Genomic DNA, 68,542 nt, shown 5'->3' with positions numbered 1-68,542 from the left:
AAGCTGTACATATGTGCCTGGTTTGGTTTGAAGGATGGGGAGACTTTTCTTGGGCTCTAAATGCTCTAAATCCAGGGGAAGCTGGGCTTTTTCTATCTGTAAAAGAGAGGGATGACTTTGGATTTTTTTTTTTTGACACTGGGCTCACAGTTGCTTAAAGGTGCAACTTTTAAAACAGTTCAATGTATTAAGAATATTTTTGTACATGGAAGGTCTTATATCTGCTAAATCATTGTGGGCAAGAGAGCCAATGTCTGAAATAAGTACATGTCCATGGATTAGCCCCGGTCTGTGGGTTGTGTTTGCTGTGCAAACAGCTGAAAACATTGCCTCCATGGGCTGAGTCTGGCTGCTGCTGTGGATACACCTCGCAGCAAAGGCACCGCAGGGACTATGGATCATCCTTCCTTCACCGAGGCTCAGGTTTGCATGGCAGTGTAAGCAGGGACAACCTTGCAAAGGTTTAGTCCATCCCTGGGTGGCAGCTATAGCTAGAGAGAAACATGCACAGCAAACAAAGCCATTCCAGCACAAAAGGGTGCTTGCTCAGCGTAAATGTGTCCATGTGGCAGTGGAGGGAAGCAGAAAAGATGGAGCAGGCTGTGCAGCTGAGGGTGTGGATCCTGGGTGTGGCACTGCATACTGTGAGTGTTGATGCTGTTAGTATTGCTGAGCTTCAGTATGCAGGGATGGAAGCATCAACAGAACGGGCTCTTTAATCCCGTCTGAAGGAATCCTGGTTTTCCAGCTGGCCCAAGGGGGAGTGTACATGTAGACCCATCCGTCCCCACAGGTGAAGGGCTGTGCAGAAATTTTGGGTTCAGTGCGAGTGCCTCCAAATTTTAATGGAGAGTAGCCACTGGGGCTGGAAGTGAGTGGCAGTTTCTTGGCTGAGAAGTGAAAATAGCCCCAAATTAGTCATCCAATAGGTCTAATAGGAAAGGTTGTTTTAGTGACTTCCTCAAAGTCCACTTCATTGAGCAGAACACATATTACACACAGTTCGTCATTTTCTGGCAGCTTTCACTGTAGTGATTTAAAATTGCTTATTTTTTAACAGTAAGCAAGCCCAGCAAAATCCTGGTGGTTGTTGGGGCTTAGCTTCGGTTGGGTTTCCTGGGCACCTGTCAGTCAGCAGTGAAAACCTTATCTCTAGGGCTTTTGCCTTCGCTAGTCAATTGACAGCATGAAGGCAGGACAATACTTCACTTTCAGCAGCTCAACCATGTGTAATGAGTCAGAACTGCTTGTGAAATGCATTGCTGCATTGTATTTCCTACAGGCAATTTTGTGCTGTGGACTCTAGCTAGTCACCCTTGGCAGTGATCGGCCTCCTTGCTGGTAACTTCAAACCAAGGACTTAAAAGCAAGATCCCTTCAAGCAAAGTGCACTATCTGAGCTTTCATCAGGAATGGAAGCCTGCACAAAATTCATCTGATCTAGGGCTAAAGGTACCCTTCACTTTTAGGACCAGTGATTCTCATGTCAATACGAGTGAAAAGGAAATTGAAAAATTCCTCGGCGATGGTTGTCATAGCATTAAAGCCTGCCACGCACTTCCTCAGCTCTGCTGGTGTCCTGGATATGCTCCATGGAGCTGACTGTTGTTAGCAGCTGGTGCTAGAAATTTCATTTAGCAAAAAAACTGGAGGTGTTTCTTCCTGGAAGCAGGAGGTGTGGAGCCTATGATGCCAAGAGCGGGTTGCAGCACTTCCTGGGCTCCGTCTTCCCTATCTTACTCTCCTGAGGCAGAAGGAAAAGTACAGGCAACCGAGCACAAGGGTGGGTTTAAACAAGTGGCCCCCAAGATGTTTAAATCAGAGGGCAGAGGCAGATATCTGGGCAGTGCCAGGCCCAGCTCTGCAGTGCCACAGGAGACCAGAGGCTGTTTCTGGCAGAGCTGTCGCCATACGCCACACAAATGGAGCCACAGCTCATTTGCAAAGGGCTCTAAAAATATCTGCTGGATAATCAAAGGCTCCCACAGCACAGCATATGTGCTAGCTAGACTTTTTGACTCTCTGAAGTCCTCTGTTTGAAGTTGTTTTGATCAAGGAGAAAAACAAGTGTGCTGTCTGCATGGCTGCCAGACTCCCTGTTTCTGGGGACACTGGTGGCACCTCTGGAGGCACTCAGGGGTGGGGGAGCCTCACAGAGATGCCTGGGCTGGGATGGGGAATCATGTGCAGCAGAGTGTCCGGAGTGGCAGAGCTGCACTCCAGGCCACCACTGCACTTTGTTGGTGTCCAGGAGAGCTGTCTGGAGAACTGGGTAGTGTGTTGGTTTTAGGTGTGGCCTGTTTTCTCAGGGGCATCTTGGACCCCTGTGCTCGCTGGGTTTATTCCACATTCAGTGATCACTAAGGGTTCAGGGAAGTGGAGGAACCGGCTGCAGACCTTCAGGACTAGCACTGGCAATACTGTGATATAGCTGCTGGATTAGGTGCTACTCTCTCTTGGCAGACAGAGGATTACAGGACAATTCCAGTTTAATTTTTAAATACCGTAGGGGGAAAAAGGCTTCTAATAAATCTGAAGTGACAATGAACAGCAGGGTTAAGAGAAGAATGGTTCTGCGGCAGTTATTGCTGCTTTTCAATATGCTGAGCTGGGAATTACTGAGTAGCCCTGTGCAAATCCCCCAGGGTGGGAAGGATTGTCCCTGGCAGATGCACCACCCGTGTTCAGCTCACTATACACTAAAAATACAGCTTTTTCCTTCGTCTCTGCAGTAGATTCTTCAGTGCCATCTGCCTCGCTGTGCAGCTGACAGGCACCCCTCTTTGCAAAGCTAGCAACAGCCTGGGGCTCTGCAGACTGGCTTTGTTTTCTCTCCTTGTGCTTTAACGCTGACTGTGATGGGTGAGTGCCCCCAAACTGTCAGTGAGGTAAATACTTCCCACTCCTGCACCAAAAATCTCTTTTCTTTTACTTTTATGTGCAGGTTTTGATCTGTGTGTCTCGTTAGGAACCAGCTAATTCTGGTGATGGTATTAGGTCAGCCAAGTATGTTGTCCTCCTTACGAATGCATGGTTTACAGAGTATCATCAACACAACTTGAAAGTACTGAGACTGGCAAAAACCAAAATAATAATTTAAAAAACCCTCTAAATTCACTACTTAGATTTGTTTCAGAGATGGAGCCAGTATCTGGGAAGAAACTGGTTCCCAGATCCCATTCTCTAATCTCCTTGTAGCTCCTTTAGAGCTTTGTTTAGCTGCCACCTTGCTGAAAAAGCCAACAGATTACTTGTGCTTGCTCAGGACAGGCCTCTATTGCTGACTCCTCCTCTTCTCATCATACACCCATCCTTTGATGACACCCTTCAGAGCATCTTCTGTTGACTCATGCCAGCACTCTGTGCCCCTGACATGAGCTGCAAGCAGAGGGGACTTACTGTAGAGTAAACAATGCAGACACAGCATCGGTACAGCTTGGAATTATTTACTTGCAGTGTTTTACATGTTGTGCTGTAATATTAGACACAATGGCTGAGCATCATGCTCTGTTTTTGTGCGTTGGATTGTGAGAACAATATCGAGTCGTGACAAACAATATCTGGCTTTGTACAATAAACACACTGGGACACCAAAGGACCAAGTAAGCAGAAAAGCCCCCTCATGCTGGAAGGCCACAAATCACTATTTCACTTTGCTACTTTTCTTGTGCATATTGAAAACAGAAGAAATAATATTAAGTGTTGAGTGTTACTATTTACTCATCATGCTTATCTTTCAACAAATTGACCAAATACATTTTAATATCTACTTAAATTCTGAAACACATAAAAATGCTGTCAAAGCTCTGTCCTTCAATCAGACTTCAATTTGATTATCAAAAGAGTGCAAGAAGCATGGTCCAAGCCACTTTAGCTTCCAGTTCTTATTAAATCTCATTGTAGTCAACTTATCTTAGACATTAGAAAAATTTGGGCAAACCATGGGCTGTAATTCTAGGGCCCAAACGACAACCTACTTCATTTTGGGGGAGAAAAAACAGTGGTTTTGAACACTATTGCCATATAATACTGAAGACAGATGCTAACAAATACAAGGTACAGCCATTCAAGGTATTGAAAGCCCATCAGTACCTGGGAGAATAGTTGAGCCTGAAAATTTTCCCAGTCCTGCTGAAAGGAATTTTCCATTACTTTCTGATGTATTACTCTTTGCAAAGCAAACATGTTTCTTATTAGCATGCAAGGATATTTGGGATAACAATTGAGGGGAAAACCCTGCACTGAAAAAATATAATCCTTACAGGGCACCAGCTGTAACCAGTCCCCTTACAACTGGGGAAGGGTGCTGAGGGTAGTAATGAGTCTAAAACAACCCAGATATTTTAGTGACTATTGATGATTTGTGCTTATCAATCCTTCTACTGTAGAACAAATTGCTTAAAATCAAACGAAATCATTTTTGGGGAGGAAGATCTAGCTCTGAGGGCAGGTTGAGGCAAAACAACAGATGGCTACAGTCTATATTTTAACAAAGGAACTCAATGTAGTCACAAGTCATTTCCTCTGGCCTCTCAGCCCCCTCCTCTGAGCAGAGGCCACCTCAGGAGGCCACCTTTCCCAGGCAAAGCTGGCTAATATAAGGGAGCTGCGTTTCTCAGGCTTTTTTACAGTAATTTGTGCTTTGTCACTGGATGAGGGACTATTGATCCCTGTCCTTAAACTCACAATTCTGGCCTTTAGTGAAAAGCGTCATTCATTCTGACCAGGTAGACTGCCTCACACCATCTTTTTTTTTTTTTTTTTTTTTTTTTTTTTTTTTTTTTTTTCTTTCTTTTTTTTTTTTTTTCCCTCCTTCCTTATTCTCTACAGTCTCTTGGCTTACAGCTTCTTCATATTAATGCTTATAGCAGGCAAAATAATCATTTCAGCCACTAACTAGCCACTGGGGACTCTTGTGGCTGCTTTTGGTCACACATATATCTTAGGAACATTAATTGCCATAACTGGGGTTTTTTGCTTCTTCTCTTACAACACAATTTATAAGCAGCATCCTTTAATTTAATACACAGTGGTGCTTGCTGATGCTCCTGCATTTTCAGCTTCAGGAGATAAAAACCGAGGGTCTGTCTGGCTCTGTCCTTATTGCACTTCAGCGGTACTTTGACAGCTCAAGTTGCTGAAGCTGCTTGATACAATGGCATTTCCAAATACTTCAGATTTATCCTCATGACTTTGTCACCTACCACAACCACTCCCAGCCCTTTGTCTGCTGGGACAGTTCAGCACCTCGGCCCTTGGGGTGCTGAGGCTCAGGGACACCCAGGCCCTGCTGCACAGGCTGTTCGGAGGGATGAGGGCAGGGCCTGGGCAGACGCTGGAATGCGATGGGTGACACACAGCTCCTGTTAGCAGAGCTCAAAAGGCCGGGCTGGGCTCCTCGGGTGCCACACGTACACGGCATTCCTGGTCCCCGGTACGTGCCCGCTGTCAGCCCCGGCCAGCGGCCGCCTCCTCCCAGGCACTCCTGGCTGCCTTTGTTCGGGCTGTGCTGATGGCGAGGAGCATTCTTTGCAGGCTGAAATGCCAGACAACAAGAATGATCCATCCGGGGAAGATGTGTGCATTTTCACTCTTTCTCTCTTTCCCATTAAATCCCACTGCAGCAAAGGAGGAAACAATGCCGTTCATTAACACTGATGGCACCGCTTTGCTCCTAAGACAGATTCGTGGTTAAGTACACATATTCGTGGTTAAGACACATATTTGTCTGCTGGAAAAGAGGACATTGTTTTGCCAGAGCTAAGTCAGATTCTGAGGATCTATGCTTTTAAATGCCATAGGACTGATTGATATCTATTACAGGGGTGCCAGAATCGTCAGGGCACAGACAGATAATGGTGTTTATAATCAGTCATCAAGATGTTATAAAAGGCTCAGTGAAACAAGCAGGATGCAGAACTAGAGGAGCTGGCAGCAAGGCAAATATTTGGCCCTTCAGGCTTTCCACTGCCAGCCAAATAGCATCATTATGTGAAGTTATCCTTCTTATCATTATCCTCCAAAAAATCACTGTGCTGCCTGGAACCTATATGTGAATTAGGCCAACATTCCAATAATTTCTGCACTTATATGGAAATGATTACCCCATACCTATAGGTACAACTACAGGCAAATCAGAATCACAGTAAGCATTAAGAATTCACTATCAACTAGACCCCTCTGTCCAGTTTACTCACAGTGTCCTACAGCTTTTTGTTAGTAAACAAAACCCTGTACAAGAAGAAAAAAACAAGAAACCAATTTTCTTTTTGTTTGCATGCCCTCTAACTGATAGATCAATATCAGAGATTAAAATATTGGGTGTAACATTCATGGTCATACTTAGCTTTTCTGTCTGTCTGGTTGCTCAAAGATGATTTTATTGCTCTCTTCAAAGTGATCCTGTAATTCCTGGCTACACCACCCACAAAAGAAATAGTAGTGTAAAGATAAGAGTTTTCAGTATGCATCAACCTTGTCAGTTTCTTCACAGAATCATAGCATTGCTGAGGATACAAAGGGCCTCTGGAGATCATATTGTCCAAACTCACCCCTGCTCAAAGTGGGATAAACTACAACAGGTTGTTCATGCTGTTTCTCATCAAATTTTCACTGTCTCCAAGCATGGGGACCCCCAACAACCTCTTCTGCCAACTTGTTCTAGTATTTGATTGTACTCACAGTAAAAAAAGAGTGTTTATTCTTGGTATTTTTCATGTGTTCAAATGGAATTACCTACATTGCAACTTGTGACCTTGACTCTTGTCCTGTCACTGGACACCAGTGAAAAGAGTCTCTCTGCATCTTCTTTTGTCCTCTCCCAGGTCAGGTATCTGTACACGTTGATGTAAACAGTTCCAGCTCTCTCAGACTCTCCTCTTACAGAAGATGCACCAGTTCCTTAAATGTCTTCATGGCCATTTAGCTGCACACTTTCCAGAATCTCCATATCTTTCTTTCCCTGGGGAGTCCAGCAACAGACACAGCATTCCAGAAGTGTCCTCACTGGTGCTGAGTTGAAAGGAAGGATCACCCTCCTTTGACTTGCTGGCATTGCTTAACGCAGCACAAGGCACTGTTGTCCTTCTCTGCTGCAAGATCACACTGCTGGCTCATGTCCAACTTGGCACCCACCAGGACACCCAGGTCCTTTTCTGGAAAGCCCCTTTACAGATTGTCAGCCTTCACCCCTGCACTGCAAGGCGTTGTTCTTCCTCAGGTGCCATTTCTCCTTGTTGAATTTCAGGAGGTTCCTGTTAGCCCAGCATTTCTCCAGCATTTCTCTCAGCATCCCTCTGAATGTCGGCACAACTGCCTTGTGTATCAATCACTACTCCAAGTTTTGTTTCATCTACAAACCTGCTGAGGCCATGCTCAAGGTCATTTATGAAGGTGCTAAACTCTGTCAGCCTCAGAACCAGTCCCAGTCACCACTAGTTACTGACTTCCAGCTGAACTTCATTTTCCAGTTCATATCCTGTTATGCCTGGTGCTTCAGCCAGTTTTCAGACACTGGTTCTGTTGTTTTCTCTTTGCCAGCAGGATGGCAGCCTTCCCTTGACAAGCTGCTAGACTTATTTGACTGCACCATCAGAATGGGATGGATACTAGTTAAAACTTAGCTTAATATTTTGATTTAAACAAGGATCAATCTGACCCTGCAAATATGAAGCTCTCTGAGATTTTCAGGGCTACAAATTATATGGTTCTGTTTCCAGATTTTTGGATGCCTTGTCCCCATGGAAGTCCCTTAAAGTTGTGTCTACTACTTGAAAAAAAAAAGTAGTAGGACAAGCAGTGTGCTTATAGGGTCATGACATTATCACTGCCAATGCCAGACTTTCAGTCCATCTAGAGACACAAAAAAACCCGACAGTTAAAAGTAACATTTAAGCCACACCAAATCTTGAAAGTGAACACAAAAAACAAGCCCTGGAGAGTCTGTCTGGTTGGTGAATTCCTTCTGTCTGGAAGTGATGAAATACATGGTAGTTAATAAGGGCTGTCTTTGAGTAATGCTGGTATGAGGATTTGAGTGCAATAGTTAACCATCAAACCAAAACCATCAGCTGCTAAAGTATGGAATGATCCCACTTCTTTTGCCTAATTTTAGATGTTGCCTGGAATATAATTAGCATATTTGAAACTTGGGATAAATCCAAACAGAAAATATGGCAGTAAACAGAAAGGTTTGGTCCAAGTTTTAGGAGGTAACATCAACAACAACTTTTTGAACATATTTAGGACCTTCCTGGATGACACTATAGAAAGACAAATAGTACAGGTATTCTGCTAAACTAAACATTTATATTTTCAGCAGTTTTCATGAACCTTAAATACAAGGTATCGAACTCTCCAGGAAACAAAAGTAAAGGAAGGTATTTGACTTCTTGCTTGGCAGTGTTTGCCTCAAAGGCTACACAGAATGAAGGTGTTGACTGTCTCTCCCTTTCTTCTTCCTCTGTTCTCTCCCTTCATTCTGTATATTTTTCTAGGTATCCATTTACTGCACTTTGGCTTCACTCTCTTTCTCATACTGGTTCTTTGTGCCTGCCACGACAGTCAGTTCTCTGATCTTCATTTCTCAGTCTTGTGGAGTATTATGAAAATCAGTGATTGATAAAACAGTTGGGTGTTTGTGATTATGGAGCCAACACTCATCAAGGGACTTGGGTGACAGCACTAGATGCCAATGAAGGGCTTATATTTCCATGATAACTTTGCTCTTCTTTCCTCCCCTCTGCTCCTCTACAGAAATGGAGACCTCTCAGAAGAGACAGTGGGCAGGCAAATAAAATTGATTCAAACCATCCAGGCAGCCAATCCCTTGTTTGAGACAACCACTTGATTAGGTGAGAGCCTGTCCTTTAAATACATTTTCCAGGCAGGTTCCTGGGCTAGAATGAGCAGGAAGATCAGAGAAGGGTGCTGTAGTAAGAGTGCTGTGCTGAGCAATTTCATGGAGGTGAAGGTGGAAGATGAAATCCAGCTTACTCCCCCAGGCTCTGAGGTCTGATGGGAATCTTGTTGTCAGTAATCACGATGAGCCTACATGTGGAGCTGGTGCCACATGGCTATCTGTTTCCTGGGGTTCCTCAGCATTTCTTCCCAGTGGTTCCTCTCTGTGCCTGTGACGTGTAAGCCCAGACTGCACTTGCCAAGCACATGGCTCTGGCCAGCTCCATCCTGGCTCAGCATTTCTAGCTCCACGCTGGAGGCACGCAGGAGCTCATGAGGCACCTCAAACATGATCATCTCGTTCCACACAGGGTTGATCTTGTGTTTTGCACGTTTGGTCTGCTTCTTCTTCAGCTTCAGTGACTGATGCCTCAGTGTCACCTTGACAGAAACATCTGTATAAGGAGGGGAGAGATACACCATGTTAATGAGCATGCCACAAATAGACTAGACTAGACTAGAATAGGCTGAGTTGGAGGGGACCCATCAGGATCATGGAGTGCAACTCCTGGCCCTGCACAGGACACCCCAAAAATCATGCCATGTGCCCAAGAGCATTGTCCAAATGCTTTTTGAACTTAGTCAGGCTGGTGCTGTGACCAACCTAAGTCTCCCTTGACTTAACTTCATGCTGTGTCCTCAGGTCCTGTCCCTGTCCACGAGAGAGAGGAGATCAGTGCCTGCCATTTCACTTCCCCTTGTGAGGATGTTGAACGCCATGAAAAGGGGCTCCCCTCCCTCTTCTCCAGGCTGAACAGAGCAAGTGACCTCAGCCACTCTTCATAAGGCTTCCACTCCAGGCCCTTCACCATCCTGATGGCCCTCCTTTGGACGCTCTCTAATATCTTATTTTTCATATATATATTGTGATATCTGAATCTGCGCCCAAAAATGCAAGAGAATTTACACTGGTGATATCAAACTGAGACAGCACAGTAGAAATATTGGTCAGGGGGCATTTGATTTTCACTTTTTAGAAATTATTCAGATCTCTTTGGCTTTCTAAGCCAGACTTTTTTTTTTTTTTTCCTGCCAGACTTCACCCTTCCCACTTTCTTTCTAGATTTACATAATAGCAGAAACAATAATATCTGTTTCCTTGCTATAACACTCACCACTTCCTAGTAGATCTTTCAGCTGCTTGGAATGGAGGTTTTTAGCCTTAATAATCACCACCAGCAGGCGATTGGCTGCTGGCAGGTAGCTAATAGAGAGCAGAACCTCCCCATGGCCCGTGGATGGCTCCTGGAAATGGAGACACAGAAAGGGTTAATTTTTTGTATAATCTTGGTCAGATTAGGAAAACAACAGTAGAAGATGGCAGAACGTAGAAGGTCATGGACCAACCAAGTTGTCTCTCTGTGCAGGAGATCTTTCCTGTTACGCTGGATGAGAATAAACCTGGCAAAGATGCCTGAGGCTCATAAGGCTCCCATAATGTGAGTTACTGAATCCTCATGGCACTGGAAAGTAACTGCTTCCTGACACCAACTTTTAGTCCAATATTTAATCAGAAGAAGATCTGGCTCTGACATGGAGTGCAAATAGTCAGAAATTCCTATTTTGAGAGACCACCTAACTGTCCTGTATTTATGTCCACTATCCCCTTTAATGCTTTTTGTAATTCAGTTTTGGTTCCAGGTGCTCCATTTCCCAGAAGGCTCTGACTGGACTCAGCTTCCAGCCTGCATTGCCCAGCAGGAGTGTAGGGCTCCTTGGGAAAGCAGAGACGGTGCTTGGGGCTGAGTCTGACCTGGAGCTGGACTACGCCTTCCCTGACACCCTATTTGGTATGAGAAAAAACCCAGCCAAGCTGAAATCCTCCACGAGCTGGGCACAATACATTAGTCTTCCTTCCCACCTGCCTTCCATCAGGCCTGTGAGCAGCTCTCCCTGCATCCCCTGTGGGAGACTCCCTTTCCCTTTCCCTTTCCCTTTCCCTTTCCCTTTCCCTTTCCCTTTCTTCCATTTGCCCTGGACAAGCAGCCCTTGGGGGGAAAGCCTAGGGACACAGTCACACCACCACTGCTCTCCTGTAAGAGAGTAATGCCATTTCCTACTCGGGAGCCAGCAGGGAAGGAGAGAAATCCCACACCGTTGTGTGCAGAGCTGACAGCCCATGGCAAGGAACAAAAGGGGAGTAGTTATTCTTTCAGTGAGTGGGAGCTTGTGACAGAAATCTGGTTTAGTGTGAGGTTAATGACCCAGAAGAGTCCCCAGAAAGCCAATGCCAATTCAACAGACTCATTCTGGGCTCCTTAGCACGTTCTACGTCCTCGAGGATAGACAGCCCTTCTCTCCAGGCTATTTCTGTGCTCTGCAGTGTTGCTACTAAGTGAGCCATAAATATTTCAAATTAAGTTTTCAACCAGTTTCTCAAAACAGGCAAGGACAGGCCGTGTAAACTCTCCACGAGCTGATTGACTCTCCAGAAAACATGGCTGTCATCACTGTCTGGTTCAAATGACTAATTTGTCCTGCACAAATCAGGTGGAAGGGCATTAGCAAGGAAGCCTGAAATTCAATCCCAAGTCAGCCCAAGTAAATCTTTTTTTTCATGCACTCAGGTAGCAATGAAGGGCTTGTATGCTTTTCACTTATATGAATTCTGTCTTAAATTGAAATGCACCATAGAAAAGCCCACACATAAAAAGAGGCAGTTTCAAATGCTTGTATGCCCACCACAAAAGAATTGTACACTCAGGGACAAACCCAAACACCACCTCAATGCAAACCCAGCGTTTAGGCATGTCATAAGCCGCTTTTGTTTATTTACTCCCACCACATCTCAGCAGGTCCCATTCTATAGCTCTTGGCTAGAATTTGGTTCCTGTAGCTTCAGGCACAGACAGATGCAGTGGATTGGGAGGGGGTGGGGCTCTGTAGACGTGCACACACACAAACACACACATTGTACTCGGATCACTCTTGTACTTATGACTTTCTAGCTCCTAGTGTGCTGATCAAGTTTTTTGCCAGCCTGTATCCACCTGAAAACAAAACCTGCAATGGTTGGTCTCTGCTGGAGTTTTGCTTGAACAGACCAAACCAGAAGTACTTTTCCTTCCCCTTCTGGGCTTTGTTTTCTTTGTTTCTTTTTTCCTATTTAGTCCATAACCTACATTTTGTGCTGAAATCCTGCAAATTCATGCAACCATGAGAGCTTCAGTCTTTCTTTCTATGCAAAATGAATAAAAAGCAACAAGGGGTCATCAATGATTTACGTGCAGGGCACCACGAAATCACAAAAGGGAAGTTGCTATGCAAGGACACACTATCATCAACCCACTATCATTACTGTCATTAGCAAAGCAGTAGGAGGGAAGGAAGACAAGATAAGGCTATCAGTCTCCAGTATCTAGGCTTTGCATTGCTCACAGGACTCAATGAATTCCTGAATGCTAATTGCATTACCTGGTTAGCTGTAAGCTCCACTCTGGGCTCCTTCCCTTCTGTGTGGGAGAATTACTGGGAAGGTAAGAACGAATTTTCTGCCCTTTCCGGCATTTCAGGGAAATGTCACACTTTTGACAAAGCTCAGTAACTTTGTTCCTGGATGAATGTTGTCAAAAATAGCTCCTCTTTTTTGATCATCTCTTCCTCACTCCCTCCCTCTCTGGTTCTCAATGAATGATTCAGGATCTGTATACATAAGCTATCTGTGCAATGGTTGGCTCTCTCAGGTCCCAGATGACGCAAATTCAGCTTTCACTGCACATCCTCAGCTCAAACTGGGGCACTGTTCAGCAGTACTGCTGGTGTTAACCTTGTGCTGTCAGCCTGGAGAAGAAATGAATGCTGTCCTGTTTCTGTGTGTGGTTGTAAAGCTGGACCAAGGCAGAATTCCCTGTATATCAGGACTCCATCAGGTGCACTGGAATAACAACTTATCATTGGTGTGAACAGACTGTTCCTTGTGTATTGCTGAAAAAGCAGATGCTTCAGTATGGGGTGAGAGGGAGAGGGTTACAGCCATTAGACAAGTACTGAGTCTCATGCCTGAAGTTTATTAAACTCATTCAGATCACCCGCTTGTTTCTGCTGCCTCTCTCCCTGACAGATGTTTTTTTTAGTGTGGACAGTCCTGTTAGTATTCAAGTGGTTATCAGATAAATCAGCACTATTGGAAATCAGAAATGCTAACTCTGTACTCTGTGTCTGTGGCCAGCTCAGAGGAGAGCCCTCATCCCTGATGGTGACAGGTAATAATTTGTTTCATTGTGCTTAGTGGTGGTGCTAGTGTTGTTTTGCATTGCTCAGCCGTACCACAGCAGACTACAAGAGGTACCACTTGTTGTGATGAATGAACAGCAGCGGTAGCAGCATCCTGCTGCCATGCTAAGTGAATTGCTGCTGCTAGAAGTACAGCCTAGCTCATGGCAGGAAAAAGGTTCCTGAGGAAATGTGCAAGAAATTAGTGCACATGAAGCATCCCCTGTACCCACTTCAAGAACTGTTGGAATTCTTCCCTGTCTGTGCAACTGTCAAAATGTGGATAAGGAAAGAAAGGAAGGTTTTGATGTTTAAGAAAACCAAGACAATGCAATGAATGATATTTTGATATCTCCCAGAACAAATAGCACTGGACTGATTTCAGTAAGTGTAAGTGTCCTTCAGTCCAGCATTCCAGTCCCAACAATGTACTTCACTACTAGATTAAGGCTCCCTGGGGTATCACCGCGTGCCTTACCACACCCAACCTTGCAGACTCCTTCCACTGGGCTCTGCAGGTACTCTGATATTTCAGCTCTTGCCACTCTGGTCCTGTATCAATAATTCTCAGAAGCTCACACACCTTTTTCTAGACATAGCATTTGAATTACAGATGTCATTTGATTACAGCCAGTGTCAGATTGTCGTGTAACTGGGGAGGAGTTGAGGGAGTTGTGACACATTAACTGGGAGCATTAGACAGAAGGGCTTCTGATATGACGAGCTACAGACCAGCACAGAGCTGTGCCGAGTGATCTCTGCAGTCACACATCACGCCTCTAAACCTGCTCCAAACAAATAAAGCCACCCACCCACATGCACCTCTCTAGGAAAAGGGTTTCTCTTGTCCAAACTCGTAATCATTAGGGTTTCTGAACTACCGACACAGACAGAGTCCATACCTTCTCTGGGCTCTTCAGCCTTTCCCACTGGGCCTTCCCAAAGGATTCCTCCATTTCAGCAAGGTTCAGTTTCAGTTCCCCCACAATGCTGTGCCTGGAGAACTTGTCACAGTTTCTCAGGGTGAGAGTCAGTGTTCCTCCTGGCATCTCCTCCTCTGTTAATGGGAATTGCAGCACCTCCTCCCAAAGGGTGTGAAGTACCTTCTTCTTCAGCTCTGTCTGGGCCTCAGCAATGCCAGACTTGCTCTCCAGTGTGCCCAGTATGTAGCAATGGCAGCCAGTGTCTTGGTCCCCACTCATTCCGCCATGCATAGCTGGAAAAGATGGATGGTAATGACCTCTCACAAAAGACAGCCCTGAAATATCTGTGGCTAAATTGCTTGTTTCATGACAGCAATAAAATAAAACAGCTGCATAGACATTGACCCCTGTTCCTGCCTGTGTGGGGGCTGATTAAGCTGTGAGCCCATGCTGTGGTGTTTTCCTCAGGCTGCACATTGTCCCTGTCCTTGTGCCACTGCAGAAGGATGCTGCCAGTGTTTGGGAGAGCAACAGCTGAGTTCAAGAAAACACATTCTGTAGAAAGACGTAGAACACCACTGAAATGAGGCATCATGAAACAGGGATTGGCATTTCTTATTTACTTTTACCTTGGCACACAAATAAAAGCTTCTTACAATGACTTTAAAAACAGGAAAGTCAGTCACAGACATCAGAGATGTGATAGAGCTTCCCTTGGCATACATCCATCCCTCCATGCCAATATCTAAGGGTCATTGCATTCTGCTGGTCCCACCTCTGGTAAATGAATCCATCAGAAGCCACCCCACAGCCCAAAAGACCTGCATCAAGAGACATTTATGCCTAATTTTATATCCCTTTTATGTTGAAAAGTCTAGAGTGAGAATAGCATTTCACACTCCTCTGCAGTTGCAGCAACAGAGCTGCACTGCCTTCTCTGGCAGCAAGAGGAACGCCCCCTCCTCCAAGGGGTCACTGAATCTCACAGCTTTGAGGGGAAAACTGTTGTCCTTGCTGCAGAGAGTCCAAGGACAGCTGCTCCTGAACTGCCAGGACCTGTGGGTCACAGGGCTCTCTTGGCTTCTCAGGGGAGCAGCACTGGCAAGCAGAGCCAGGTCCTGTGCACAGAAGTGCCAGGGTGGCAGCCAGCCGGCGTGGGTGTCCATCCTGAGGGGAATGGTGGGCTTGCTGCTGGCAGGAGACCTGCACCAGTGGCTGCCATTCAGCACCTTTTCAATTCTCGCCTCAGAGGGTGTGATTTGATTAGGTTTCCACAGAGATCTACACTGTGCATGAATTATTCAGTCAGCTTATTTTACTCTCCCAGAGGAACTGATGATGCTCCAGCCCTGAGTGGAGAAGCTGTTGCAGTTGTCAGAATGACACAGAGCCTGGCTGCCTGGCCAGGCGCTGCCAGAGGGACTTAAAATATGTCTGGTCTCTCCAGCTCAGGCTTTGACTTGACTTGAGGGAAGGGCAGTAGGGGGTGGATCAGGTTGAAGAATGAAAGATATGGAGAGGAAGGAGATAGTAACCCCATTCCTCTTGCCCCTAAAGGAAAAAATAAAAAGAAGAGGTTGCTTTGTACCAAGTCTTGGACTGGAGGAACCCATCCTGGTTCCGGACAAAGCTGTGCAAACAACTGTTCCCAAGCTAGGCCCTCTCTTCAAGCAGTGACATTGACAGCTATTCCTGTTCTGCAAGCCCAGTGCCAGTGAAACACCCAGTGGTCCTGAGGGCGCCTGTTGGCCTTAAGATAGGAGGGGAGCTGTCTCTAAGTGCAATCGCCCTGTGTGCTGCCCGCTCAGCCGGGGCCCAGTGCCCTTACCTTGGAGGAGGGCCACGCGCAGCTGGGCGCGCTGTGGGTCGTGGAGCAGGGAGTAGTGCAGCTCGGGGGCCTGCTGCCCGCTGCCTGCCCGCTCGGGCTTCAGGTGCTCCGTGACACACACGTCCTTGACCACACCTGGAACTGAAATAGCCCCTTTAGCAAGCAGCTCTTCTCCTTCCCAAGACAGCAAATCCACTTTCTCTTGACTTGACTTTTTCTAAATATCTTGCTTTTTCTGCACTTTGTAGGCAGGACTATAATTTATTTTCCTTCTTCATCCATCATCGTACATCCTTTTTGTTCTGTTTACTTGCACTTTCAGCTCTTTCTATAGCATTTGGACAAGACTTCTGCTCTCTACCACCTTGTGCTCCATGATGGTTCACACACTTGCTCTTTTACCTTATGACTAGACCACGGTGTCTGAATGACACTCATTACTTGCTATATTGTTTTATATTCTTTTAACTGGCATTATTAAACTAAATCTTATGTTCTCTGCAATGAGAATGTGAGTCTGCTCTTGAGCTGCTGTGCAACTCTGCATTAGGTAAGACCTCTCTAAACATTTTGTTTTGTTTTTCTTTTAATTTTAACAATGAAGTCTTTGTCATGCAAAAGACATCCATTTCCATAGCACCTGATCAGGTTGAAGGCAATGAACTTTGGAATCCATAAGGCAGTTTCTCCATGCATGATTTTGGAGCTGAATATGTATTTCATACTGAAATAAAGCAAGTTGCAAGACTAAAAGAAAAGCCAGAGATTTTTGTCATCCAGAGCTGTTATCTGCAAGGTCAGTTTCGATTCACACAGAAAACAATAGTGGGCCAGCACACTTCCTCTAAAAATCTCAGCCACAGTTCAGACCAGTTCATTGTGGCATCAAAAGGAGAACGCAATAATTCTTGCTTAATTTTAGCAACACTTGAGCTATATATTCAGGCAGAGCAGGAAGGAAACTTGCTTGTGCCATTAGCAGTGCAGAGAGGCTCTTACACCAACACTTATATAAAGCTTTAGCCTAAATGCGGCCATCACCTTTCATCCTTTCCACCCTGATAATCTTTTCCCTGACACCTAAGGATGTGGCTCAGACAGTCTGTTCCTCCAATGCATCTGAATCCCATGGTATTTTCTTTTCCTTACTCACAAGCCTCAGGTTGGAGGGGTGAAGGTAGCAATTGTCCTTCCAGAAGAGCAAAAATAGAATCTCAAAAAATTAAAAATAACTAAAAAGAATACTCAGTAAAAATAGCGGCAGATGGCATTGTCTTTCTGGCAAATCTTCAGGAAGGTTTTATTACAGTGGTAACCATAAGAGTAAATTACTCTGTTAAAATATGGCTGTGAAGTTAAAAATCAGTGTGGAAGAAACCCAGACATGTTGCCAGATGCATATAATTAAGACTGCATTTTCTCTCAGGCTCTAGAAATCTTATGTTTCAGGATTTGGAGTGTTACCCTTGGGGCTGGCTGGGAAACAGGAATTCTGTTTGGCAAAAACCTTTGAGGTGTCAGCCTTCAATTTCACTGCACATTTCAATAAGCCAAGAACATCTTACCAAACCATGGCAATAAAGGAGGAGAGAAAATTAGAAGCTTTGAGCCCCACTGTCGCTGACAAGGACAGTTGTTGGACAGATAGCATTTGACCTGGAGGAGATACTCTGCCTAATTTTGGCCAAATATTTCACACATACTCTGGCTACTGCTCTCAGCACAACTACACTAAAAGTGCTTTTCTACAAAATATCTGCTACCAGGGAGACAGATTCTTCAAAACAAAAAATGTTTAGGTAAAAAAAAAATGCAACAAGATACAGCTACACCTTTGTTATCAGAATGTCCTTATGAGCTCCATGACTCCTTCTACTAAACAAATGTGTTGAAAGCAAAACTCAGAGTGCTCATGATAAGAAAGCGAAAAGCATCCAATAAATTCCACATTTATTTATCTGACAATGATCACATTATGCTTAGAAGTATTACTGATCCACACCCACTAAAACGATTGCTAGTTTGAAGACCAAAATCTCCTACCGTTTTGAGGGAGAACAAACAGCTCCTCATTGACTTGTATCTTCATCCTATTCTCATCCAACGCAGTGTGTTTTCCAGGAGCTGCTTCTTCTGTTGTCTTCAGAGAGTACTGTGTGTAGTTAACAATTTCAGGTGAAGTTACTTCTGGTTTGGGGCCATAAATGTTGGGAAACTTCAGAAGTGCTCGAGGCTGGACTGGCTCTGCAGTTTTCTTAATGTTGAACTGAAAATTAAAGTTTTGTTTATTACTTTGCACAAATTACATTAACTCCTCCAATTCTCTTAATGTTAGATGACCTGAGACAGGAAAAGAGCAGGGCCTCTAGTCAGTCCTACCATCATTTTTTTCTTGGCTTGTAGAAACCACTGCCTGTAAGTCTGGAGACTTTCTTGCTAACACTGATACCTTGTACTTGGTGTGTTTCTTTTCAGATTTATTCCTCTACAGATGTTTGATTACTATAAGAAAAAGATATGTTCTTATCATTTCATTTTTCCTCTGATTTGGTACCAGTTAATATTTTCATAAGTTAATCCTTTCATTTTAGTAAAGAAATTAACCACAAAGTTAATTTTGCTTTGATTAAGATATGGCAATTTTTACTTTGATGTTTGAAGTCAAATCCAAGAGCAAGAGATCTCACAGAATCCAGAATATTTTATGTGAGTATATAGTAATCATTAAGAGTGCAAAGACATAAATCAAACATGGAGCAAGTATGACCATGATGCAATAAGACTAAGGAGAGCTGGTTGAACAAATGAGCCCTGGACTGGCAAACCAAGAAGAGTTGTTGGTCATCTCAGCCTCTAGGTTCTGCGGACCAGAGCTCCATCTGACCATCAGACACACATTTCCCCTTTATTATACCAGGACTGAAACTTGGATTTATGTCTGATTTGTTCTTAACACTTCAATTCCCTGCTGAATCATGAACATGGGATGAGCAGAAGAACCTGCAAGATGCTCAGGTAGTCTGAGCAAAGGCTACCAGAAAAGGCATTACTGTTCTCCCAAAACAAAAAAAAAAATATTTTAATGGAATAGAACAGTTCTCTTCTGCTTATGTCCCAAGAAAGCATCCCGCCTTCTTATAAATGAATCATTCCTGATTCATTTATATTTGGATTCATTGATGGGGAAGAACAAAAGCTGACTAGCAAGTGACCCCAACCCTTGCAACAGATTTTATTAATGTTTCCAAAACACGGAAGACAAAAACCACAACTAAAACAGCCATTTTGGTTGATTATTGTGCAGTGGGATTATCTTCAACCTACTGCCTGCTAACCTATTTTTGGTCAAGACTGAAGGCAAGGCAGAAAATGTTCATAACTGTAATTAAAAATTTTAATTAGTCTTATTGTTTCCTATTAATAATGAATGTCGATGGTGCCCTGAATCTCTTGTCTGTGTTGGGATTTCCTGGTCCCAGTTTGCGTGTCCAGAGGAAGCACACCTACCTCTCAAGAAATAGAGCTGAAGAAAGAGGGCTGTCTTGGATGTTAGCCTAGTCATATTCAGCTTGTGGAGATCCTGGTTTCATACAATTGGCAGTGGTAATGAACTAATTAGGTCAGTGACTCCATCTTCTCAAGGCAGACAGTGCACCAGTGTTTAGGAAGGCTACTGTGCAACATAGCATTTTGTCTTGTCTAATTTTAAGGGCCTTGAAAGAGAAGTGGGCTGAGAGAGAAAAACGTCATTGTGTGCCATCCTCACCTAGCATTCAGTCGAGTTTCGATACTATGTAAATTACACAGTGTGCGGCCGTAACTGAGATGCCTCTGATAGAGATGCGAGCCTCATCAGTCCTAAAATACCTAGGAAATGTGAAGTTACTCATCCAAACTTTAAATGTAGTTTTCCATTCTTCTAAAATTAAAGCAGAATACGTGAGGAATCACTGACAGCAGCTAGAAAAGGCAGGTTGCTTTTGTTGTGCAGAGGCATTACATCTAGCACACACAGTGGTGGTCAGCCTCTGCTGTCCTCTCTCGTGCAGCTGCTGTGTCAGGCTGCTGTCCTGCCACTCACTGGAGCCTCCTGCCTGGATTGCTCTGTGCTGCCAACACACAAAGCACTTCCAGATCCTTTGGGATGAAAAACACCACACAAATTTGAGGTATTGTTAGTACAGTCTTTTCTTCCTCTTGCTAAGTACCTTGCCAGGTATTTAGTCAGAAAATCAATCAGCACACAGCATCAAAGACTCCATTGGGTCTAAATATTCCTCTTGTCTGTCTGCTCTGCAGAATTAGAGACGAGAGACATATGCAAGCACAGTGGGACTAGCCCACCCCCTCTTCCAACTGCACCTGCCTCTGTTTATTATGTTGCTGCCAGCTCTTTTCCCAAGTGCTGTGTGCTAATCCAGTTACATAGCAGTGCCCTGTGGAAGTTTCCTTTGCAACTCAGCAGTTGTGTCTTAAATAAAGACACGAGAAGAGTTCAGAGAGCTCTGCAAAAATGCATAAAAGTAAGTAAACTAAAAGGAGCAAGGAGGCTGCAAATGATCCTTCTGTGTCCCTGCCCAGTGTCACTCAAACCACCAGACTGCTGCCATTTTTGGATGTGTTTAGGAATCTTCGTTCTGCAGGTTTTGCTGAGACTTTGCAAATTTGCAGCATTTTCTCATTGTTTTGTAGATGTATGTTTGTGTTTGAACTTCTCCTCTTCATGGATGCAGGGCATGTCCATGGGGAGCCTCTGTCTATAGCAAATACAAGCATCACTGTCATGGGAGACATGCCAAGTGAATAAAATGCAGACTTGCTGCATCTTTCTTTTGTCATCTGTGTTTATCAGAATCAGTGTCCCTGACAGGTTTCAATAATTAAATGTGTCCAACACTGACTAGGACATACTATGTACTAATATAGTCAGAAAAAAAAGTCCTGACAGAACAATTTATAAACATAGAGATAATAAAATTTCACAAGCTCACAACTCAAATTGAGATTCATTTCTTGAAGGTATAGAGACTGATTCTGATTCAGTGACAGCATAGGAGAATTCATGTTCCTGGCAAGAAAATTATTTTAATTGGAAAGAATTGCTAAACATATGGAATATGCAAACTAAGAACATTTTGCACTTTCTGTGACAGAATGTTCACTCGGCTGCTATAATGTGTCCAGATTTCTTTAAAAAAAACCCATAAACCCAGTAGCATTGGAAATAATACTTCAAATTAAAAAGTCTACAATGCTGAAAGAATGCAATCACTCAGGTAATAATGACACATTTAGGGCAGATTGAATAATTTTATCCCCTGTTGGTCAAATACTGGATTAAGTCATGGCAAAACTTATGAATGTAGACATATTTTGAGGACCATAACTGAATAGCTGCTGAGTACTGAACAATATGGAGACATAGTGCTTATTTCAGCCCTGCAAACAGGATATCACCCCCATAGACAATATCCAGGATGGATTAACACTTTCCCAAGATGTTTCCCAAAAAGCTGTATAAAAGAAAAAAAGCCCAGTTTAAGAATGGAGTTAAAAGGAGGATTTGAGATCTTTCTGGGCTTGGAGATTACAACATCAAACTGTCATAGAAAGAGCCTGATGGTAAAGTTGTCTGCGGGTTGTGTTGCTGCAGACAACAGCTAGAAAAATTGCTTTGGAAAGTGATATGGCTGTCAAAGTTACACATTTTTCATTCATGTTAACAGTAAACTTGGAAAAATCTCTGCATCATTGTACATTCTTACATACAGGTGTTAGCAAATCCCCTCTGTGGGGTAGAAAAGACAAGAAAGGAGCCTGAAAGGGACATGACTAAGCTATCAAACAGAATAGCAGATTAAATCCATCCTAGGAAAATGCAAACAGGTACTAGGAGTTATTCAACATGCTCATGGGGGGAGGCTCAGAATTAGCAGCAATCTCTTGAGAAGTCCTAAACTCCACACAGAAGTTAATCCATGGTCAGTGAATCCATCCTCCTACACCTCTCCTCCCCACTCCAGCAACCACAAGACCCATTCTCTGTATCTGCACCAGTTCCTACAATACTGTTTGTAGATTTGGTCATCTTTGCTCAGCATAAACTGCAACAAGAACATGAGGATGCCAAGAATCTTTTCTGCTAAGAGGGTAAGAGTGGAAACCAGAGAAAGACTGAATATTTAATTACAAACATTACAGAGGAGTTCAGTTAGGACTCCAGCTACACTCTTTAGGAATCCAAAAATAATAGTCAGCTCAAATACTTAAAAGGCAAACAAAGACTGTTATACAATGGAGCACAGACGTTTAGAATGGACTACTATGGCATAACACTTGGTTGAATGGTTAGGTGAAAGTGAAAAGGACACAGGCACAAACAAATATCAGGAGCAACAGCCAACAGGTAATACTTTCAGAGACTGACCAGTGCTATAGCTTATTCTAAAGACCACATTCAACTGAGGAAATCATCAAACACTTCCCCTTGAAGAAGAGATTCCCATTAATATTGGCATATTAGAAGCATTCTATAATTCCCCGAGCTCCCTCTTGCTCTGGGCTCAGGAGTAAATCAGGCTGTTTGGATTCTAACAAAAATGAAAGAGCACACAGGGATGTCTGACACTATCCATACTCCACATTGTTTTTACAGTAAGTGAAAAAGAAATTCATAGTGTGATGAGATTGTTCAGTCATCACAATCTAGATTCTCACTTGCTTTTTATTATGATTTCAATGCCTTGTTTTAACTTCACACATAATTTATCCCCTCAGTTAGAAGGGCAGAAGGAGGAGGAGGGAAGGTTTTCACAAGAAACCAGCTGTTGACAGGGAACTATCCTGCAGGAACAATGAGATATTGTGAATAGAATTAAATAGCTGCTGTACGAGATCTCAGCAGGAGCCATCTCCTCGTCACAATGCTGCGTGCCACCTGGTACAGTCAAGCCTTCTCTTCTCAGGAAATTATTTCTCTTTTGATCTATCTTAACAACTAAGCATCATTTCCAGTCCTCATCCCCGTTTCTGCCATTAGCAGCTTTCTCTCTGGCTCCAAGGCAGCTGTCTCCTGCTCCAGTAATTCTGTGGTACCCAGCTCATCTCTGTTTTTCCCTCACTCCTCCTCCCACTGGCATGTTGTTATATCCTAAACACAGTAAGCAGATAAACAGGCAGCATAAATCACATGCTGAGTAGCCTAACAGGGAAGTTGCACTCCCACCCTCCGCCTTTAAAGAAAAATCACAGAGTAAATTAGAGACTGTGTCTTACTTGCTGGACTGGCTGAAGCACACTGGGCTTAGTATTTTCCGTCTCGTCCTCTTGGTCCTTTTCTGAGAGTCCTTTCCCAGGTTGCTTGCATTTGCAGAAGCAGGTGAGGCCACAGAGGGCAAGGATGCTAGTTGCAGTCCCTAAGGTAGCCCCCAGGGCTATAACTGGAGCAGACAAAACCATTGTCCTGGGCTGCACAGGAACAGAAAGCACAGAGACCCTGTGGCTCTTTCTACTCCCTGGGAGAGCAGCTCTCCCACATCCACTCCGAATTCTAGCCTGGCTTCATTCTCCTTGGAAGTCTGAAAGCAATTCTCTTTGCAGCAAAGGGACCAATCTAGACACACAGATAAATCATCCCACCTTTGCTAGGCAACAAGACTACCTTTCTATCCTGCTGATGGAGTTGCTGCTCCAGGTCAGGGAGAGGAAATAGTAATTGTGGTGCCTGCAATCTCCATATAGCTGCAAACAGGCAGTTTTCATTGAAGCCTGTTCTCCAGCTCCACTGGGAAAAGTCTGATGTGTGATAGAGAGGAAAGACGTCAGCAGAAGGGGCTGGCCTTGCTAGCTAACTCACAGAAAGTGCATCCAAGTGTTTGATCATCTCTCTAGCAATATTTCTCGGGGTTGGCTTGCTATATGCTCAAGAGGTTGCATTTTTTGTCTTAAGGCAAAGATAGTGACTGCCAAAAGCTGCTGGCCTGACAAGCTGTGTTATGATAACATTGCACGATAACTCTGTAGTCACAGTAAAGCCTCTGTATAAGTCAGGCAAAACTTTCTCATCCTTCAGAGGCTGCAGAACAAACACAGGCAAGAATTAAGCACTGTTCCATGCCTCACCACCTGCCCCTCAAAGCACAGGGGCTGAACCTTTGGAGCTGCTTTCTGCAGGATAAATGCAGAGCAGCACCTCTCTTTAAAAAGAGAGCAGAAAATCCTACCAAATAAGATGCACTAGTGCATATGCTGCTTCCTCTGGAGAAAATGAGAAAGCAAACAACATGTGCTAGATATTAGTCATAGTGCTTACCACACTGGTGTCAGGCAGTGGGCTGCTGAGCACAGAAGAACCTGCATGAATAGACTTGAAGAGCTAGATGTCCGTCCCAGTTTTCTCTTGAGGTGATGGAGTGATTATCTTTCTCTGACTCATTTATTTTTGCCTTATTTCTCAGAATGCCCAGCTTGGGGAAGAGGATGATAAATTCTGTTTGGTGTGTTTGATAATAAATGTTTGATGTGTTTCTCATGATATGTGCTACCCTTTTCTGGGTACTTCACAAGGAGAATCTAGTGGCCAGAAGGTGATTATAATTCTGGTCACTATATCTCTCAGCCAGAGTGAAAATAGTCAGCAAAATGCAAAATATTCCAAAAATACCCAGTTCTACTGATTCTACTGGGAGTTTGTCATTCTATTTTGGAATATAGTTGATGCCCATGGATCAGGAAAACAAATTAACTATGTACAGAGAATTGCTTAGAAATTCAGGTGTTTTGATCCTTCTGTAGCTCAGGTTTTGCATAGATTTTTCTTAACTTTCTTTTTTCTTTGATGCTTCACATCTTATTCATGACAACTCACGCAGCCTTTGTTCCTTGATGACATGTTCACCTCCCTGGTACAAAACTTCCCTCGCACATCCGAGTCTCATTTTAATTGTTAGATTCCTCTGTAGCACTGTAGCATCCTAATGGCTGCAGTGCACATTCCCCTTCTCAGCCTACCTGTCTTGTCAGACATGTCTCACCCCTTGCTTCCAAGCCTCCTGACTCCCTATCAAGGATCAAATCCCAATGGACTCCTTAAGCAGAGGCAGTTCCCTAATGAACTGTTGAGCCTGTGGAAACTGGTCTTTCAGCTCAGCCCACAAAAGGAAAACCTTGAACTTTGTCCTCTGTCTATGAGAACAAAAGTTGGGTGTACCAGGCTGGACCACCGGCACACCTCACCCTGTGCTCAGCAGTGGGAAGAACATCACACAGAGGAGGCTGAGTGATCTGACTAAACAATCCCTTTGCTTCTTATTTTTTGTATCTCAGGAGATTCCAAAGCCTTGAGTAGCATCCTCTTCTGAATTGAATTACCTCTTCTGAAGTGAATTTTCTCTGCCACAAGTAGATTGTTCCAACCATTTGCCAACTTACCTAACAGCTATTTCATTCAGCCCACAGATGAACAGGTAACATTGTAATCATGGTGCCATGAGGTCTCATCTAGAGTTTAGAGATTGAACCAAGTTCTTATGGAGTTCTACCACCACTCAAGAGAAGTGAAAAGAGTCTGAAAGATGACAAAAAGATGGACACACTCTTTAGATGCCTTTGATTTCCTCCACAGGATGAGTTCTTCCTAGAAGTGCCAATGAAATCTAACACAGCCAGGTCAGAGACCCCAGAGATTTGGAAACCACATGAAAAGGAAAAAGGTTCTGTTAAGGGTAGAATACAGTGAGAGAGATTTGGAGTGGAGAAGGCATTCAGTCCATTCATGAGATGCAATATTGATGTGTTTTCCATAAGCTGTTCTGAGAATTATACAAAGACTTACAACATGCTGTAGAAGTAAGGTCACACCAAAGTATCTCTGCAAGACAATAATTTAATAGCATAATCTCTGAGATATTTTCTGCCTGCTTATATAGGCAGATTAAGTTTTCCTTGCCAAAATTGTATTTGATGTGAAATGTAATAGGCACAGAACCATTTTCAGATACCATTTTTTAATAGTAACAGCCAGGCAACAGTCTTTTGCTGCTATTGCTAGGAAAACAAAGAAGCTCTCCCCAGACATTGAACATAATCAGTATTATCAGCTTCTACAAGTGACAGGCCAAAGATTTCAGATTTTTGTGTGTGAACTGATGCATGTACAGATACATAATTTAACTGTAGCTTTGGCGTGTACTGCCACTGCATGGTTGCCTATTTTCAGCACATTCTGTTCTAAAAAAATTGGTCCAGAAATGTGTTTCAAAGTCATCTTTACGCTTGCTTGTTTCAACACCCAATAATTAAATTGCTTATTTTTCTTTAAAGCAGTAGTAGGATAAAATGGGGTCAGGTGATGACCCTTCTCACTGGCCATTCACACTGATACTGTCCAGAATCACATAGCTTTTTTATCTGTCGCATCTGCCGTAAGAAAGAGACTTGCCAAGGTAGAAAGATGAAAGCCTGTTTCTGCAATCCAGGTTTTAGGGGCAGGTTCAGGCCTGACAACATATTTCACAGTCATCCTATCCACATATTTTCTCTAGATTCTGATGTAAGGTATGTATAAGAATGACAAAAGCATATACATGGTTTTCAGCTTCTGGTATTTCAGACAGGAATACTCTGTGATGGCAAAATAGAAGGTACCAGTAAACCTTTGGTGCCTATATATTCTTTGTTCCTGCTGTGAGCTGTTCTGCTGACATTTAGGACTTTTCATTGGCTGTATAAAAGAGGCTTACTCTGAATGAAGACTTGGTAGTACAGATCACATGGAGAATTACAAGAGCTTTTTCATTGCCTAGCTGTAATTCATGCTTTAACAGGGGAAAAAAAAAAAAAAAAACCCGAAAAGAAAAAAAAAAAATAAAAAGAAGCCCTTTAATATAATTGCCAACCAGAATAAGCAGGTGGGATTTTCAACCTTTATTTTGACAATTGAAGACACAAATTAAAGTGCCAGAATCCAGAAGGAAAAGCTGATATACATCTGAATGAAAGATGTTTGCACACTACTTTCCCTGACTCAGCCTACTCCACTCCACAGGGGCTGGTATCACAGATACTCTGTTTCTCACTGAGGCATTTCACCAGGCAAGAGTGTGAGTTAACAGATGGAAATGGGAAAGTTGCTTGGGCTTTTTTTTTTTTTTTTTTTTCAGGGAAATCCTTGTGACAGTCAGATTTAGCCTGAAGGTGTAAGCTCATGTTTTCGCTTGTATTGACTTCTTATGTGATTCTGTGCTACACAAATGGAACAGTTTGAACAGAATGGTGGTCTAAAATAACTTTCCAGATCATAGCAAGGTGTTTACGTAATCCACTTTGGGCACTGAAATAGTCAGTTAGTAACAGAAGATCACATAAGGCTGCCATGCGTTTTGTATAATAAGTAAATGAAATACTGTGAAAACAAAAGTGAAGGTAAAAGGCTTGTGCTTGCAATGACTACATCTGACTCCTTATGCTTTTGTGTCCTCTTGTCTCAGGTTGTAAAATCTCTAGGAAAGAGGTTCTGTCTTCCTCCAAGTGGTGAAGTATTCCTCCCCCAGATGGTGAAGTATTAACAAACCACTGAAATAATCCTTTGCAGCACTATTAAGACAAAGCAGCTGTCTCTACATATTCCTATGCAAAAAGAAAATAAAGAAGGAAGATCTGTGAGAGGAATGTGGGCTTGGTCCCTCCATCACTGTCACTGAAACAGACCTACAGATATAAATCAAGTAAATTAAGTAATTAAGGGAAGAACAAAGACTCAGTTTCTAAAAGGAAGCTATAAGATGATCAGCCTCAACAAAATGAGCTTCAGGGTGTGGTGCTTCATCTGATGTTAATGGATGTAGAACTCCGGGAACCTCCAGACTTACAGGAGCACCTGCCAGCTGTGTGTGTAGTCTTTTGCCACATTTCTACCCTCAGGTTGATGATAAGGATTTAGCACCGTGGAGGGTCCAGCTAGTTGCATGTACGCAGTGTATAGGGTTTGTGGTTAATCGTTCTGTACTGGGACACTACACTGTCCTGAGATTAAAATCTGTGGAATTCAGGAGATCTATGGAAAAAATATACCTGTTTCAGGAGGCTGCCATGTACCCCCTGTCACCAGCAACCACTGTAAGCCTGACTGCTGTACATCTCTTGCATCCCTTGCAGCAACACTGGATGAATACTGCCAGAGGGTGGAAGACTCAGTGCTAGAAAGTAGAAAGAAGGAGCCAAAAAGCAAAAACTGGGGAGGAATAGGAAGGGTCTGTAATATGAGTATTGGGCATTGGTGTGACTGTAGCAGGATGCTATTAGATGCTACACTATAAGAAAAATAGGAAAATTAGAGAGAGTTCAGGAAAGCACCACATGAATGAAGGGGTGTGGGGCAGTGGATCAGAATGTGCCTCAGATAGAACAGTCTCTTTATCGATGAAAAGGCTAAGGGCTCTCTTGGTCAAAATCCTTAAGCACCCAGTTTTGAAATAAACCTTTGATGATAGAGGTTCTCTCCTTCTCTCCTGAGCAAACATCGTGTTACCAGGAGCTAATGGCCAGAAGCTGATGCCAGATAAACTCAGAGTGGAAACATTGCAGATTTCCAACAGCCAGCATAATTGCTGTGGGAGCAGTATCTGGGGGATTGCGCAGGGTCGTCCATCACAGGTAGTTTTGAAATCAAGATTAGTGTTGTGCAGATGGTTTTTATGGGAGTATTTTTGTTCAGTTGTGGTCTACACTGATGTCGACCCACCAGGTACACGACCACTGTGCTGTCCTGTGTTCCATATGTATATGGGGACTATGTGGCATGTGAAGAGAATATTATTGTATAAGGCAAGTTTTCAGAAAATCACAATTCCTCTGAGACCATCAAAGGGCCAGCTGCAAAGAGAAAAGCAGCTTTAGAAAGTCACATCACACCACATAGTCCAGCAGAAAAACAATACCTTACCAGGTGAATTGCTTTAGTGTGAGGTCTCAGCACGTCAGTAATGCCAATTCAGAAAGCAAATATCAGCTCCAGCTCAGGACAGACCCAGGTGAAAGAAAGAAAAATGTATCACTGGAAATGCAACTGAAAGGAAAGTGTTGTTTGGTAAATGGCAGACAAAAGGTTAAGTGTGAGCCCAATTAACAGGTGAAGTTAAGCAAATAAGTAAATGCTTTCCTATATGGGGGAGGGTATCTTGCTGAGAGCAGATAACACACAGATAGATATCCTGCTTCTCCATTGAACTCTGCTAATTTGCTATTGAAAATCTAGGAAAACAGAGCTTGTTTTGTGCCTAACTCATTTTAATGTGAGAACTGGCTCTTGATTGACTGGAGAAGCAGAGCTTATTTCTGGGCAGATAGTTCCACTGCAAATGTAAGTTAATTTCCATTAGATTTTTTTAATAACCACAGGAGATTTGAGAAACTTCAAAGCCTTCTGAAGAGCCAAACACCAGAGTGCACATTGTGTATTTGCAATAAACGGCTGCCTCCTAGAGGTGACAATATTTTTCTTACAGTCTCTGTTTAGAGTTTATAACGTGCCAGAGTTTCAATCTTTTGCAACATCAATGCTTTAAAGGATACTTTGTGGAGAAAATCTTTGGATCTTGCACTTTTAGTTAAAATTATATTTCCCGCTATGTTAAGGCTGCAAAGCGAGGAAATTCAAGAATTATGGTTGCCTATAAAGCCTTAGCTCTATCCACTTTCATGTCAGCTTTGTCTTTAAACCTTTAAGTACAGGATAACACCATTTTATTTGCAAATGAACTGTGAATAGTTTGCTGATAAGATGCAGTCTGGTAATGAATCAGGGTCATATACTGAACACATCTGGATTTTATATGTGTCTCCCAAAGAAGGGGTAGATAAAGAAAAATATTCTTTCAAATTTCTGGCTGATATTACAGTTTAAGCAGCTAGAAATATACACCGTAATTACATGGGAGTTTTCTCATTTAATTTATACGAAACATGGCACTTGTGGCCTGACTTATGCAAGATCTGTATGCTCATTTCCATGGTGAAATTCCATGGAAGTTGCATTGGAATGTGAGCAGCACTGTGTGGTATTAAACTGAAAAAAAAGTAACCTACAACTGTTCTTTAGGAGGTACCACTGTGTGAGAAAGCCCAAGCAGGCAAGCTGTCCTTCTGGACTGGCAGCAGAGCCTGGAGGCTCTGCCTTTCACATCTGGCTCCTCATCCCACTGCCTCTCAGACTGCAGAAACCACTGTCACTGCAGAAATACTTCCAGAGAAAGATAGGGAAGACCCATCAAAAAATGCTGTTTTATTTTTCACTGCACTTCGAGAATCAAAGTAGCAGCAAAATGGCCAAAGCAACATTTGCTTTTGTGTCAGTTAATTCCGGTTTTGGAGCAGACTGCTTTTCCTTTAAGAGTTACATGCAGCTCTTGACTTTCCAGTCTAAAATAGGATGTCATCAAACAAAATCAAATTCATAGATGGATCAGAACAGATAACTCAAGGTATGGAACAGGTTGTGTAAAGGAATGAAAGAGCAACTTACAACTCCTCAGCCCAGAAAAGAAATACTGCAAGGGAAGAGGAAAGAGGTCTCTCAAATCCTGAGTGTATGGGAGAAACTGGCTAGGGATCAGCTTCCCAATTCCAGTATAAGAACTACAGGGAAGATTCAAATAGGACTCACATTCAAAACAAGGGTGAAGTGTCCTATATATTTGCCCTGTTCTTATGTGCTTTTCTAGGCAGCCACTTTTGGCCCATGCCAGACAGAGGCCACAGAGTCAGAGAGGCCTGTGGTTATTCTAGCAGACGTCACATGCCATACAAATTTTATTTCCTACATCTTTTAGGAAAATCTCAGAGAATCAACTTGGTTTTTGGAAACATTTTGAGTCACTGACTCATGTAAAGTTGCAGTTTGTCAGCAGCTGTTGGTCTCTTATTATTTCCTTCCATGTTTCTTTTGAGTCTCAGCGAAAGCTTTCATGTATCCCCTCCATCTGTCCAAGAGGCACAGGCAGGAAGGCACAGACAGACTGGGAACTGATCTGCTCCATGTAGTCACTCACTGTGTTTACTGGGGTCTTTTGCTGGCTGCCTTAATCAGTAGAAGCTGCAAGTACCTCAGCAGTGGTAATTCTGAACATCTAATGGTGAATCACTTTTAGTCCTTATAATATCAAGAACAGTACAGGAATATTTTTCCCTAAGATTATGTTGTTTGATCCTGTTCCTTGACATAGAGACAGAGAACAAAGAGGAGGAAATAAGTGAAGATAAGAAAGAATCACATCTTCTAGTTCTGAATTTGAGAAATTATATTCTGTTCACATTCACCTCTAGCCATTCCTTGTGACCCATAAGATTTTGTCAGGCTTTGAAATATTTTCCATGACACTGCTATTATACAAATTTCAGCCAGCACTCTGATAAAATGAGTTGTCACATAAGATCATGAAGCCAGAACTTCCAGTCAGAGAAAAACACCCTCTACAAAAACAGCCCTTTCAGAAAACAGCCTCCAGCTATCAGGATAGATGCCTTTCACCGAGTAAAATGCAGGAGTGGCATGGATCTGTGCTTACAGTGTCCTTACTCCTCTACTGCTCTGATCTCTCTGGCCTCCCTGCCTTCCTTTGAAATAGTTCAGACAGGGAGTTGGTTTTGGTTTTTGCAGAAATATATGCTATGTTTAGCTTTTCAGATTGAGATCACAGTGAGAACTTACTTCATCCTGGTCAAGTTAGATAGGTGTTTGCTGCTCAAAACTGATGTTGTGTAGTGAGAAACAGAGCAGTAGGTCTTTCACATTTTACACTACTGCCAGCACCTTTATTGACACCTTTATTTGCAGTCAAACCTAATCTAAATGATCTTGAGATAGCCATCACCTTCAGGACTTAGGCACTTCTGTGGTGGAAATCACAGGGGCATTGCCTGTGATTGCTTAGTACACAGTTTTCAATCTTCAAAGTAACTGGGGCAAAACCTTCCCCTAACATAAGACTGAAAAAGTTACATCCAAATTTGAAAGGAGCCCTCTATGTGTGCTCCTTTCAGTAGCTCTAGGAAATTGTTTCCTTAATTTTCACAAAATTGCCCAAATTACGCTTCAGAAGACGGTCGTCTCCCCAGTGGGATCAATGACTTGAAGCCCTGTGTCCTCAGCTGTTCTCTAGATGCTGTCAAAACTCTGTAGTAAATAATCTTCGAGCTGCAAATCTGCAAAGGGGGTCAGAGGCTCTTCCCTGGGTTCAGTAGGAGGAAACCTGACACAGCAATGATGAAGACTAAAATCCTTAGTGCAAATTCCCTTACTTGACTCAGTTGTTTCCCCACTGGTTTCTGCAGTCTCTACTTCACTGCTGTGCTTACACTGGCCAGCTCACTGTCTTTTTTTCCTGAACATAACTATGACATTCAAAACTCAGTTGTATCCTCCCTCTGCTTTCATAAACCTTTCTCTCCTCCTTCTCTTTTCCCTTTTATCTGTTCATTTTGTACATCTTCCCTTTTCTTCACCATGCAAGAATCCACTATCTGTTGAGAGGATAGATGATTCTTCTTTCTCTGTACCTTATCTTCACTTAGTCTTTTCCTGATCCATTCCCATTGTCATATTTCATAAATAGATTACAGATCTCATACCAACATTTGGTTGATCTGTTTTCTTACAATGTGAAATCTCAGGCTGACACTGATGTCTTCTCCAAAGAGACTTCAAATGAGCTTAAGCCTACCATAGTCATATTAAAACTCATGATTTTCCCATGCAAGTTGCCTTTACAATCCAACATCTCTCACAGCACTATGTATGAAAAGCCCTCATCACTCAAGCCTGTACATCTTGGACGTCCTCAGCATGGCACACACTTGTCACATCAGCAGCAGTTTGCACTTTCTTCATCACTGTCAGGTTCTTGTCTGTACAGCCTAACTCCTCTGAAGTACCAGTTCCACTGAAGGTGTTTCATGGCAATATCAGACAAAAATATGTGGTAAAGTTCAAATCATGCTGAAGCTGTGCTTTAGAAGCTTTAGAAGAGAAAGAGATTTTGTTCCAATAAAGTTTAAATTTCACATTTCACCTAAATTGTGGCAAAATACATGAATCTTGTGTCAAAATTTCTGTTCAAAGTTGTGACACACTTGGTACCAGACAGTAGGAGGGAAAGGTCAGCCCCTGTCTGTGGAACAGGGACAGTTGTGTAATCTTCAGCGGTCGCATGGCAGGTGCGTAGGAGAGATGGCTGCCTACAGCATCTTACCCAGTCTGGCTTTCTCTGCAGAGATCAGGAAATGATGGGGGCATGGAAACCACACTATGATTCATATATAACCTTTTTTTTTATAACAACCATGTAGATGGTCTAAACATCCTGAAAATCTAGGCAACTTTGTTCCAGGCATAGTGGAATGCACAGAGCCTACTGGGTCATACTAATGGCCCTGTGAGGAAGCTCTCAAGCCTGCTTTGTGTCATGTCACAGCCAGAGAAAAGACAAGGCACAAGACCCCAGTCCCTGCCAAATGTGGTGCTACATACACACACGTTGCAATTTAGGAAATACTGTTTAGTGAAAGGCTTCTTTAAATCACCCTAGGAAAACCATGTGCTGCAGTAACTATACACTAGATTACGGCAAAAATATCTTTGTCTCCTAACAGCTCATCATTTAGGACAAGCATCTTCAGTGACAGCAAAGACCATCCCCATTCATTTCAGTTTGTCAGTGCTTTAATCAAGTACACCCACAAGGAGAGACATATGTGGTCCTGCTCCTGTGAGGACCAGTAGGTCAGCAAGTCTGCTGCCCACTTAGTTTATTTAGTGATTGGGAAAAAAATGAGAGTTTTTCTGCTTTATTGGGTGAAAAGGTTGACTTGACTATTTGATATATGTATTTCTTTTTCTGTTTGCATTTTGCTGTTCTTTTAGTTATGTCATCACACAAACCAGTACCTTAGTCCTTGTTCTTTCAACAGATCTTAAGATATCAGAATTGCAATGGTCCAAGGCTACAGCCATAATTCATTTAGTGGCAGGCCACAGAGACTGCCTCTATGGCCCTCATAAATTCTTGGAGAGACGAGCTCTACATTCTCTTCCCTTTTTATGATGGTCCAAAACGAGTATCACATGGGCCTCTCTCTCCAAGATCAGAAGAGATTATCAGAATAAAGAAAGTAATAAATACTCCACCCTTCTCTCATTTGCAGAGACTATGAATATTTCACATCATTCACTACTTCAATTTCCTACAGAAAGAATTTATTTATTTAAAGGAGGAATATTAATATCCACACAGAACCTGTTTATGACATTCTTATCAGAGATAGAAGGAAAATACATGTGCAAAGGATGGAAGCAGACCTCTAAGTAGAAGATTTCTCTGAGTGTCTTGACCTTGATTTGTTGCTGAACTCATACTGCATCATGTGCAGATCTATAACAGAACTATCTCTGTAGAAAAACAGAGCTGCAGTTCAAATCTTACAGTACAAATAAATGGTCTTCCTGCCTACAAACCTGTGAACTGAGAGGCAAATCTGAGTTCACTGAGGAGAATTGAAAAGATTAATCTAAAGCCAAAAGGCTAGACTCAAAGGCCCTAACATTAAGGTTTGGCCATGCATGTTTCTATCAGCTAGTTAGATAAATCTAAAATAAATTATATATTAAAACATAGATAGGTTTTCTCTTTAGCAGAAGATCTCAAGGCAGCCTCTCTAATTTATCTCATCTGCACTTACCCTGAGGAGAGGGATGTGTTCACTGAGCAACAGAGGGAGCCCTGGGAAGGACTTCAGAATTGTAATTGTAGGTAATGTGTCAATGTGCCTTTAATGTGTTCAGTAACTAATGGGATAGTAACTGCAGATGAGTGGAAAAGAAAGGCCCCTGTGGAAGCTTTTTCTTTAATGTAATCACAGCTGTGAGCCAAGGTTAATGTAGCCACAGCTCCCTCTGGAAGCATCATGGATAGATAATTCATGGGTTGGGTAGCAGCCGTCCTCTGTTTCCTGCCAGGTCCACTCTTCCCCAAAGGAATGGTGAAAGCAACAGACTGGTACCCTCATGCTCCAGGATCCTTCCAGACCCTATGGTAAAAAAAATCCTGAAATTCCTGGGGACTCAAATAAAGTCAGTAGTGGAAGGGGGAGAGAGATGCAGACATAAATGTACACATTTAGCTCCTCCTGCTGCAAAATAGGGGAAAAAAGTTTTTCTTTCCAGATGGAATTGCTGGAAGGGTAAATCCATGATGGCACATTTTTTTAGATGTGCTTTTAACAGGAGCCCTAGCATGGCACAAAGAAAGAGGCAGGAATGGGTATCCCTCAGAAACTGAGAGGAGATTAAGGGAGGTTTTCTTGTTAAATGGTTAAATCATGAGTGGCAGTGGTAGATTTATTTCCTTGTGAAAACTAAAGCGCAGCGATGAGAGGTGGCAGGGTGGTTAGCCCTGGCTGAGGCTGTGCTGTGCAAACCACCCCAGTGACTGTTTGACAGCACAAAGCAGGAAAGCCTTCGGCCTCCCACCCTTCCTCCCTGCCCGCTGCAGCTCTGCTGGTGCTGCTCCAGCATCCCTTGCATCCAACCTGCTTGTCCAGTCACTCTCCCTGCTATCCCCAGCTCTGCTGCTGTCCCACCTGGTGGGGTGGCAGACCCTGCTGGTCCAGTCTGGACCCTCAGCCCCCGGGCCAGACCATGGCCCTCAGCGTGGCTGTCTGAGGCCCACCAGGCTTTGGTTACATGCTCACAACAGACACAGAACAAAACGCGCTGCCGGCTGTCCTGCATGCCCAGGAGCCCACACTGCATCAGCTATTGTGGTCAGAGCTTCAGAGATCACTGGCTGCTTCTTTGGAGGCAATGCTCTCTTTGGCAAAAGACTTCTGGAACATGCAAGTGGATTCTTTGTTTCAATAACTTTAAAGTTTATTATTAAGCTTTCCAATGTTAATATTTAGCCACTAGTATCTGCCTGGATAGCAGCCTGCTTACAACAAGATGGGCTGTAAGAGCTGAGCTTTTAACTTTTCCTGAAGTACTTTTCTGTGGATCCAGATAAAGTCAGAAGTAGCAGAGTGTCCAAACTCATCTGCTCAGGAGACATGAGAGGAGCTACAAATTATCCTCCCAGAAGAGGAAGCAAATCCATAAGCTAACCTGGTGCATCAGAAAATAACAGTAAGAGTGAAACAGCCTTCTCGAGACTCCCATTGAAATATTGAAAAATCCTGCTTAGAGAACAGTTGGGAAGCAAATATGTGAATAATGAACAAAGGTATTGAGACAGGTACTGAGACAAGCAGGACAGTCAAAGAACACAGCCTTTCTGATGAGGGACAAAGGAAAAAAAAGACAGTGCAGTGATATTTGAGCGAGGGACAATGCCCATCCCTAATGGACTCCTTATGGGGCAGATCTGTGTACTGCCACTTGGAGCACACACAGGCAGCTCCCATGCACTCATCTGAGCTGCAGACATGTGAGACATTTCCTCTGCCTTAGTTAAATTGCCAAGTAAGCACTCACAAGGGTAACTTTCATGGCATGGTTATTGTAAGCAAAAGCTTCCCCTGTAGGCAAAAGGACACTTCTGCTCACAGGAGATCAAACCAAGCAGGGACGCTGGCTGGCGTTGCATAATCTGTCACAAGGAGATGTCCCCAGCTGGGGCAGCACTGGGTGTCTCCCTTCAGAGGGCAGAGGGACCAAAAATGACCCCAGGCACTGCTCAAACAGCTTGCACCTTACCCCATCACATGGATTCCTTTGCAATCAGCATAACATTGCTCTGCAGGCTGCAAACACAGTGTAAACCCTTTGATCCATCCTTTCTTCACCTAAGGGCAGCAGACAAATCAGATGGCTTCTCCTGATAAAAGAAAGGAATTCGTTGTTTTTTTCAAGGCAATCAGAAGTTCATTATTAGAATTGTCCAAATTAAAGTTCCAGTTTCCATTCTCCTTCCCTCAGCCCAAATAGCCATTGGACCACACATCATTACAAATGCTGGTTTAACTGCTAAGTTATACTTTGCTAAATTTGGCCTTGAAATCTGTTTTTGAAATGAAAATCAACATGTTTTCAATTTTCATTTTAGAAGTTACAACGTTTTTACTATTCCAACTAGTTTCTTTACCACTTTTTTCCTCTCTCCATATTTTTCTTTTGAAAAGAAGGAATGCATCAGAAAAAAAATCTTTTTCTTCATTGTCCTTCTTCTGACAACAGTCTAAAGTTCAAAGTTTCTAGGTTTGTGTCTTTGAATAGAGAAGTGGCTAACCAATAGCAAGCCAATGTTCATCATTTTAGGTTTGAGTTCTTTCAATAAACAGTCAGGGCTAGGACTGCAGATGGAGCTAGTCGTTAATATCATGGAGGATTTGTCAGTGTTTTGCTAAAGAACCTGCAAATCATGTGGATTCATTGCTCCAGATGGAGTTAGCAATGACATGGAAACCCCCAAAAATGGAAAGAAAAACAGAAGGCGGACCAGAAACCCAAATAACTCCAGGTCTTCTGTGGGAGGTAGGATCCTAAGAAATGTGGAGAGGGACACGAAGGATAAATAAATTTGTGAATGCAACAGGTATGGTCATGGGCACTGGGAAACAGCTTCTAGCTCCACTTTGACTTGTCTAGAGCTGTCTTTTATAACACATGTCAGTCTTCAATATAGGGACTTGAAGTCTGTGCTGGTTACTTGTGAAGCCCTCAGGAGCTGCCAGTGCCTCAATAATACTCTCAACCAGCAAAGTGCAGTACTGGCTGGCACGAATTCCACTGAAATTGTCCACTCCTAATCACTGCACTCCAAAAAGGTACAGGCAACTTGGAAGGAATGAAAACATAATTGTAGAATCAAGAAGAGTGGAATTATTAGACTAAAGGGCTAAAAGTACTTTAAGCCAGCACAGAGAAAGCTTGTGTGAGGACTGATTTATATCTGAAAAGTGTCTGATCATAAAGACACCACAGAAAAGGAAGTGATTTCTGTGTGATTAGGGCACGTGGAATTAGTGAGAGGGAGACAAAAAGCCCTGAGTGAAAAGCACTGCACAGGAGCAGACTTACTGGCCAGAGGATGGGGGTTCAGAATTCATGAACCAAGAGCTCAGTGGAAACAAGAATTCCTTTTCCAAATGAAAGTGAGCCAAAATACTGAAATGCTGCACAAAGCAGACATTCCTGGGAAATGATATTGAGCAATTCTACCTAAAATAATATATTCCTGGTTCAGATTTGTCATTAGCCCAAGATTGCCTATGTAATTGTGTGGTGTTTATTCATGTGATGCCAATCCACAGCAATTTCAGTTATGTATTGTGGTCTATACCATTGTTTCAATGGTTGGTTTTAGTAAAGCCAGATGATTTTAAGCTTTCAAGATTAGTTAGTATCTTACCATGAATCAGTTATGGTAGCTATCATGTAACTCCCACAAGCTGTTCGGCGTAAAGGTTTCTATTAGTTCTTGGAATTATTTTTCCCTGCATTTCATGGCACAGCAATTAGTAGCAATTAGTGCAATTTCTTTCCATAATTAAATCTTGATGGTTTATGTTATACTTTGGAAGCTGTTTACAGTGAAAGACTCCAAAGAGAATAACACATATGACTAAATGACATATGACTGAGCAAAATCTGAAAGATGTTTGCAGAGTTGTATCTTTCATGCATCTGCTGTTTTGATTTTGACTATATATTCTTGCAGTGAATTCCCATATCAACAGAAGAGAAAACAATTTAAAAAAAAAATTGGTATGTCTGTATATTATTTTCTTGGTTATGCCTACAGATTTCTGCAAACAAGTGTAACAGGCATAACTCCAAGTTTTGTGGTGTTCATTTAGGAGCAGTGCTATTTTTTGCTGAGAGACTTCTTGCGGACCATGACACTGTTCAAGTACTTCTTGAGATTCTGATGTTGGTTTTGGACATCTGCTAATAATTGTTCACATGTTCAAAATCTGTGGAATCCCTGCTGTCCATCAGAAACTGGGATATACTAAGAGGAGATCTCAAGTCTGACAAAACTTCCCACACGCTTTTCTTGTATACATGCAAAGACAGCTTCTCTTTGTGAAGGAAATCCTTGTTTGGTTCCTAAGGGTTCAAAATTATTTCGGTGGCATTTTCTCTACTAGAGGTACCAGCTTCATTGTATCTAGTAAAACTGTGTCCTGTTAATGCAATATCTCAATAAATTAGAGTGTATTTTGATTAGTGAAAACAGGTCTGCTGACAATTCCTCCCTCATGAGTACTGGACTTTGGAAAATAACCAAATATTGAATCTAAATATGAGGCACAAGGTGATAAGATCTTCAGAACTGTTAGGAACCATGAGTACCAGCACTTCCCCTCTCCACACTCTCTTGTGTGGTTTTTTTTGGTTTTTTTTTTTTTTTGGTTTTTTTTTTTTGTGGTTTTTGTTTTTTTTTGTTTTTTTTTTTTTTTTTTTTTCTTTTGCCAGCTGCAACCTGCAACATTTACAGCCACATCCTTAAGCCCAAAACGCCACCTCCTCCCTCAGCACTATTTGTTAGCTTATGGAAAACGTGGCATGCAGCAATCTATTTCATGAACTGTTTAGTTTGTCAGCATAGTAACACAACCAGGATAAAACGTGCTGCATCCTTTTTGCCTCACTCTTTCCTGAGCACAGGCAGCTGATCAGTCATTCAGGAATAGTATTTTCCCAACAACATGCTACAAAGATGCTGAGATTACCAACCTTCCTATCTTGCTTTTTAAGTTTGTTTAATGCCCTCACTACCTCTGATCCTTCATTTTGCTCCCGGACTGGCTTTCCCACCTGAGAGTGGTCTGATTTTTCCTTTTTTCTCCTAAATTCTAATGAAAGCAGATTATATTTAAGCTCCATGTTGCAGGGTGATTTGGTATGGTTTTGGCATGCCAGAGTATCTGGCATCATGGACTTTTGTCCTTGCATTGAGTGAGAAACACAGAGAACACTTCTCCCACTGCAGACCAGAGCTGCACATCTTTGCTTCAGCACAAGGAAGATTTTCATCCTTCTGAAAGACAAATATTAAAAAAAGACACTTAGCATTGCTTATTGAGAACATTTATGTGCACAAAGGACACACAACAGGATTAACATGCTGACAATGGCTGCTTGATGCTCTTTCACGGTCACAAGGACCATGTGCCACCCTGCTGTTTACTAACCGGTGCCTGGGGCAGACCTTCCTTCAGCCAGTGTGCAGGGACAGGAAAGTAATAGCCCCCTGTGCTGCCTCCCTGTGGGGGTGATCAAAGTTTATCCCTAGACTTTGTTAATCCAGACTTTCTTAAAATAGTCAGCAGTGTGCACTGTGAACTTTCCATCACTAAAATACAGAGTAATCCCCTCCAACACAGTTCATTTCCATCTAATTCCTACTCTTGACTGGGTATGATTTGGAGACAAATAAAAAAGCTTTCTGCTGATTCTTGATTCATTCACCAACATGGAGAATTTCTAGAACATCTTATTCAACACAGAAATAAGGAATAAGTGGGTTTAAAATTTACTCTGAGAGTATCTGAGCACCAGCATGGTGTAGAGACAGAATTAGTGCATTTCATAATTCGGTTTCCATGCATGGAGAATGTACTCTGACACAATCCAGAAGTGTATCAGAGACCAGGTGCTTACCCAGCTACAGCAGCTTCAGCAAATGGTTCAGTAAGCAGAGCTGTGCTGTGAGAAGAGGTTGCTGTGAAAAGAGGCTCAGTGGTAGCTGGTGTGCCTCCTACAAGCATTTCTTGCTAGATCTGCTCACTGCTTCCTCTAGACAACTGTACTCTACTTCTGGACAAGTGCACTCCAGCAAAGCAAATCTGTTAATCATTCTCAGAATGAGTAAGTGCTGCTTATGCTGCTGCTGTATTTTCTCTCGCTCTGATTGCTGGTCCCAAAATTCATAAGGGCACCTGTAACTGTCAGACTGCCAGAAACAATGGAGCACGGGAGACGCTCCTGGCATGGTGAAACATCAAGAAACACAAAACACACAGGAAAAACCAAAAAATCTGTACTTATAGAACTATAAATTGTCTCAGGGAAGACACATCCATAAGCTCAGTGGGTAGCCATGTGTTCTATGTTTCAAAGCAACACAATACTGTCACGGCCTTCTGTAATCTCAGTGACATAAAGTCACCTACCCTCTGAAACCCTAACAATCCAGTTCTCTGGAGAGTTATCCAGGAACAAGGGTGGTAACAGTCACACTGAACATTTCAGAAAAGATCTTCTAAGAAGCAGAGGAAGTGCTCATGGCAGCACAAGCATGAGGCTGAGCCAGCTCTAGAGAGCAGCACGAATGAATGACCGTGGGAGGCCTAGGGATGCTCAGGGCGGCGGCGATAGCGCAGCGCCGGGAGATGCCCAGGGGCTAAACCGGCTGTTGAGGCAGCAAAAGAAGTTCGCTTCCTGCTGAGATTCCCATTGGCTGGGGCAGGCTTTCCCAGGCCGGGCAGAGCAGGCTCGGTGCTATATCTAGCGGAGCGCTGCCGGTCGGGCAGAGACAAGGGCTGGTCCCGGTGCTCTGTCCCGCTGCGCCATGGAGCTGAGCAGGGTCCTGGTCCTCGCTGCGCTGCTGCTCCCCGCTGCCCTGGGCTTCCCTGTTCAGGTGAGAGCAGTTGTGCCCCATCGCCTAGCTGATCTGTTCTTCCCGGAGTGAAGCTGCTAGGCCCACTTTGATAAATTTTCTGCAAGAAATATTAGTAATGTCATAATAAATAAAAGTAATATAATTATTTAGTTCCTCTGTTCGTCCTGATTTTGATACTATTGTTGCTGCATTTGTCAGCTGTGGGAGAATAATGCCTTTTACCTGTTGGTTTTGCAGGAGAACTATGAAAGCAGCACAACAAGTAAGTAGGATTTATACTGTATTTTAAAAGCACCTGTTATTTCTTGACTGTTTATTACATTCTTGGCTTTGACTTGCCTTTAGAGCATGTGAAAGCACTGACAGGCCTTTTGAATAAGGCTGTGTTTCATAACTTGTTATTGAGCTGAGTGCAGATGTGTTTTTACAAAGATGTGCTTTACACAGACTTTTGGGGCATGGTTTATTAGGTTAATTTAGATGTGCTTTCACAGGCTTGAAAATAAAATTTTAATTAGACATCTTGATACCTTTTCATTAAGTTGAATGTTATAATAAGACTGCTAATCATTTGCCTCCTTGCCTACCTCCGTTCATCTGTATGAAAAAGATGTCAGGCATCAAAGAAAGCTTTGCTTTGTTCTGGTTTGGAACAGGCTTAGCTGAACAGCTTTTGTTAACTTGCAAAATACAAGGAGATAATTGCAGACCTTCAGAGGTCAATGGAAAGAAAACTGTAGGCAGACTTTAACTACAGCAAGAAACTAACAGGCTGGGTGTAATGTGTGCAAAAAGAAGACACCTTGGAAAAATTTTCTTGACATAGAGCAAGTCAGTGACAAAAGAAAATTGACAAATTCTGCTTTTGAACTGTCATTTATGGCATGGGAAAAAAGGGATGTTGTAAAATTACTGCTCAGTATATTTAGAAGGGACCAAGGGACACTCTTGCTCAAGTTCAAGGTAGTCAGTTGCTCAGACTCAAAGTTGCAGGTTTTATCGGGACAAATACATACAATGAGTTTTAATTTATCATTGTTACTGCTTTTTGTGCCTTTTGAGACATCTTTCAGTATTTAGAGTGTAGGGAAAATGTGAGCTGTATAATTTTAAAAGCCCTATCACACCAGATGTTCATTTCATCAAGGAGATGGCAGACGCCTTCTGTGGTGTCTCATTTGGGTTTTAAAAAGAAGTTGCAGGCTTTATGTGCCCAGGAATCTGGAGCCTAATTTCCACTGGCTTTGACTACTCAATTAATCTAGTGCCTCTTGGGTACATAAATTCTGGATCCGGTCAACCCATCTCAAAAATGTTCTTCCCTGCAGAATGTTTTTAGATGCCATGGATCTCTCTGATGCAGCTGGTGGGAACTGACCAAATCTTTCTATAATAAACCACCATCACTGCAGTGGACTTCCATTGCCATGCAACTGAAAACACAGACTGAAGTCTTTTTGGCTCAAAAAAGCAATTCTGTTGTAGGTACTAGATGGAGTCTGAAGACATCTCCTCATTACATTACAGCAATAATTATGAAAAGGAAATGGTGCTGCAAGGTGTGATAGAACTTGGCATATCCTCTTTTACTGAGGAAAATTATAGTAAAATTTGGGGCACAGATGGGCTTGGAAATAATGACTGTTTACATGAGTGTTCTCTGTTTCAGTGTTAACTAGGAAAAACAAAATTGTTTCATACTTTGACAAGGAAGATTGCAATTATTAGGAAACTGGAAGAGATTGCCAGATAGGCTTGCAACATATCCATCATGCTTAAGAACAGGTCAAACAAACTGTGGTCAGGAATAATACAGATAAAACTGTTTCTGCCTCAGGGAAAGCAGACAAACTGATGTCCTCTGAAGGTCCTTCCAATTTTTAAACTTTTTTGATATTATAAAATGAAGATAGAAATGCACACATCAGGTCAGATTTTCACTTCTGGTTTGTATCTAGATTCTCGTATTTGGTAAAAATCAGAAGGCATCACAGTAGAAAGGCACCTTAGGACTCAGAATGGTACCACACTGCTGTCAGGTGCATACTGAAGCTGAGATTATTTCCCCATGCTAAATTATAGCCTCCATCACATGTCATAACCTTATTGTTTGACACTGTGAAACCAGGGTTACTGTTGAGCTGGTTAGCCTGCACCTGTTGCAGAGAAATCTGGGGACAAAGCATTTTTTTTTCAGTGATTTCATTTGCAATTTTCCACACTGAAACTGATAAAATGCTTTGCCGATTCTTAGATGGCAAATGATCATGAGTCTGTTCCTCAGCACAGTCTACTAGGAATTTTCATAGTTGTTTGATTAAATATCTTTTTAATTTCTGTGCCTGTGCATCAGCTGTGCACTCCATTCCCCTCCACTCCTCCAAGCAAGGGATCTGCCAAAGGCATTCCTGTGGTTGAGGAGGTCCATCCATGCTGGTGAACACTGTGAAGTTGCATTCAGAGTCTGATGCTTGTCTTTTTTTTTTCTTTTTTTTTTTTTTTTTTTTTTTTTTTTTTGCAGCAACAGAACCTACTGAGGTAAGGAAAGCTAGTTCAGCTCTTCTGATCACTTTGGGGTTCAATATTGTGGAAAATAAGGTCAGGACTCTTGGACGCCACTTATATCCATACCTGTGAAGCAAAGTCTTTGCTCAGCTGTGCATCAGAGTGTATCTGAACCTCATTCCACACTTCATATTGCATTTGCCTTTATGATATCCCTATTTGCCAAGGTACCAAAGAAGAGTATCTGCCACCCCATGGTACTTCTTTATACATGGCACAGTACGTAAAGGCTGCATTGGTGAAAGATACTGCCAGTGTTAGCTGGACACTGTTGATAATTTATGTTTTATTATTTAATTTAATGTTACATTATAAATTGTGAGATAATATTAATGTATCATTCTTGCAGGTTACTACGGAGGAAAATATGTATGGTATGTACTACTCCATCTACAAGTACATATTTGAGGGAATATACTGTTTGTTATCTACTCAGTTACTTCAGAAAATAACACAGGCTTAATACAAATTAACATTTATGAGGAATTTTATAGGAATGCACTCACCACAATGCTTCATGCAAAGCAGAGTATCTTGCTTTTGTCCACTTGCTTGGCCTTGCTAAAAACCTCAGCTGTTACTTTTGCTAAAAATAGCTCTGTTTAGTTCATGTCCTGAATTAGGTCACTTTTAAAGGTTAGAAGCACAGAGGTCAGGTGTTTCTGCTTTTTTACTGATGTCAAGACTTGCTGCGTAATGCACAGAGTTGGCTGATTTTCCTGGCAGGGCCTTTGAGTCCCTGATGCTGGGCTTAGGTGGGGACATCAGTCCGACCTGTGGAACAGGAATGCAGCTCCAGTTTCATTGATTTTGAGGGTTTTTCAGGAGCCAGCAAGAAGTAGCAGGACTGCTCTCCATCTGTTTTTGTTTCTGTATCTTATGTTGGGGATTTGAGTGTGAGTTGTTCATAAAGAAGTAAAACTGTGCCACCTCAGGCCTAAAAATATGATGGCTAGGAAAAGAAAAAAAGGAGAGAATGAAATAATTGAAGGAGAATGGCTCTTGGGACTAGATTAATGCCAAAAAATCCATAGCTAGGAGGTTCTCAAGGTTGTGCCAGTGAACAAACATTTACGTGAGTGAACATCCCTGCCAATCCCTAAATAGGTTCTCTAAATTTTACATGCGTCACTGGAGAAATCATGCATCATCAGAGTAAAAAAACAGGATTCATATTTCCTCTGGGAATGAGAAAGTGATACTCTTGTGTTTCTGCACAGAATCTCCTTTGCCGACAGAGACTGATGAGGAGGATGAAGATATTTTTAACAAAATTCTGAAAGTTAACAAAGGTAATGCCACCAAATTCCTGTCTATAAGGGGGCTGTCTTTTTTTTGCTTTTTTGGGGTGATGTGGGAGGTACAATGTCTTACCACAATCTGTGCAAATGTGTTTCCCATCTTACACACCACCATGGAAGAGACACCACTGGGATTAAGGTGTGGTCTGCTGAAGACCTATAGCATCTCAAACTATTGTGTCAGTACTGATGCTCCCAGGTGTGGAGGCAACTGAAAACTATTCAGAGAGTTTCTTCAGCTTTAGCTTTCAACATCTTTGGACATAAAGAGAAAATGTGGGTATTTGTAAGCTTTAACAGTCTTTTTTTGAATGAAGCATCACTTGCACTCAGCCATCATATGGCTTTGCAGTGCAGACTCCTAGATAAGCTGCTGTCAGTTCCATTCTTGCTGCTCCAGACTTCCTCTTCCCTGATCCTTCCAAACATTCTCTGATCTATCAGCTTGTTTTTCTCACATTTTCTCCTCCAAGAGTCATTCAAGTGTCTTTACTTGAAGTAAAGTAGTCTGTAGAATGAGACACCAAATATTCCTACAGTTTTCTCCTGACAACACTCCTCTTTTTGGTTTGCCCACCTTCTTGGGTTTCCTTATTGGCACCTTCTGCTTTTGCCCTGCACCTTCCTGGGGAGATATTTGATGCCATTCATTCAGTGTCACATGACGGGTGATTAAATAGTACCAGAGTAAAACATAATTCTTACTTTTGAGACTGCTTGTTTTTCCAAGTGTGCTTAGCAGGTGTCCAGCAATTTATGGCTCAAATGTTTCCCCCCTTTCTCTCTCACCAGACAGCTCTCAGTTCTTGCAGGAAGGTGACATAGTTCCACGAAGGAGTCGCAGTGCCATCAACTGCCGCCATTGCCACTGGCCCCAGTCCGGTGATGGGATTGTTCGTATTCCCTATGAATTGGATCCTACTTACGGTGGGTCTGAATATAAATTATTTTTAAATGGGTCTTGTCCAATACATTTCAGAGAGAAACTGAACACAAACAGTTGAATAAATCAATTCTAAGGATTTACTTGTACTGTGCAAGCACAGATAAATTTTAATTTACAAGGACATGAACCAGAAATTTTCATTGAGACAATTTGCCTGCATCATGTTTTGGGACTGATCTCTTGGAGACAACAATAACCATTCCCTCTAATGGTGTCTTCCAGAATACCTTCCTCTATAAGATTCATGACTATGACAGTGGAGCTTCAATGATCTGCTTTTCATCAGCAAAACAGCTTCCCTTAATTGTCTCCAAGTGTCCAATAAGATACATTAAAAATGGCCACTATAATTAAGAACAAGTCGTTGAAAAAAGAGGTGCCTGGATAAGTTTGGACAAATATCTGGATAAAGAGGATCTTGTGCCAGGCTGTTAAAATCTTAATCTTAAAATTCAGTACTGAGAAAAAAAAAAAAAAAAAGAACCTAGGCTAATGTTTCTGTCCCTCATTTACCCTGTTTTTGAGAATATGTGAGATTTTAATGGCATCTGCTAATGTCTGCTTGTGACCCCTAAAATTAACCCTTTCTTCCCTAGAGGAGAACCATGTAAAAGGGATTCATGATGCCATGGCAGAATTTGAAGCACTGACTTGTATTAATTTTGTGAAGCGCAAGGCAGAACGTGACTACCTCAGTATTAGATCTGCTGATGGGTGAGTTGAATGACAAAATAACAAGTTATTTCTACTCTATTTTTCAATCCTTTCCTACACTGATTCTGTGTGACCTCAGAAAACTTTTGTTTTATGACAGTGCCAAGGTATCTTCCTTGGCAGCCTTGCTAGTGCAAGAGCTCCTCAGGCACATCAGGAACTCACTGCAGACACTGAAATAATACAAATAATGGAAAAGCACCATTAAGGGGGAAAGAATGTCTAGGCTCATGTTTTCTGTGTAGTATAGTGCACACTTCAGCACAACATATATTGAATACTGTAGGTCCTATCTACCAAAGTAAACCAGCTTCAACTTATGAAATAAACATTTCTCTGAATCAGATTGTTGACCATCAAGCTCAGAATTAGAGCTTATGAGAAAATTGTTCAACACTTAGCTTGAAAGTGTTATCTCCATCTTATCTCCAGCTCTGATACTGTCTTTAGTATTTTGAAAAGAAAAAAAAAGTTATTTCAAGGGAGTTAAAGTCACGGTAAAGTCAGGATTCAGGAGCCTCTGTGCTAACAAAACTTGTCCAGAAAGATTTAGCAATGATCATACACTTTGTTCTTTTATATGCCATGGTCACTTTTGCCTCTGTACACTCTAACTATCACAGTGGAGAGAGGAATCCTCCCACTCGCACAAGAGGTGTGTGAAGCGAGGTTCTCTGTTCTGCCTCTTTGCCTGCCTGCCAATAAAAATCCCATAAGTCTTGTTATTGTTCAATGCCTCTCTCAGCTGCTGGTCCAACTATGGGAGAGTAGGAGGTGGACAGACTGTCTCTGTGATGAAAGGAGGCTGTATGTGGAAAGGAGTAATTCAGCATGAACTGGAGCATGCCCTGGGCTTTTTGCATGAGCACTCTCGAAGTGACAGAGACAAACACGTAAAGATCATGTGGGAGTACATCAGTCCTCGTGAGTACTTTGAATTCCTCAGTGTAGGAAGTGGTGTAGACACATCCTACTGCTCCCAGCTCCCCCTTCTCCCCTGAAGGGAGTAGGTAGGAAGCATACTCTAAGTACAATATCATATATTACAGCTGACAGACCAGACTTCAAGAAATTTGAGAGCTCCAATAACCTGGATCTTCCGTATGACTATTCCTCAGTAATGCACTATGGCCCGTAAGTAGCAGCATGGTATTACTCTTTTAGGAACTCAAATCTCACATTAGAATTAGTTTCTATCATAACTCTCTCCTAACTACCATTTTCCCCAATTCCCCTTTTGAAGAAAACATCATGAGTCAGTTCAGACCAGCTGCTCCCTAGGACTGGGATACCCTATCCCTTATCTTTCCATTAGGGACCCCTCCACTGCTGGGCTTGGGAGCAAAGGAGGGCATCTGGACATTGACTCTGCTTACTGGTGGATATTTCAATGAGATCTGTTTAAACAGCACTATTAGTCATGGCAACAGCTTATGTACAATTGTACAAAAGCATCCTACTGAATGCTGAAAGAAGTTATGGTGCTTAGAGAACATTGTTTCTCGTGGGTCTTTTCAGATACACATTCTCCAATACCACTGGGAAAGCAACTATTGTACCAATTCCTGATGGATCAGTACATATTGGACAGAGACAAGGGATGAGCAACTTGGATGTGGCCAAAATCAACAAACTTTACAACTGCAGTAAGTATCTCCAGACCTCCCTGTTGTCTTCAACTCAGATTTGGGCACATTGCAGAGACAGCAGTTTTTCATCAGACTGTAAGACTATTGTCATGAATTCCTGGTACCCACTAGGGTTACTCTGGGAGGGAATGCAAAAGTGAAGCTGGAGGCACATTGTGATTAGTGAGAAAATGGAAACTACTTCTAAATTAAATCAAACACATTTGCTATTAGCATAAGTGGCTGCTGTGCAACTGGACTAACTGCATACCACATTTTAAACTTCAATGGAATAATTTGGTTAAGAAACCAACTGTAAGAACAGTTCAGCAGACAACCATAAATCCCAAAAAAGCCAGATATCACTGCTCTTCATGGCAGCTGGTATTTAAGACCTGAGCCAAAACAAAACAGTTGTATGCTCCTTTGAACTTGAACAGTTTCATGTTGCCAGTTTTCAAAAGTCTGTCATTCTGAGTTTGTATGTTTAAACTCTTTATATGTAACCTCTGCTAGAAGAAATTTTTATATACAATCACAGAAATTTATTCAATCAGAGGGAAAAAAAATGATGACAGTATTACCTCTTGCACCCCAAGTGCTCCTCCTAAGCTTAGAATTTAAGCATTGCAGAGGCATCATATTTGTACTTGACTCTTCTGACATCACTTAACTGCCCCTTCTCAGTGGAAACAGTGGCACCAGCTGCAGTGAATTTAAACCTTTCACTCTTTACAGAGTTGCAGAAGGAGAGCTCTTGCTAAATGACAGAGCTAATCAATAAAAACTGAATGGTTTTCAGAGCGCTACTTTACTTTCCTCTTTGATGCATGATGTGAAATTAGGACAACACGATTCCTCCTTTTAATCAAGAAGTACCAGTACTATGAAATGAATGCTGACAGATCAGAAAACAGATCAGTCCATTCTGAAGAGATTGTAGTTGTGAATGACTGAAATCTTCTGCAATCCTGAAGCAAGTATTTTTTCTTCAGGTCGCTGCAGCACTATTCTTGATGGACCTTCTGGCTTGCTGAGATCTGCCAACTACCCAAAGAATTATTCAGATAACACCAACTGTGTCTGGCTCATCCGAACACGATCCAGAAAGGTAAACACAGGTTAACAGGGGTCTTGAAATATGGCTGAGCTTCTTTCTACATTAGAGCATCTTGTGCTTTGTACAGCAGTTGCCAGATGAGATATTCTTCATGAGAAAAATTTCAGGCTAGTAACTACTTCTTGTGGAGAGGTATGTGTTTAAGCCAGGTATAGGCAAGGACAATTCAGAGTTGTGATTTTGAAAAACCTCCATAAGCTGGGCTTCAGGTTTGCAAAATCAAGACAAAGCTCCTTGAGCATGGGAGCATTCAGTGATTAGATCTGAGCCCTGCAACTTCAGGGGAAGAGAGGCAAAGCTGGGTAAGCAGCTCTAGTCTGTGAGTCCGTGCTTGGCTACAGTCTAGATTCTGTCTGTTTTAAAGGACATTCCATGAAAGAAGTATACTTATATATTAAAAGCTGATTTTCTCTTCCCTTCCAGGTTTCCCTAAACTTTCAAGCCTTTCAGCTGCAACAAACTAGAGGCTGTCAGGGTGATTATGTTAAAGTTTATGATGGATCTAGCAAGTCTTCTCCAGTTCTAATGGACAAGACCTGTGGATCAAAGATCCCCAATGGCATAGTTGCTTCTAGTAATCTTATGCTCGTAGAGTTCATCACAGATGGTGCCCAGACAGCTTCTGGTTTCCAAGCCACATTTACTGCTGGTAAGTCTGAGAACAAGGAGAATGGCAAGGAAAACAGTCCATGCCAAATCAACCTTTCTATTCACTCAGGAAACACATTGAAGAATTTATTCATTCTTGCAGATGGGGCCACACTCAGGATAAGTGGTGTTAGCCAGGTTTTTCACTGTTCACCTTCCCTCTCAGATATGGGCCATTCCAAAGCATGTGCCAATTAGAGCAATCAATTTAATGACACTGCTAGTGTTACTAGCACAGTAGAAAGACAATAAATCATAATGCAGCATTTTAGTATATCATTCACCTGGAAAAGGTGCAGTTTTCAATGGCACAGTTCAGAGGGTGAGACAGAAGGGGTGAACGAAGTCACCCAGCCCCTTGACAAGAAGAGAGGCAGCATTTCCATGGTCAGGATTCCTGGAACCTTTCCAGCTAGAACACATTTTCTTCAGTCCCATTTAATTAAGAACTAAGGCCACAATTAAACAATTAATTGACCACAGGCTTTCGAGTTAGCGTGTACCAGCTGGAATAAAGGAATTCCTGTGTGTGTGACTGCAGCCTACAGCACCTGCACAGCAGTGCAGCTGGTGTTGGTGGGCAAGGAAGCTCGGCTGTGTCATGCAGCTTTGTATCTGCTGTGGGATAAGGACAAGCACACAGAGTTTGCATGAATCCACTGAAATGCACTAACTTGACCGTATAGCCAAACCAAACCAACAATTTTGCATTGTCTCTATGTAGTATCTATTTCTGTTCACTGTTGCCATGGAAAGAAAGAAAAATTAAGAAACTCCCTGTGCCACATTGCTGTGTCCACAAATATAAAGCAATCTTAGCTGCCAGATAAAATGTGATTTAGCATATACATATTTTAGAGATGCTACAGTTTGTTGAAACCTCTGAAAGTTAAGTATTCTCTCATTTCATTTACAGTGAGGACCCAAAGAAGATCTAGCATCCACAAGTGACTTAATGAAGAACCTATTCTGTGAATATTGAAATTATGTGTTTCCTACTTTGTTCCTATCTTGGCTTGGATCAGTATGAAATTTAATTCTATTAAGAATCAAAGTTTTCATCTTCCTGAAAAAGTTTATTCCCCAAGCCATACAAATGTACAAATTCTATATATCTGGTGTACTCCTCCTTTTGTCTGCACAGTTAAGTTATTACCTCTTTCTATTTAACAATTGAATAAAAAGCTTCATTAAAAAAGAAGTTTCTGCTTCTCTTTTCCAGTAGTCACTTCCAGCCAAACACACTGTCAATGACATCTGACTTCTTAGCCCCCTTCATTCAGTCATAGGAATATTTTTTAAGTATACCACTGACATCATCATGGGTTTAGTTAGTTGGCTGAAGAGACCAGCTCCAAACTTTAAAAAATCGTTTTATGGTCTTCACAGTCTTGAGCATGAAAAGGTCTTAGTCTGGTGTAGGACTCTGTCCAACATTTCCACTTCCAAAAATTATTTCTCTCTTCCAAATTCTGTTATATCCTTAAATCGCAAGAAAGTTGGACAAGACAAACTTACTTCCAGGAAAGGACTGATACTTCCTACTGCAGTTTTCCTTGCACAGTTCTGGCAGGCAGGGCACAGCTAAGGGCACTTGTTTAGCCAGAAGCCATTTTTGGTCCCACAGAGATGATTAAGCCTGTCACAGGGCAAGGCAATGCTGCCAGAATTCATGCACGTGTTCAGAGAAGAAATTCTTTGTCAAGAAAGTAGCTAAGCTCTTCTCTTCTGATCTCATAAGAGATCGGCAAGAGTGTTAAGAGTGTTTCAACTCCTGGAGTGTTCGTTTTATAGCCTTGCCTGCAATCACACTTTTAAAATTATATTCTCTTGGCCAAGACAAGCCTGTAAGAGAACTGAGAACAAAACAGACTGCTATTTTAATTTGTAGCATAGACAGATAGTTAAATATATGTCTAACCTGGGTATTTAATACTTGTATTTTTAAGTCTGAAAAAAATGAAATATTTTTCCTGTTCTTACCTTGTAACACTAGAAACCTTGAAATTTTCCTCAGAGAAATACATTTCTAGAAAAGAAAAATGGGAAATTAATTTGAATCTCAGAGTAAAATTTACATGGAAAATGAATTTTTTAAAAATTCTTTTGTTTTGTTAAAGGAGGCACCAAAAACACTTAATCTGAAAGAATTTGCTCAAAGGCCTGTCTGTATTTATACTAAAAGATGAAGAAACAGTCAGCTCTTGAGAGAAGCTTTAATTCCATTGAAGACTGCTTCCTTACCCACAGTGATTGTGCAAATGCCTCTGAACACAGCAATCTTCAGTCTGCTTTAGAAGAGACATTTCTTCAGTTCTTCAGACCCTGCAAGACAGGTTCAGCTTCTGATGTGTTGTTTGAGTTACTCTGAGCAATCAAGTGTTGCTATCAATACATCATTAAAGTAGTCCTTCTAAAATGCTATTAGAAAATGCAGGTCTAGAAAATTTTTTTGCCAGTTTTGATTCCTTAGCTCCTGCAAAACAAAATGGAGGAAATAATACTTCAAAGCCAGTGGGAGAGGACTAACATTCTAGTACTACTTTTGAGAGGAATTTCAGGTGTGATTAAGGTGTGATGATGAAAAGGCAGGCTCACGTGATTCAGTTACTTACTCTTGAAGGAGGAATAATGATTTCAGTAAGAGTTCTGAAATATTGTTGGCAATGGCTGAGAAATTAATAAAGCTGTGATCATCTGTATATTGCTGAAATTGCTACAAGAGTTAAGAAGTTTTCTTTTTAGGAAAACCAAGCAATCTGTGCCAAGAAAATTTAGACCCAGTTGATGTTAAGAGCCTGTAGTTTCTCCTTTTAATTCCACTGGAAGAGGAGCCACTTCCCTGCCAAGATGCAAAGTCCAGGTCTGTGTGGAGTTGGTCTGATCCTTATTGCACAGGACTGCAAAAGGCTAAAGGTGGTCACAGAGACAGAGCCTAGGTTCAACCCAAGGATGTGACCACTCAGTTGCCCCAGGACACCTCTCATGAGATACCAACAGCTCAGGATGCGGTGAGCAGCCAGGCAGTCACTGATTCTACCTGACCTGGTGTCCAGCCATCAGCTGGAATGTACAGGGACAGCAGTACGAGGCAGCTTGTCTGTGTCTGAAAGCCATTTCTGTCCTGAGGACTGTAACATCTCCTTGCTGTGACCATAAATACTCCTTGTCCTAATTTCAACCCGAGGGTACAAGCAGCCTGTTCAGTGGGATCACATCTCTCCTTACTGCCCTATAGCAAAGTGTAGCATCTCCCTCATGCAGATGGGATCTCCCTCCAGCTCCAGGGACATGCAGAACCCCACAGACAGGGCTGCAGGACACCTGAGTGTCAGTCTAGGCATGGTTTCACGAGGCTACCACTGAACAGGCTCAGTTCACTTCAAACATTGTCACACACACACAAACATACAGTTATACCTGCATCCTCTTCTTCATCCTTGACTACCTCCAGAAGAGATACCAGATAATGCAGCACCATCACCTTCAGAGAGACCATCTTGCTGAAGAAAACACCTGCTGAGCAAGAGAATATTTCAGCAGGGAGAGCAACATCACAAATCATGATGGGAATTGTCCGGGACCCATATGCAGATATGTGCTCAGTCCCCTCTGGGACAGAAGTGAGCATCTCCCTCAGGCAGTACTAGTCTGGAAGCTATAGTGTCAGGACAGAGCCCCAGGCACATTTTGAGGCTCCCCTGCAAGTTTATGCTTCTGGGGTGCTACCCAAGAGGTGTGAAGCTGAGGCTTCTGAACCAAAACCACTTTAGGAATGTGGAAAACTTCATGTATGCAAAGCCTCCCAGGGATGCAGCAGAACATCTCTTTTAGGACACTGTCTCTTCCTCCAAACTGCATCCATAGCAATCCAGCTGAGCCAGTCTTTGTGGAATGAAATACAAAGATTTCTAGGAATGCTGTGGGGATGGAAATGTGCACGTGCAGGAAATCACTGGAAGAAGCAGCCAAACAAGGGTTACAAGAACAGCCTGTATTGATAACAAAGGACATAATTCCCATGATACAGCAGCCAGGAGGATCATGGAGGAATGCAGTGTTTATGGCATGACCACAGGGTCTATACCCCATCCAGCAACAGCACAGAAGACCTGTCAGCGGAAAATCCTGCACTCACGTGCCAGCAAGTTTGCAGCTACTGGGTGTGCCTTCCCTTTTTCCCGTTACCACAGCAGGAAAAAAGACGCATCCTTTCAGCAATGACAAGCAGGCTGTTCGAACATGAAAGGTTTTTCTATGAGGAGGCAGAAGGCTCTTATTCCCACACTTATTTCAGTATGTCTCCCCCTCATGGTCTGAATTGTTTTTTCACTAGGCACTGCACAGATTCAGGCAATTATATGAGGGATAATATATTTTTTTGTTTAAGAAAAGTAATAACTTGTAGTCTGACTTTTTGACTACTTTGAATTGTTAAAACAAAGTACCAAAACCTGCAACCTTCCCTTTTCCCCTTCAATTGTAGCGCATACAGTCATTCATAACAACTCTTCTGAATCTCATTCAAGCTTCAAAGCTATTGGCATCACCCTTGACCAGGAGAATCCAGGAAAATGGCTACAACTCAAAGCACAATCAGAAGTTCATTAAACAGTAATATCATTCTACATCTTCAATTAATGCTTGTCCTTTTAAATATATAAGAATGAGAAACCAAACAATGGAAATTTAAAGAAAGCATTTTTATTTGCCATTAATGGGCAAAATAGGTATTGCCTGAATTTGCCTGTTTCATACCTCTTTCAGGAAAGTTGTAAAGTGGTATCAGAAGGAATAGACAGATAGAGCCCAGTGATCACCAGGGAAGTTCACAGTGACAAGGGAGATCCAAAGTCAAATGGTGAAACTGGTCCACAGGCTAGGATGAGTAGGGTTCATGGCTAAGTGACACACAGCCAGCATGGCACAGCTGTGACACCACTGAAGAGGGACACACCTCCCCTATAGCTTAATCAGAGACTGAAGGTGTTGGTCTGAGCTACAGTGAGGCTCCTGGGCCCTGGAGTTGAAAGCTTGGAAGGAGCTCCCGAGTGAAGCTGATCAAGGTAATTAAGGTCTCAATGCACTCAGGGATCTCTGAGAAGGAGACAAAAAGGTGTCAGGAATGTTGCTGCTCTTTTGGTAGCCACTGGTGTAGGACAGGCTTAAGATGGTTCCACAGTAGGTACTGAGGTAACCAGCCAGCAAGTACCACAGAGACCCATGAACATGGAACTGTCAAACCATCTGCACAATGAAAGCGCTTAAATCTCAGGAGGATACTTAGGTAAATGTTTGATCATTATGAAGCTTTCTATCATTCTCAAGCCTCAGTCTGAATTACCAACCAGAGTTGTGGGCCCTGGTTTTAGTCAGTATAATATTTAGTCATATCCTATATGATAGGAGTTATTTTTTATGATTGGAGTTTATTTTTTAACTCTCCGCCTGTATTGAGAGTTAATATGTGAGCATCAATAGGCCATGTCTGTTTCTTCCATGATCTTCCTGCTGCCTTGTCCTGCTGGCAGCTTGTGTTCCAATCAATCTTATTTGTTTTGACTCTTATCTCAAGCCACTTGATGGCAGAATCTTTTGCATTTCTTTCCAGTCCTCTGTCTTGGTGCAGGATATGTACTTCCATTACACAGCTGTCTTCTAGAACAACTTTTTGGATGTTTTTAATCTATTGCTATTACCTTTTACTTCACTGTGTTATGAGATTGTAATGATTGAATTCAGTTATATTGTCTGTGCATAATCAATTTAAATTGAAAGAAATAAACTCAGAGAGAATATTCACACAAGGATATATATGTTTATAATTATTTTTGGTTTACTTTTAAGCTTTCATTTGCTATATATTCTATTGTTCTTCTTGTCCATGGTAAACTTGGAGAAAAATTTCTATTGGATTTAGCCAAAAGGGGTTAAGAATCTTCTGGGTTTTAGGAAGATGCATGGTCATCTTAATATAAAGATTCAAAAGTAATTTTTTTAGCAGTAAGCAGTCCAAAACTGGCTGAAAGGCTTCAGCTTCTAAACATCAATGGTTCTTCATTGTCTTATACTTTGCTTTCACTAGCTTGCATAGATCCACCTCTTAAATGCACATCTGAGCATTGGTAATTAGATTTCCAAATATATTTAGATGTAATTTATCACATTTGTAAACTACCACTGGAAGTAAAATGGTATGAGGACATAGGACTGTGGAGTAGAAGTATTGAGTTAGGGGTAACTGATGGACCTGGCTTGTGGAAACCCACCACCAACCTACCTTTAACTGCAAACTCAGGGTTATATCACGTGAGAGGAGTAAAAGGAGAAGCTGCTTACAGGAACTCAAAAATCTGTAGGAAACTCCCAAAACCTGATTCAAGTAAGGTACTACTGGTTAGGCTTGAGGTCTATTATTAGAACCTGAAACATGACTCATTCACAGGAGGGCAACGCTGAATGCCCCAAAGGGAGAAAAAATGGATGCTGTGGTTACACTTAAACTCCCAAATGTAATCCTTTTAATCTCCTGCAATTAAAACAGCTGTTCACAGGAATGAAGCTGTGCAAGAGAGCTTAAAACATTCACTTCTGAATGAGACCTAGTTGTGATTTTTATAGGCAGTGAAGTCATTGGTCTTTCTACAAACAGAATAAATAGCCCATTAATTCTGCTCTGCCTCTTTCCATGGTATTTAGCAAGATATTTTTACAGCTATAACCCAAAGTGTTTGATACAATAGGATTCGGACTGCTCTTTGCATTGGTTCCAGAAGACATTATTTTTAGCCAAATATATGCCATTTCTAACAGCAGTCTAGAGTTGTTTTTTGTAGTTAAGCAATACTAAGATCTCAGCTGATGGACAACACTCCAGTTTAAAGTGTTCCAGAGTCGATCAGCTAGTAATGTTTATTTTTAGCATCTGTATGTGTTGGATATGTGCATGTAACACCAGATATATGGGAAATGGATACCTAGCATTGTTTGGTTTGAGAATCAATATCTATAAAATAATGTAAATGAAAGAAAAGTAACAGTCTACTTAAATTCAGCCCCCAAATCTTTCTGTATTACACCAAAACTTTTAAAGTTATGCTCTGCATAATAAAATGGAGCTGCCAGTAAATATCTTTGCAAAATAAAATGCATTAGTCTGCATTTGTCTGAAGTCTGTTATCTGATTCTGTTTCTACCAGTTTCTGACAGGGTGACCGACATTTAGATTTCACACAATATTTTACATCAACTGACGTGAGAAAATCTATTCCGATAGTGACAAGAGCATTCAAGTAGTTTTCAAAACAGAAAAAACATCCCCTTCCTTAGAGGATATACAATTCTTCTCTCCCTAGAACATTATTTAGGAAAAGGGTACCCCAGTGTAGTAATAATGTGCCCAAATCAACTGTGTAAAATGAGATAGACTTGCAAGTTCAGCAATTTAAAAATCCTTATATTCTCCCATTTAAATAAATTGTACAAGAAAATGTTAATACTCAGTTTCATTAAAGTTTTTGTTTTACTTTTGCCAATCTACACAGTAATCACAAAATAAGAGGCTATTTCTGGAGGATAATTTATTCAGTACATTTATTTCTTTCTTCTGTTGACAAAATGCTCAGAAAAATCCTCACAATAACTTTATTGCCTGAGTTTGTAAATTTATTTTGTAAACGTTTTTCCGTGAATATTTTATGAAAAATTTGTTGTGGATATTCATGATTCAAATTATAACATTAATTCAGTGCCTAAGCAGTATGGTTTCTGCATTGTAATTGTCACTTGTGCAGCTTACCCACACATTTCCCATTTAGAATTTAAAGTGTGAATGATCACAGTCAAACATATATTTTGTGACTATTTAAGCTTTCAAATTTAAATTTATTTTTGAAAGGCAAAGTAAGCCCTTTTTTCCTCTAATGAATATTAGTGTGGTTTTTTTCAATTGCTTACACAGCTCTTGTAATTGAATTTTGCTGACCTAGATTTCCCCTGTAGTTTCAGCAGCTTCAGTTGAGTACAGCCTTTTCCCTTCACTTAATTTTCTAGATTTCTATAGTGTCTAGTAACTGAAAATAAGTTTTCTTCCTGTATAAAATGATTTGGAGAGATTGATTACTTGATTTAGTTATTGATTACTTTACTTTGGAAATTTTGGCAGCAAAACCATCAGAGAATACTATCAGCACTGTTGTAGAGTAGATGAATGGAGTTTTTTAATTCTTGATCAAAATCTCTTCTTCTGACATCTCAATTGACATATTAACTGTATCTTCTTATCATTTGGGGGGATAATGTCAGTTTGATGAAAGTGATGTTTATGAATCTCACATCTATACAGCAGAGCTGGGCATGTTGCCAAGCCCCAGACAAATACATAATTTCACTTCTTTTAATTGGCTTATTATTTATTCCATGACTGTGGGAGCATTTCTCTCTGCAACATTTTCTATAAGTACAGAAGTTGTGTATTCTTCTCCTGAACATGTAGAAATACACTGGTTTCTGTTGATGAGATCCACCTTCTTTTTCCAGAGACAGAGCTAATCTTACTGCAGAGATTCTACAATGTCTGAAAAGGATCAATTCTTGGAGGAAGAGCAAGCATCTCAAACTCCCTTTGGGCAAAACCAAAGTGACACTATCCAATACCCATTTTCTCCAGGGAGCACTTTCTTTTTCTCTTAGTCTAAAAGCCTAGACTCTGAGAATTGTCTCACACAACAGCCAACTTTAATGGGCAGAATACTGGATATTGAATTCCAAAATTCATCACAGGACTGCCATCTGTTCCCAGAATAGTAAACAGGTAAGCCACCACAGAAAATTATATGCTCATAGAGAGAAGGGGTTTTTTTGGTGATGATCTCCATAGCCCTTTTAGGAAACTGTTTAGCTGTATTTACAGAATGATAAAACACAATTTTTTAATGCAATTTTTAAGGGTTAGTATTTTAATTACCTGCCATTCTGTAACAGTCATTTACACACAACTTCTCCTCATATATTTGTTGAAATCCCTAAGTCTCATGCTGTTTATAGGAGTATTATAAGGAAGTTGAAATAACAGTGTATGAAGAACTGACAAGAACTGTACAAGAACTGCTTCTCCTGGTTCTAGAGACAAATCCAGTGCATTCACTACATCTGTTACTCATTTATTTAGCATTGGATATACCTCTTTATACCATAGCTGGTCCAATATTGGCCCCAGGTTAGTGTTCTCCAGCACTGGCTCAAATCTGGGTCTTGGGCTCCAGAGCAATCTCATCCAAATAGTGATGTCACTGGGCAGTTTAGTTCATCATTTGGGAGACCAGTTCTTACATTTCTTCAGGGGATGAGAAGATATTCCAGACATTTCATCACCCTCTATACAAGAGGTCAGAGAAAGAGAAGCTGACAGCTGTATTAGAATGTGTCATATTAATGGTTGTGCTATTGGAATTGGTAAGTGATGAATCAAGATAATAAAATTTATCTGATGAATAAAGACAATATACACAATAAGTCAAATTTACAAATGAACAAAACTAAAAGATAAGGAGGTATTTAACTAGTTATATTTAACCTTTTTGAATCTGCTATTTCTTTTTTTAGTTTAGTGCATTCTGAAAAATGTTCTGCAGTTGATTCAATCGATTGTTTTGTTTTGTTTTGATTTTTCTATTAACTGAACAGATTATTAAGTCAAGATAAGAATTATTGAGATTACCAGAAGCAATGAAGAATTGCAAGGAGCAGAAGCAATACAAGCAGTGAAAAGTGGAAGAAACCTAAAAGAAAAGTGAAAATTAAAGTAAGATATGCATTTTACTTACTGTTTTGCATTTGTATTGTATAACTTTCACTGTTCTTGCATTTTCATGTGGTCTATCTGGCAGAGCTATTTCTCTTTTAGTGACTGGTATAATGTGCCTTTAAAAAGGCACTCAAAAAAACCAGTATCTTTAAAAGCTTGAGACAGCTTTTATATTCTCAATTTACATCTTAAAATCTATATATTTTACTAAAATCCATGTAGGTTATTTTACAGTGTTTTACTGCCCATAACTCTTTTTCAAGTAACAGCTTATATGGTTATTGGTGCTTGGCATGGCATGATCTTTAAAGAATTCGTGGGAATTTTGCTTGTTTATGGAGAAAAGTATAGTACATCAGCTGACAGAAGTGAAAGAAAACAAAAAAACTCTTCATAGGTTATTGACTTGACAGCTTGCATGCATTTTCTTGCTGTACCTTAATTCTACCTCCCCGAGCCCATAGCAGCACATGCCCAGCAAAAGGCAAACCCACCCACCATATTTCATCCTCTGGGAGTTGCATAGTTCAGTGCTCCACAGAAGGAGAAGTAAATGCTGTATTTATGTGTGCACTGGTGCTGCACAGCCCAATAAAGCTGCTGTATCGAGGAGTAGGGAGTCAGCACAGCATCTGCAGGGGGAAAAGCAGGCATGACTGTTGCTGAGATACCATGCCTGCAACACAAAAAGGAGTACAAACTGAGTTTCTTAATGAATTTACTGCAGCACATTTACAGTAATTTTGGCATGTAGAACAAATAATGGACATCCTACATGTGCAGCAAGTTAAACTACACGGTGACAAGAATCTGTGAAGCAGGGCCACCCCGATGGGAAAAACAGGCAGTAGGGAGAGATTAGTAAAGTGCTGCCATGTGTTCAGTTGGGTTTTGCTGTGAATGTTCCTGGTGGGATTGGCTTATCTTGCTGAAAAATTACAGCTTATATCAGGTATGAGTATCTGAATGTTAGTATCTGGGAATGGGAAACTGTCCTGAAGTCATTAATCCAGACCTAGATTTCAATCGGAGTTTCCTGAAAAGCATGCTTGTTTCACTTGACTGGAAAATGGTAAGTGATTTCAGATTTGGAATCAATTTTCAGCAAGAGGCATTGTCATTTGCATTTGAAAGTAATGTAAATAATACTGCACTTCATGAGCCAATAGGTGATATTATTTCAGTAATTGAAAATTTGGGAAATCTGCCTATGGGAATAAATCACACAGGACTGTATTCTCTTCATGGTGGAAAAAGCCCATTCTTTATTCACATAACTCCTTTTTATAGAGTTTTACAGACCTTGTGTGTTACTCCAATTGGTTTGTAGTTTTCTTGCCAAATACTTTATTGGTTAGTAACAAGTTATTATTCTGTATTTATTGGTCACTCAAATTCCCAGTGTGTACATGCAGGAAAAGTTCTTTGTGAGAGATAGAAAAATTAAAACTATCTAATGGTGTAAGAACAGTTTGTACAGGTGCAAGTTGCTTTTCACCCAGGAGTAGATTGTTATGTTAACGAACTGCTCACACCAGGATTTCTTTCACATGGGAACTTGCGGAGTGCTAGCTTGACAAGGCCAGCCACTGATTCCAGGAGAGAAGGCTTGATTTCATGAGGCCCTTCTTTATGATTTTTCTACCTTACTGCAATATCTGCCTAACATAAGCTACTCCTGCTTAAAATAGATAGGGCTTGTTCCAGTTGCAGAGATTGGTGAGTGATCTATTTTTCCTTGGATTGCTAGTGTAGATTATATGGATAGTAAAAATATAATTTACTCTTTAGAAGAAAATTATTACTAAATGTCTGAACTCTTGAAAAGCAGAACTAAGATTCTTCAGTTGCTTAAATTCTCTGACCTGAATTGCATTGTGCTCATATTGATTTTGGTATAAAGCATTAAACTCAAGCATAGAACAAGTGCTTTAATTTAAACAAACCATTTAACATTTTTAAGATGTCCTGGCTGCTGACTTGTGAAATGGAAAATGCTTTAACTGCATTACAGCTTTTAAAGAACACAATGGAAACTTTAAGCAAGTTCTCCAGAGCAAGAGTGAGCTACCTAATCCCGAATTTTGAATTCTGTCTCGTCCAGAAGGTGTGCATGATGTTGGACAAGTATGTTTTAGTTGCCAGTTTATATATGGTAGTAGAAAATGTAGTCTCAAGTTGGGGCATGGAGGGGAGTGTGTGTGTGTGTATTTTGTGCAGTAGAGAGAGTGTGTAGAAAAATGAAAATTTTGGGAAAAGGGACCTGGATATTGAAACAAATTGAGCATCCTTGGATATGCAGTTGTTAATGATGTATGATGATTTATCTGGGTCACAAAGTAATGATGCTGAGGATGCAGAGACACTAGTTCAGAGGTTGTGAAGAGTCAGCTCAGGTCTGTGGGGTCTGTCAGCTTTGATGCAGTGTGGTGCAGAGCTTTGGAGGGGCCAGCTCAGCACTGTGTGCATTTCTAGTCTGTGGTTAAAACTCCAGCTGGACCTCAGCTAGCAATTGTCTGATCTTACCCTCTGTAAATCCTCTCAGGATTATGCCATGCTCTTCATTATCTCCTGTCATACCCAGAATACCTGGCTTGTTCTAGGTATCTGTCTCTGTGGCTAAAGGTCTGATTGTGTGCTCCTTCAGTTAATTTGTTAGCTGCAAAGTCACAGTGTTGGAGGAAAAATATCCCTCTGCCTTAGAGAACTTGGTAATTGTTGTTTTAAAAAGCTGCTAAGTACTGTTTAGTAATTTTATGGCAAAGATTGGGATGAAATCTCTTTCTCCAGAGTGCAGTTTTATTGCTGTGGTGGTGTAACATACCCCACCCTTCTCCTCAGGCCACACCATGATCCCAAAAATGCTCCTTAGGCCTTGATGAGCATCGCCTGTGCTCGACTCATCTGACCTTATCAGAAACACCACCTCTCCCAGGAACTTGGGAGTTGGTTACAGAGCTAGTTTCTTAAAAACAGCCTTGGAAACTTAGTTTTCCTGCATGAATAACAACCTAAGTGGAATAACATTTTTATTGTCAAACCTTCAAAGAACTTATTCAGCATGAATTGTGGTGTGGATGGAAAATCACTGTGTCTAAAGCCATTTGTAATGGTTTTAAAATAAGCAGTGGTCTTGAGAGTGAGAGCCTTTGTGCTCTCCTGGACTGCAGTGGGCTACAGCCAGCAATCCTCTCCTCAGTGGGACAGCTCTTAGAACCAGCAAACTCTCAAATTTGCTGTGCTTAGAGTGCTGCCACTAGCACCTGTGATGGAGCCTGAGCTGAAACCCCCACTCCCAGAGGCTCAACCCTTTGTTCATGGAGAGGGTGCAAAAGCATCTGATGTGAGTATTGTGCTGAATGCTAGGGGAAGTTTCACAGGTGTATACATACCTTGTACATGCTCCTTTAGGTCTCTACCTGTGTGCAGGTGTGAATATGCTGGAGCAAATGTACTATGAATGTTACTTTCTCAGCTTCTTTACAACTTTAGATCTGTAAGTAACTGTGAGTTACTGTTGTGCTATAGTATATTTCATATACATATATTTTGCTAAATTGTTTAAATTAGCTTAAATTGCTTAATTTTTTTAAATTGAGTGATTGATTGAGTGTTGCTAAGTTGAAGTGCTGTTAAAACCTTTAGGCCTAAACCACTGGTCAAGTTCAGAGTGAGGTTTAGCAAGAGGTCTATCCTGAACCTTGTGACTCAATGAGAGGGTCTCCTTGCTCCTTTTCATCCTTCAGCATTTCTATCCTTACCCTTTTCAATGTGCAGACTCCTCACAGACAATTTTTGGTTGATTTTAGCTTTGATTGATTGATGTTTTAGATTTCAGTCCAATTTTTCTCTGTGTCCTTTAACTATCTAGTAAGTAGTAGAATGGGCCTTGCCACAACAAGCCTTGTTGTGCTTTCACTTTAATTTTAAGCCTGCTTTTGCTGATACCTTTGCTGGTGATTCTTTCAACAACTTAAACCACTCATTTACGTCAACTGCACAAATCATAAGACTTTTTGCTCAGCCTATTTCCAGCACTATCTGCTTGCCATTTTCTGTAGCAAGTGTCACACAATGCCCCACTTGCAGTCATTTCTTCACTGCATAATCTTAGCCTGTCTCTAGAGAGAAGGGTAAAGGAACAACAACTATATGAGTTAAAGTTAATTTTATGTAATTTATAATGTCACTTTATGCTGTGTGGGTGGCAAGGTCTTGGTAGCAGGGCAGAGAGAGGCTGCAGGGGTGGCACCTGTGGGAAGAGGTCAGGGGCTGCCCCACGCTGGACAGAGCCAACTGGAGAAAGCCACTCACAGACCCCACCAGGACCCAGCTGAGCCAGCAGCCAAGCTGGTGGCACCTCTGTGGAAATGTGTTTTAGAAAGAGCATAAAAGGTTAAAGGGAGGGAGGAGAAGGAAACAAAAAGAGTGAGGAGCCAGACAGGGGACAGCAAGATCAGAGGAGATGCTCTATGGAGAAGAATAGTTCCTGCTGTGCATGGAAGACCCAGAGCAGGGCAGATGGATGCTCCTGAAGGACCTGCAGGGTGTGGAGACCATGTGTCAGAGCACTGACGCTTTTACACTGCCCACTTTTAACCAGAGTACCAGGTACAGTTTATAGAGAAACTTGTGCATTCTTAGGGTTGAGGGCTTCAGAGCCAAACAATGACACTTTTAGACTTAAGTCAGTCACTCAGGAGCTCTGTAGCCCAAGTTACCAGTACAGAGAAAACATAATGATGTTTACTATGACTCCAGACTATTTTTTTTTTTTGACAGCAGGTTCAAGGCTGCAATGTCTAATGATTGTATCACAAAAACCAAATCTGGAAATAAAATATCAGTGCTAGTTTCTAACTCTTTTAAACCTCAAATGCTTTCAAGCCTGACATTTGTCAGCCACAAGCTGCTGTTGCTGCTGTTCATGAAATCAGTCATTTTTAGAATCAAAGCTGTTTCCAAACAAAACTAATTTGAAGGTGAGGATTACTTAATCTTACCTTTTCATGGTATAAAGAAAAATCTTGTCTGGCTATCCTAAATATTTAATTATTTCTGTTATCAAAATGATCTCATGCTGAATGTAGTACAGAGAGCCCTGCCAAAAAAAAAAAAAAAATAAAAATCAAGAGGAATCAGAAAATGACCTGAAACTGAACTCTCCAAATTAGAAACAAATCAATCTGTTAGATGCCAAAGGTAAGTCAGAACTTTGATGGAATCAGCAATAAAATCTGTTTGTCTCCAGTACTGTTGCTCAGGCTTGGTAAAAGGGTACCTCAGGAGCCAGCACTTCCAGGTCGAAAAAAAAGGAAGAAATTTTCTTAGTCTCTGTAAATGCAAGAGTGTGCTCCTTCCTTCTCATTTATTTTGCACTTAGAACTGCAATGTAGAGGGATCAAATCTGAAAATCATCCTCATCTTTATATTTCAACTCTTTGTTTTTCTTTCCAGCAATACAGCTGTGGAATATGTGGTTCAGAGCTGTGGTTTGTATGTGCAGGGAGAAGACATAAAAAGCCAAAGCTCAATAAGAGTTGAATCTGCTCAGTGTTGTGTCAGATATGAAGGGGTTTTTGAAGTATTCTAATAGCAAGAGGGGGGTCTGAGGACTACATTGGGCTGATACTTGTTGAAGATGGTCACCTGGCCAAGAGCAGGATTGTTCCACGTTAAGAAGCAATCACAGCTCTCTTTGTAGAGCAGATTTTCAAATAAATTAATTTTTTTATCAGTTTCCAGAATTTTCATAATTGGTAATGATATATTTTGCCATACTAGAAATAAGACTACAGAAATGACATAATCTATAAAAAGACAATTGTAATAAATTGCTAAGTATAGACCAAATTTATCTTGGACTTCTTTACAGTTTAACCCTGAATTTGTTTGGCCTTTTTGGGTCCAAGAGAGGGTGATATAAACAAAAGAGCAGTCGTGATGGAGTCTGACATACTGATTGCAGTGTGATTCCGAAGGGGAAGTTTCCAGAGAAGACTCCCAGCTCGCAGTGACAGGAAGGACAGACCCTGCAGATGGCAGCAGAGCTTTAAACTTCAGCGCGAGGTGCAGCCCGAGACACTACCCCTAAAAAACCTCCGATTTCTGTAGGCTATTACAGTGAGACGTTTTGCTAGTAGTCAGCAGCTGTTACTGATGCCTTCAAAAAAAAAAAAAAAAAGTTTTCATAATTATCAAATAGCAGAAGGGTGTTTTTGTGCCTTTGGAATCACTCCAATTTCCCAATGCAGACATTTCCTACCACTCTTTTTCATATATTGCAGGTGGGGGTTTTTTTCTTAATATTTCTCATCCTTTAGGTTAAGAGCAAGAATTTGATCTAGCTGAATTGGAATAGCATGGCACACTAATATCTCTATAATAGCCAGTTTAGTCATAGCAAAATTTACGTGACTGTTAAAAAACCTTTCAGGTGGCAAATACCTAGTTCTAAAGACACAGCCGCAGAAACAGAATAAACAGATGAGTTCAAACATATGAAATGGTGTCCCTGCCTGGAGCTGAAATACTCTTTCCCTTACTTTTACTAGCTCTGTGGTCCTAAGGTGATTTCTTCAGCTTGTCGTGTTGCATAGGTTATTTCTTCCTTGCTCAAATGTCTTTATCTCCTTTTTTTTTTTTATTTCTTTTCTCACTAATTTTAATCCATCTTGTAATCTGTGTCAATAATCTTTATATCTTCATCATCTCCTTTCAATTTCTACCATTCCATTTTAATAAGAGAAACAATCCACAAGAGTAATGATCAAATAAAGCCTAGTGCAGGTAAATGTTTATTTATGATATCTTTATTTTGTGGTAGTCCCTCTAATTTTAAGCAATAGATTGGTACCCATGATGTTTTTGCTGCATTTAAATATTTTGGCTGTTCCTCCTCTGTTTCCACTGGAATTGCTTTATCTTTGTGCTTATATTGTGATTTATTCATGACAATGACAGTGTCTTCTCACTTTATGTACCAAGAATCTGCGTATCATCCTTGACTGAATGATGGATTGTTAGCAAATGGCTGTCTATTTTGACACAGTTTCCTGGCTGGTTCATCAAAAAAGACAAAGTATGAAATAGTTTTCTGGCAGGCTAAGTAAGCATGGGCTATGAAGCTTGAATATGCTTTTGTTTCCACAATGTAGATGTCTCAAGAGCAATTTTGAAGCACATTTATGGAACAGCTCTGTTAGGTTGTTCTGAAGGTTTATTTCTCCAAAAACAGTAAACTTTTGCCTAGTCTGAGTATGGGATTTTTGTTAGTGTTCCATTTCCTTTCCTGGAATTTTATATAATGTTACTGGATGCTAAAGATTCTCGTGTTTTAACAGTAGGGAAAACTGATCTCTGTAAAGACTTTGGGATGCTTCTAGAGGAAAGGTGTTCTGTAAATTGTTGGCAGTTTTACTATTTCATACAGTGTGAACCGATGAAAGACAGGAAAGGAGTGGCATTTACCTCTCAATGTAATATATAACTTGCCTTAGGTAGGACCATTCTGTTTACTGAGCACTTCATTCAGTCCCAGTGGGGAACCAGCGGTGGCATCTGCTGTTTTCATAACAGCCCAAAGAAGATGCCGTGTCTCTGAATGGCTGCCTACCCCCATGGCAAAACAGCAAAGACGTAATGTGAGAAGCAGCTCTGCTGAAAATAACTTCAGTTATCATCACTGGAGCGTGTGGATTCATTCCCACCACAGGTCTGTTTCCCCTACAGCAAATCTCTTCTCCCACTCTGGTGGATTGGTGCCATGACTCTCTTGGGCATTCCCAGTTGTTTTTTTTTTTTTTTCTTTTACTGCAGGAGCAGCATAAGAGGACAGGATAAAGGGAAAAGAAGAGGCTGCTAAAAGAAATATACCATTATATGACAAAACTACTGACTAAACAGGTTACTACTAGTAATAGTAATAATAATTTTAAAAGTAGCACAGCTTCTTACTTTTTCTGGAGTCCTCTAATTCAAACACATAGAAAAATTGTTTCCAGTTTGTTTCTGTTCAGTGAAAGACAGTAAAGGAGAGAGAACATAACACTGCACTATATCATAGCCACTTTGCTCAAAATTTAACAGGGAGAAACAAACAAAAGCCAGAACCATATTCAGTGTGGTTGAAAATCTGCATAGGACTAGCACTGTGACCTAAAAGAAGGCATCAGTACCACCTCTGAGCAACAGCTAAGCTTTGGACAAACCTGAATACTCACCCATGAATCAGTCAATTAATATAAAATTAGATAAACTGTAGAACATGAGACCCCTGCAT

At 41.5% G+C, this 68,542-nt stretch overlaps 2 protein-coding genes across 3 annotated transcripts; one reads left to right on the top strand and one right to left on the bottom strand.

The window, feature by feature from the left end:
* Window positions 1-8,915: 8,915 nt before the first annotated feature.
* Window positions 8,916-23,685, bottom strand: SYT13 (synaptotagmin 13). 2 transcript variants are annotated; one of them, XM_041460075.1, is made up of 6 exons: window positions 23,197-23,685; window positions 17,965-18,187; window positions 15,922-16,056; window positions 14,073-14,386; window positions 10,074-10,203; window positions 8,916-9,353 (listed from the first exon to the last, which is right to left on the bottom strand). In XM_041460075.1, the coding sequence occupies exons 1-6, from the start codon at window positions 23,377-23,379 to the stop codon at window positions 9,049-9,051; spliced, it is 1,290 nt and encodes a 429-aa protein (XP_041316009.1). In that variant the 5' UTR covers window positions 23,380-23,685; the 3' UTR covers window positions 8,916-9,048. The 2 variants fall into 2 exon arrangements, with proteins under 2 accessions (XP_041316009.1, XP_041316010.1); XM_041460076.1 differs by lacking the exons at window positions 17,965-18,187; window positions 23,197-23,685 and adding an exon at window positions 18,786-18,800 and having other exon boundaries at window positions 15,922-16,018.
* Window positions 23,686-41,483: 17,798 nt separating this feature from the next.
* On the top strand, window positions 41,484-55,067 carry LOC121349548 (astacin-like metalloendopeptidase). Its single transcript, XM_041460096.1, has 13 exons — window positions 41,484-41,552; window positions 41,772-41,796; window positions 44,056-44,072; window positions 44,449-44,473; window positions 45,320-45,391; window positions 46,193-46,327; window positions 46,943-47,060; window positions 47,806-47,984; window positions 48,110-48,194; window positions 48,579-48,706; window positions 49,684-49,799; window positions 50,232-50,457; window positions 54,943-55,067. Exons 1-13 carry the CDS (start codon window positions 41,484-41,486, stop codon window positions 55,065-55,067), a joined length of 1,320 nt encoding a protein of 439 aa, XP_041316030.1.
* The last annotated feature ends 13,475 nt before the right edge of the window (window positions 55,068-68,542 follow it).

This window comes from Pyrgilauda ruficollis, unplaced genomic scaffold (assembly GCF_017590135.1).
Source record: "Pyrgilauda ruficollis isolate IOZ18807 unplaced genomic scaffold, ASM1759013v1 scaffold14, whole genome shotgun sequence".
NCBI lineage: Eukaryota > Metazoa > Chordata > Aves > Passeriformes > Passeridae > Pyrgilauda > Pyrgilauda ruficollis.
Note: the sequence above shows the minus strand (reverse complement) of the source record. Positions and strands in the feature narration are given on the sequence as shown.

Bases quoted from the DNA above. Each gene is read 5' to 3' on its own strand.
- LOC121349548 (XM_041460096.1), top strand. From the start codon at position 41,484: ATGGAGCTGAGCAGGGTCCTGGTCCTCGCTGCGCTGCTGCTCCCCGCT. The intron at 41,553-41,771 runs GTGAGAGCAGTT...TTGGTTTTGCAG, and splicing joins CCCTGGGCTTCCCTGTTCAG to GAGAACTATGAAAGCAGCAC. The intron at 44,474-45,319 runs GTATGTACTACT...GTTTCTGCACAG, and splicing joins TACGGAGGAAAATATGTATG to AATCTCCTTTGCCGACAGAG.
- SYT13 (XM_041460075.1), bottom strand. From the start codon at position 23,379: ATGGTTTTGTCTGCTCCAGTTATAGCCCTGGGGGCTACCTTAGGGACT. The intron at 16,057-17,964 runs GTAGGAGATTTT...TTTCAGTTCCAG, and splicing joins GTTTGTTCTCCCTCAAAACG to GTGTGGTCAAGGACGTGTGT. The intron at 14,387-15,921 runs GTAAGGGCACTG...CATCTTTTCCAG, and splicing joins GCGCGTGGCCCTCCTCCAAG to CTATGCATGGCGGAATGAGT.